Source organism: Silene latifolia, chromosome 6 (assembly GCF_048544455.1).
Source record: "Silene latifolia isolate original U9 population chromosome 6, ASM4854445v1, whole genome shotgun sequence".
Taxonomy (NCBI): domain Eukaryota; kingdom Viridiplantae; phylum Streptophyta; class Magnoliopsida; order Caryophyllales; family Caryophyllaceae; genus Silene; species Silene latifolia.
Window position 1 is genome coordinate 74463203 of NC_133531.1, and position 72089 is coordinate 74535291.

At 38.4% G+C, this 72089-nt stretch overlaps 2 protein-coding genes across 3 annotated transcripts; both read left to right on the forward strand.

Moving 5' to 3' along the window:
* Positions 1-36594: 36594 nt before the first annotated feature.
* LOC141586884 (protein SOSEKI 2) lies at positions 36595-39966 on the forward strand. The gene is made up of 5 exons (XM_074408279.1): positions 36595-37040; positions 37655-37724; positions 38127-38245; positions 38525-39455; positions 39615-39966. The coding sequence occupies exons 1-5, from the start codon at positions 36773-36775 to the stop codon at positions 39760-39762; spliced, it is 1536 nt and encodes a 511-aa protein (XP_074264380.1). The 5' UTR covers positions 36595-36772; the 3' UTR covers positions 39763-39966.
* Positions 39967-44418: 4452 nt separating this feature from the next.
* LOC141658797 (type I inositol polyphosphate 5-phosphatase 5) lies at positions 44419-48222 on the forward strand. 2 transcript variants are annotated; one of them, XM_074465612.1, is made up of 10 exons: positions 44419-44876; positions 44958-45030; positions 45125-45202; positions 45637-45724; positions 45906-46010; positions 46377-46905; positions 46988-47181; positions 47286-47394; positions 47544-47692; positions 47793-48222. In XM_074465612.1, exons 1-10 carry the CDS (start codon positions 44754-44756, stop codon positions 48010-48012), a joined length of 1668 nt encoding a protein of 555 aa, XP_074321713.1. In that variant the 5' UTR covers positions 44419-44753; the 3' UTR covers positions 48013-48222. The 2 variants fall into 2 exon arrangements, with proteins under 2 accessions (XP_074321713.1, XP_074321714.1); XM_074465613.1 differs by having other exon boundaries at positions 47777-47881.
* Positions 48223-72089: the final 23867 nt, after the last annotated feature.

Genomic DNA, 72089 nt, shown 5'->3' on the forward strand with positions numbered 1-72089 from the left:
TAGGAAAATTGCCCAAAGATGGCGAGAAAAGAGCAATTTCGGAGCTTCGAAAACTCGAAAATCCCCTAATTAAGGCTTGTCGTCACTTGACGCGGCCTAAATTCACTTTAATTTTGCAGGTGATGAGGCTTCTACGTCAACGAGAGCTCCCATGGACATGGACACAGCTCTTGACCCTTCTCCTATGCTTGAGGAGGCGTTAGAGCAGGCTTTCACTGCTGCAGTGGCAGCTGCTGAGGACGAGGTTGTCGAGGAGGAGGTTGTTGAGGAGGAGGAGGCCCTGAGGCGGGCCAACGTCGGATGAGGTGGTCACCAGCTGAGGGAAGCGCCCGAGTGGGCTGAGATCTGAGACAGCAGACACCTCATCTGGGTTACGGAGGGTCACCTGTCCTACATGACGGTGAAGAGCTTGGTAACTTGAACTCATCACTCTTTCATTCATTTTCTTTCATGATGAGGGTCACCTGTCCTACATGACGGTCGTTCTTGGGTAACACAACGATGATGAGGGCCCACGAGAGACTATCAGCAGAGGAGCGGGCCATCATCGAGCGAGGAGCGTTCGGTGCCTTGGTACAGGCTTGGAGAGACAACACGAGGAGGAAGATTCGGGCTAACCTTAGCCTGGTTCGAGCCTTCCTGGATTGGTTTTGGGACACGACCTCTACCTTTCACATGCCTTTCGGTGAGGTTGGGGTCACGTTGGAGGACTACGGCATGATTTCTGGCTTGCCATGCGGGACTGAGGCGGTGGTGTGGCCGGAGACAGCCATGAGGGTAGACTCGGCTGAGGCTAGGAGCTTGATCGGCTGGAACTTGATGCCGAAGGCTGACGCGGTGCCCGGGTTGGTGCCTAGTTCCTATGTTCGGGATTACTTTGCTGGGAAGAGACCGGCGATGGTGGTGATCGAGGGGAGGGAGATGGCTCCTCCTCCTTGCACTGCAGAGCAGAGAGCTCGTTTGTGGCTCTGGTGGTTCTTGTCTTCGATCTACCTCGGAGACAAGGGAGAGAGGCTGTCGACGAAGCTTCTTCCCTTACTTTCTCGACTGGTGGCCTATGCCGCTGGACCGGGTCATCGCGGCTTTGCGGTCCTCCTCCGCTATATGAGGGCCATGGTTCGTCCGAGTTGATAGAGAAGGGGACTTCTCCCCGCCACCGTTGGCCCGGGATCTTTGGAGGTATGAACCTCCATTTCTTTTCATGAAAGATCATTTCATTATCGAATCACGAAGGATCGTTATTGACTATCTTGTTTTACAGGCGTGGGTGTACTCCTACTTTCCAGGCCTCGCGCCCAAGAGGACGGAGCCATGGGAGAGAGCTTATCCCGTCGTGAGGGATTGGGTGATGTGTCGCACGAAGAGTCAGCGTTCCTTCCACGACGCCTGTCGACGGGACGTGAACGCTCTACAGCTGGACGGCGTGAGTATCTTCGAGCCACTTTTCTTTGTTTACTTTTTCATTGCTCTCTTTCGGAACCGATCATATGAATGACCTCTTGTTTGCTTTTCATAGTGGGTGCCCAGGCCTTGGCGGACTACACTGGCGCCCCTCCTTTTGTGGCTGAGGTCCTTCGACCTAGGAGCTCGAGCCGGTTGATTTTGAGGACGTCGATGGGTCCTGTGTGGTAATTGCGCGAACGCTTGGCTCGTCAGTGCTCCTGAGATGTCTTGACGGTTCCCATCGATCCTCCTCAGACGATGTTCAGGGAGCCTTCCGATGCTGAGAGGGAGGTCGACTTAGTCAAGGCGTCGGTGGCGATGCCCTCCTTCTTCCTGGTGAGGACTACTCGGCGTTCCTCTACGGGAGGTTGGCGTACTGACCAGTCGTGGTAAGTGTTTTTATTCCCTTTCGATTGACACAAAAACATGATGAATGATCCTCAATTAATGAAAACCATTTGAATTTTGCAGGAGGTTGAGGTGGCGGGCATCGAGCCCCCAGCGTACCCCGAGACCCTCGAGTACACTGATGCGACGGGGATGACGACGATCTCCGAGCTTCGCGACGGTGAGAGATGCTGGTCTAGACGAGTGGCAGCATTTGATTCGGAGGGTATGCTCCCTAATTTAATCAGCTTTCGTATAAGAATACACTTGTTTAAACTTATCAAATTATTGTGGATCCTTGAAATGTAGGTTGCGCCATCCCGGTTCGTGGCTTTGTTGAGGGTAGCCAACCGGCTACGGGCTACTGCCATCGAGGCACTTACTGGCGGTCGAGGATGTCAGGTATGAACCTTCCGTTTACTTCTTTTTTGAATTTTCTAACTTTCCTTATGTTTGAAATGATTGACATGAGCCAATTCTTGCATTTGTAGAGGGAGCGTGACTTGGAGCGAGAGCTTGCCCAGTCCCGGGAGGAGACAGCTCGCCTGCTGAGGGAGCTAGAGGTCCGCGACGCCGAGATCGCTGCTCTTGAGGCGAGAGTTACCGAGCTAGGCGGCGACCAGCTGTAGTTTGTTGCTCTTTGTCTTTTTTTTTGTTGTCTGTACTTCACACACTTTTGTACATTTTGGAACCTTCATTTTGCATTTTATACACTTTGTTTCGGGCTCGAGCCCCCAGTTTGGTGTACATATACCCTTTTGGTTGTATATATGATGGCCTAAGTGCCTTTGCTGTTGGGTTGCTTTATTTGTACCTGCAGGTTAGTTTTGAACAGGTTTGGTAGATGACGGTTTACGCCGTCATGCTGCCGAAATATACACAGAGATTGCACATAAAACGCATATTTGTACACATGGCCTAAATTAGCGCAAGACCTAGACTCGAAAATGCAAAAAAATTTCTGAAAATGACCGGACGGTAGGGAGGGTTACCCCCTAAAAAGGAAAAAATAGAAACATATAAGTTTGAAATGTGAAATGGAATGGGAGTGAAATAATTCCCCCAAAAGAGAAAATTAAAATAAAATGTGTAAGTTTGAAAGTGAATATCTAAATTGGTGAAATGATTCCCTGAAAAAGAAAATTAAAAAGAAATGTATAAGTGTGCTGAAAGAGCGAAAAATGCCGATATTGCCTCGAACTGCGTGCCCGTGGAATTTAGGAAACACGCAACATGGTAATTTAACGGATTTACCAAGATAATAACCCGTATGAATAGGAAATTATTCTTGGAGGAATTAAGAAATATCCAACGCGGAAAATCACAGAAAGAAGGCTTAGGAAGAGGCGCAGCAGGTGCTGCGTCCCTTTGAAGAGGCCCAGTAGGTGCTGCGCCTGTTCCCCAGTGTGTCTGTCCTGACAGATTTTAGGAAACAACTTTTAGTATAAATATAGACGTCGAGGGAGGTTTTATTCACATAATTCTTCCGTCTTTCTCTCTTCTTATTACATAGAAGCTCTCTAATTAAGCATACATCATGAATACTCTTGAAATCCGTCTGAAAGAGTGGACAAATGAGTTCTCTAATGTGGAGAAACACGATATGGGCGCCTATAATTTTGGATCGATCTTGAGTTTGAAGTTGGTCAAGGTAGTCAAACCGTTCCTAGATGCTTGTCTTGATTATTGGGACCCGAATTATCACGTATTTGCCTTTCCTGGAGGCGATATTTGCCCATTTCCCGAAGAAATTGCTGCGATCGGTGGTTGGGAGCCGGAGCATTTGCCTGCTATACCCTCTACTTCTCAAGGGTATAAGAATAAGTTCAGAGATTTGCTTGGGTTGACAAGAGCTGAGGTTGACCGTCTTGTGACCTCAAAAGGAGTGCGAATGCTGGACTTCATCGATCGATTCATAAACAGGGCAGATCCTACCATTTCCTATGTTGCAAGGCGAAGGGCATTCAGATTTTGCCTACTGCATGTATATGTCCTTCAAGGGCATGTTGATGAGGGTTTGAGAGATGACCCTCGTTACTTGAGCTTAATCGAGCAAATGGAGTTGCGCAGGAGCCCAGCTTGCCTGTGTTTAGGAGAGATCCTGTTGGGGTTAGATAACAGGAAACCCAACCGCGACCTTCCTTATTTGGGAAGTCCCATCATATTGCAGGTAACAGAACGAAGCTTTTTTATTTCCCTTTTTTGTTTTTTTGTTTTTTCGATTTTTGTTATTTTTTTTTCTTTTATATACCTGCGTTTTGGTAGGTCTGGCTTATGGAGCGTCTTCGATTGATCGAGCCCCCAGTTAATGTTCTTGCTTATCATGCTCGCTCAATTGCAATGAGGACTAGACTTTACATGGTGGACTTCACTCGAGTCTGCAACTATTGGGAGAACAAACTGAAGACTGATGATGGTCCACTGATTAGATGGATCGTACCATGGTGGCATCTCAAATATGTCACTGGAGTATCGTCCTTGGATCCTACCCGATCGGTGCGCATTCCTGGCTTGGAGTTTATGATATACATCTTCCCGGAAAGGTTGATGAGGCAGGTTGGATTGAAGCAGACGATTCCGAAGCTTGATACCGTCCCGCAGACCGCTATGGCTCTTACCACTGAGAGCCGAAGAGAATGGGCCATCAAATGGGCTCAAAGAAACATGTGGTTCTTGAATTCTTCTGTTAGTGCTCTATGGGTATCTGATTCCTACTTGCAGTGGAGGAAAGCTACTACTCCGGAGGAGCTGGAGAGATTGAGGAAGCGCGAGCCTGTTGACTACAAGGTTCGTGATGTAGAAAAGGAGAAAGAGAAGCATCTAACTGAGGGAGAGGAAGCAGCCGGGTTTCGAGTTGTTCATCCTTCAAAGAAACCGAAGACTTCTCCTGTCGTGGAAAAGGTGGTTGACAAGAATGGCAAGGCAAGACCACGAGAGAGACCGTTGGTGATTAGGTCTGAAGTGGCGCAAGAGCGTCCGGCTCGAGGTCGAGACAAGGAATATGATAAAAATGACAAAGGCAAAGGGAAAATGGAAGAATAGCCTGAGTCTTTATTATTATTTATTATTACTATTATTGTTTGTAATAAGAAGGTGGGGTTTTTAGAATCCTAGCTTATTGTTTTTTTTAGCTTTATTTCTATTATGTAGCGTATTATTATTAAAAGAAATGAAATAAAAGAGGTTGATTGGTTATGAAACTGTTGGGATTTTCTATTATTATTCTTGTCGAATTCCAAATGCATATGCAAATGTTCTTCTATTTACATTTAAAATAATGGGTTGCATCCTGTGAAGGATTGCCTACGTATTCATTTAAAAAAATGAAATCAAATCCTTGCGCGTAGTTCATGTAAATGTAAAAGAATAATTGTTCTAAGCAAGAGCTTGTAGCGAACTAGAAAATAAGCATGAGCTTTTTACTTACTCCTAAAGTGCAATTCAATTTATTTGATGATATGAGGATGGCAAATTGTCAAAATGCAAGAGCAAGGTGACGTTGGCTTTATTTAGCTTGGCCAGGGGCCGTTTATATTCCGTGCCACATGAGCGACACGTGGGGTTACGCGAGGCGCGTTTTGTTCCTATTCTAGGCATTGTAATGTTTCAATTGGTCGAGGTTTGTCGGGTTGGCAAATTCATTCCCGTCTAAGTCTGTGATCCTAACCGCACTCCCTGGAAGTATGGACTTTATTAGAAATGGTCCGACCCAGTTGGGTTTGAATTTCCCTCGTGGATCGACAGGTAAAAGAGCTCTAATTGATTTGAGGACCAATTCTCCTTCTTTTTTATTCCTTGGCTTAACCCTTTTGTTGAAGGCTCGTTTGATACGTGCCTAATATGTTTGCACATTATGCAATGCGCGCAATCTTCGTTCATCCAGGAGGATGAGTTCTTCATATCTATCCTTCTTCCAATCGGCTTCCGGGATTTGACTTTCAAGTAAAGTACGCAAGGATAGTATTTCGAGCTCGACTGGCTGTACGGCTTCCATGCCGTAGGTCAAATAGAAACGGGTTGCCCCAGTGGGCGTCCTAACAGATGTGCGATATCCCCATAAGGCAAATGGTATCTTGCTTGGCCAATCTTGATAGTTGTCAATCATTTTCTTGAGGACTGTGACAACGTTCTTGTTTGCCGCCTCTACCGCGCCATTAGTTTGTGGTCTGTATGGCGAGGAGTGGTGATGCTTGATTTTGTATTTGGCTAGCAATTGCTCAGTCTCAGCCTGGAAATGTGACCCATTGTCACTAATGATCTCATGTGGGCAACCATATTGACAGATGATGTTGGTTTGTATGAACTTTGCCACGTTCTTGGCTGTGAGACTAGTGTAGGAAGCCGCTTCTACCCATTTGGTGAAATAATCGATTGCCACTAGAATGAAACAGTGACCTCCTGTTCCGGCTGGCGTGATATTTCCGATGATGTCAATTCCCCAAGCAGAAAATAGCCAAGGAGATGTCATGGTGTAGAGTAATGAAGGAGGGACGTGTTGCACATTCCCGAATATCTAGCAGTTATGACAATGTCTGACATACTTGGTGCAATCGGATTCCATTGTGGTCCAATAGTACCCTAAACGTGTGATTTTGTTTGCCATCATTGGTCCACTCATGTGAGGGCCACATTCTCCATCATGGACTTCTTTCATCACTTTCCGTGCCTGTGAATGATCAAGGCAACGTAGGATTACGCCAAGAGGCGTTCTTTTATATAATTCTCCTTGCATGAGGACGTATTGGGAAGCTAGTAAGCGTATAGCACGTTGTCCCCTCTTGTCCATATCCGGTGGATAGGTGCCATTGAGTTTGAAGTTTAGGATTGCTTGGAACCAAGGTTCCTCTGTAATTTCTTCTTCCTCTTTAATTTGGTGCACGTAAGCCGGTTCTGACCGTCGTTCGATGTATAAAAGGATTTCTACCATATCATCCGGCATGTTAATCAAAGATGCAAGTTTTGCAAGAGCATCTGCAAATTTTTTCTTCTCGAGGTAGATATAGGTATGTTACTTGATCGAAGAATTGGGCAACTTGGTCTATTCTGGCTTAATAAGGTGCTAGGCTTTCACTTCGAATTTTCCAAGATCCCGTAATTTGGTTGATGATCAAAGATGAATCTCCATGTACGCGAAGATTCTTGATGCCTAAACCTACTGCTGCTTGTAATCCGATGAGACAAGCTTCATATTCTGCCGCGTTATTTGTCACCTCGAAGTCGAGTTTGACAGATATTGGTGTAGGCTTGCCTTCAAGAGAAATGAGCAATACTCCTATTCCAAATCCTCTCAAGTTCGATGCCCCATCAAAATAAAGGTCCCAGGAGTCTACATCGGTTTGGAGTATATCTTCATCCGGAAATGACCAGGTGTCTATTGTTTGTGCATAATTGATGGGATTTTCTGCGAAGAACTCGGCAACGGCGCGCCCTTTTATAACTTTCAGGGGTACATACTTGAGATCGAATTCTGAGAACATCAAGGTCCATCTTGCTAGGCGTCCATTGAGAACAGGTTTCTCGAAGAGGTATTTGACAGGATCCATTTTGGAGTATACTTTGACGGAGTAGCTGAGCATGTAATGGCGTAGCTTCTTTGTTGCCCACACAAGAGCGAGGCATGTCTTCTCGAGTGGTGTGTATTTGCACTCGTACTCCAAGAACTTCTTACTAAGGTAGTAGATAGCTCTTTCTTCTTTTCCTACAGTTTGGGCTAGCATGGCGCCCATGGCTGTTTCGGTTACCGTGAGATATAAACCAAGAGGTTGATCTCGTTGAGGTGGCATGAGCAGTGGTGGCTTGGCTAGTATCTCCTTGATTCGGTCGAATGCCTTCTGACAGTCATCATCCCACATGGTGTGATCTGTTTTCTTTATCTTTTTGAAGATAGGTTCACAAATCATGGTGAGTTTCGATATGAATCGACTTATGTATTGCACCTTACCTAAGAATCCTCTAACTTCTTTCTCTGTTTGAGGTTGCGGCATTTCGATTAGAGCTTTGATCTTGGAATGGTCTATTTCTATTCCTCGTTGGCTGACAACGTATCCCAGGAGTTTACCAGATGTTACCCCGAATGCACATTTCTGAGCGTTGAGTCTCATGTTGTACTTTCGTAGCCTCGAGAAGAATTTGCGAAGTTTTGCAATGTGCCCCTCTCTATCCTTGGACTTGACAATCATATCATCTACGTATACCTCAACTTCTTTATGCATCATGTCATGTAAGAGCGTAGTTGCGGTGCGTTGATATGTAGCTGCGGCATTGATTAGCCCAAATGGCATAACCGTGTAGCAATAGGTGCCCCATTGAGTGACGAAGGCGGTCTTATGCATATCTTCTATGACCATCTTGATCTGGTTATATCCTGCGTATCCATCCATGAAGGACAATAGCGGGTGATCTGCTGTGTTATCCACCAATATGTCGATATGTGGTAGAGGAAAGTCATCCTTGGTACTTGCTTTGTTTAGGTCTCTGAAATCCATACAAACCCGGATTCTCCCATCCTTTTTGGGTACGGGTACTATGTTAGCCACCCAGTCTGAGTACTCGGAAACTTTGATGAACCCGGCTTTGAATTGTTTGTCGACTTCTTCTTTGATCTTAAGAGCCCATTCTGTCCTCATTCGTCGAAGCTTCTGTTTTACGGGTTTGAAACCTGGTTTAATCGGGATTCTATGTTCTGCAATGTCCCTGTCGATCCCTGGCATGTCTTTGTAGGACCAAGCAAAAACGTCTTTGAACTCGTGTAGGAGGTGTATTAAAATGGCCCTCTCGGCGGAGCTCAAGGTCGTCCCTATCCTAAGTTCTTGGGGTTCTAGTTTGGTTCCTATGTTGATGGGTTCAGTATCTTCTATTACTGGTCCCCCTTCCCCCTCTTGTAGTATTTCTTTGGCTATGTAGGGAGGTATTTCGATTGAGTCTGGGTCTGGGTCATCCTCATTATCATCGTAAATAGAATTGCATTTAGAATAACACAAAGAGTAAGCAGAACCTGATTTATTCATATTAAAATTTGAGAAAAGTTGAAAAGAAGCCATCTGTTCTGTAGTCAGTGGTGGAAAAGGGACAGCTGTTGGGACATTTCCCGAACTACTGTTACTATTTGATGCTAAGCTAGGAGAAACAAGGGGAGTGGGAGTGACGACAGGAGGAGACTCTCTAGGGACTTCTCTAGACTCCGACTCTGACTCCCACTCTGACTCTGACTCGAACTCATCGTCTTCTGGTTCTCCTTTGAACATCTCTCCTTCTCCAGTGGTGAGCTTGAAGAGTCTTCCTTGATTGTTTGTCCACTTGATCGACTTTCTCCATCCTTTCTGCTGATTTGAGTTGGTTTCTGTGATCAATGCGGTAGGGTTGAAATGATCGTCTTGAAGTATCATGGTAATGATCTGATCCTGCGCGGCTCTAATAAATCGATCTTCCCCAAATAGTAGGCTAACAGCTTGTTCGTCTAAGCAAGGTGCTTGACGAGTTTTGACGGTAGGAACCGTTCCTGGAGGAATTAAGTAGCAATCGTGAAAGATCTCGATTCCGTCTAACTTCCTTTCGAGATAGTGCCAAGGTTCGGGAAATCCATGAAAGAGTTCTTGACTTCCTTCCCTAACGAAGTATCCATTTAGGGTAGGGAGATAGGGTTGCATTTGGATTCCCACGTTCTTACGGTTTTGACTTTGGGCGAGCATCTCGAGAGCTTCCTCTTTAGTGGGTTTGTACCCTAATCCAAGTGGTATCTTTTGTGAGTTGCCTTCTTTGTAGGGTGAAAAGGTGTTCCTTCGGGTAGGATTCAAAGGCATTCCTGGGAAGTATCTCTGGGATTTGAGTATGTGGTTGACCACCAAATTGGAGTAGGGATTGAAGTATAAAGGTGCCAACTCGCTTTCTATGACTTATATGCTATGGAGGCCCCCAAGTTCATGTACTGGATCCGCGAGTACTTGGTTACTTGATCTCTTTTCTATTACTACCTTGATGGGTGATGAAGTGATTGTCACCACTTTACCATCTAGTGGGATCTTGATCTTCTGGTGGAGGGTGGATGTCACCGCTTTGAAAGCGTGAATCCAAGGTCTTCCCAGAAGTATGTTGAAGGATGCTTCACTGTCTACTATTTGGAAGTTGACTTTTCGTTCGATCGGCCCTGTGGCTATGGTCAGGTTAACAAGTCCTACCACTTTTCGTCGTGTACCATCATATGCGTGAACACCTTGGTTGGTAGGGGTCCAACCCGACTCTTTCATGCCCAGTTTGTATGCCGTTTTCAAAGGTATAACGTTGACTGCCGAGCCATCATCTACCAAAGTCATTGGCACATTCTTCTTCAAGCAAATGACAGTGATGTAAAGAGCCAAGTTGTGATTAGCGCTAAATGGTGGCAAGTCTTCATCCGAGAAAGTAACAGAGTTACTTAGCTTAGGTGATTCTTGGAAGACCAAGTTGACCATGTCATCGGGTGTGGAATTATGTGCCACATTTAGTTTGGCCAAGGCTTGCAGTAGAGCTTGGCGATGTGGGAATGAGCTTGCAACTAGTTTCCAGACTGAAAGATCAGCCTTTGTCTTCTATAGTTGTTTTAGCAAATGGTCAATGGAGGTATCTTCGTTATCATTTGGTGTGACAACGTTGGTTGGACCATTCGCTATGGGACCATTTTGTGAAGTGTTTTGGTATGGACGCCCTGAGCGAGTAAGGTGGTCTACATCTTGATCCTCACTATTTTGGACTATTTCCTCACTGACTTTGACTAGGTAGTGTTCAGTGAGATACTCATCTTCATCATCGTTGACCCACACTCCATTGATAGTAGCAAGTTCTCTCATCCTCATGATCTCGGCCTCCAATTGGATAATTTGGTCGACTAGTTCATCAACCACGGCTACTACTTCTTGCATCGTAGCATTTTGAGAGAAACTTAGTGGCGCGCGCACGTTCTCTGGGTGTTGCACGTGGGTCACGTAGGGTTGCCACTACACTTTCTAGTTCTGAGACTTGCCTATTCACACTCTTTGTCCATGCTATAAATTCGGTGATGGTAGGGGAAATGGTAGAGTAGTTCCCTTCTTCTTCTATTGCATAGATCTCATCTTCGACTGGAGAAATGAGGTGTGAACAATCTAAGGTAGACTCTTCACTTGTAATCATCAGAACTCCAAGAGGATTCTGAGTATTATTAGGCTTGCCTCAAGGCGGTATTGGTAGGCGACCGTCTTCAATCATGTCTTGAAGCACATTCTTTAGCTTGTAGCATTTTTCTGTATCATGTCCCTTGCCTCTATGATATTCGCAATACGAATTCTCGTCCCAGAACTTGGATTTCTTTTCTGGTTCAGGTGTAGGTCCTATGGGTTGAAGCTTACCCTGTTTCATTAGTCTCTTTAGAGCATTAGAGTACGTGTCCCCAATATTAGTGAATTTTCTTGGTGGGGTACTCTTCTTAGATGGCTCGAGAAGGTTAACTTCATCAGTCTTGCTAGTAGAGCCGTAAGAACGACTTGTTGAGCCTTGATATCCACGACCTACCATTTTGGACAAGAGCCCTTTACGGATGTCATCCTCGATCCTTGTTCTGAGTACAGTTAAGTCTTTGAAGGTCTTAATGTTTTGGTACCTCAAATGACTCGCATAGATGGGCTTTAAATTGTCCACGGATTTCTTCATGAGGGTAGCTTCATCTGGACGTTCAATAAGTTGGGTACTAGTCTTCCTCCACCTACTTAGGAAGTTGGTGAAACCTTCTTTGTCATTTTGGGTAAGAACCTCTAGAGTGCGCATGTTGACTTGGATTTCGGCATTATCCGTATATTGCTTAGCGAACTCAATTGTGGCGTCGTCCCAGGTAGCAATCTTCTTGTGCTCTAGAGAATAGAACCATTGTCTCGGGATAGTGTCAAGAGATGAAGGAAAGATCCTTAAGAACATCTCGGGTTTAATGCCTTTGATAGACATGTAATCTTTGAAAGCACGGATATGGTTCAAAGGGTTTTCATGCCCCTTGAATTTAGAGATATCCGTCATGCTGAAGTTGGTTGGCAATTTGGAGCTCACGGCCTCATATTTGCGATTATTTTCCCTATAGATATCATCCCCTTTGAGATACATCAATTGTTCCTCCAAGTATTAGAGTCGTTTCTCAGCTGCAGTCATACCTACAGGAGGGTTAACCTCATGTGCTCCCATAGGAGGATTTTCATTCCCGAAGTCATTCACAAATTCATCAGACACTTCACTTTCTCGAGGAGGCAACCTTGTTTCCACAGTATATATTCGGCCTTCGATTGTGTCGAGGCGATCATACGCTTGGTCTTGAGTGACTTGGAGATGAGCTAGCGCAGCTAGGATTTGATCATTACCATTCAGGGGTTGATTGTTGCTCACGTCACTTGTGTCAGGCATCTTGGAAACTGAACAATAGATCGACGACAAATCAAAACACGATCGACCATTCTAGCACACTTACTTGGAAAAAAAAAATGTTTTGACTTGTAGAGTGGGAGTGTGCCACTCGTGTGAAGTGAGTTTTTGAAGAAATGACAAAGTTTGAAAATGTTGGTCCTAGTCAACTGTAGTGTAGTTGTAGGAGTGGACTCAAAGTGAGGCTTTGAAATGGGCTTTGAAGCCCGAATTTTGACTGGACAATTGGATAGAGTTTTGACTGGTTTTGCGCTAATATTGGGCCTATGTTCGAAATTTTTACATTTTGAAAGGAATTTTGACTTTTACAAAAATCGTCATGGTTTTGTTTAGAAATGGTGATCACATATGGTACAAGCATTTATACAGGCATTATAACGGGATGCTGAGTGCATTTAAAAGGGTTTTGGTTTAAAGGGTGGGTTGCCTTTCCGAACGATCAAACCCGGGGTCTGTGGAGAGGCTCGTACCAAACAGGAGTAAGGCCGATTCCTAGTCCATTTCCTTTAGTAGTGAAAGTCCTTGATACAAACAAGAGTAAGTACCATGGTATGGATGACGTCAATCGCTATCCATCCTTAGGCCCAAATAAGAATTTGGACCGTCTAGACGGGACGATTGGTCGAATGGGTTGGGTTGGGCCTAGGAAGGCCGAATAAAACGGTCTAGGAAGACCGAGTTATGAAAATCGACAACTGTCTTGTACAAACTATTCCCTAACCTTGTTCAAGTTTCACCCTTGGCAACACGTAAGTGTATTAATCCCAGTAAGGTCGCCAAACCGTGGACGCGGGCCACGGAGGCGGCGAAAGCGAGCAAGCTTTTCTTGTGCATTTGTGGAGTCGCCACCAATTTATTGTGGAAAATTGGAAACCGTTCGAATACCTCGTGCCATGTCAAGACACAAAGTAGTGACATGAACACCAAGAACTCGTTACCCTTAGCATTCTATGTCTGGAATGACTCTCGTGGATGCCAATGAACGCGAATGTTCACAGAGATCTGGAGTAAAGGGTGAGGGTACGTATTAGGAAGCTCTTTTGATCGAACACCTAATCCCGCCCGCCTCGATAGCGGCCTCTACTAATGATTAGGGAAGTTATCTATACTCGATATGTTGTCGATTATATGCATGCAATGGAACATTCATTGTTTTAATCCTAGCATGTGAGAATTAATACTAAGTCGGTTATCACGTAATTTAACATACAATTGGGTCAAAGTAAGAATTTAAGATCGATTACATGTGAGAGCATACAAGCAGTACGATAAAAGAAATACAATAAAAATACAATAAAGAAAATTACAATAATTACATACGGATTTATTGATTTATGTCGAAAATACATGCAAAACGGATAATTTGGGAAAAGAAAGAATAAATAAATAAACAAACAGATTATTAGGTGATAATACGAGTAATAGTAAATTAAATACGTAAACTAAACTAGGTCAAGGCAGAAACGGGAGTTCAGAGACAGAACTCAATTAGGAACAGGCGCAGCAGAGCTGCGTCCTTTGGAAGAGGCGCAGCAGACGCTGCGTCTGTTCCTGAGCTCATTTCCGGCTGTGAAGCCGGAATTGCAAATCGTTAATATTCGTTAGTGATTCTAATGCTTGATTATAAATAATTGACTCGGATGGAAGTGGTTGAACAGATTATTTACATGTGAATTGGTCATAAAAACGATAAAACATGGATAAAAACTAATTAGGATGAATTATTTACAAGATTAAAAGGTTAATTATGAGAATTAAACAAACTAAACAAATTAATTAGGTTAAACAGGTTATTAATGATGAACTAATGATGGCAACGATAAATAACGAATGAAAATATATCAATGGTGAATTCCAGAGACTCAATATGGATGAATCGAATCTCTAAAACCCGAATTGGTTTGAATGACGAAAACCCGCAAATATGAATTATGAGGGATTTAAGTCGGAAATTTAAAAGATGATAAATTATTAATGATTTACATGTTAGAATTATCATATTCAGATTATTATGTTAAAAGAAACGTGAACAATTGAAAGCGAAATAAAACAATCAAATGAACAAAAGACGAAGGAAGAAGAAAGGAAGCAGGAACTGCGGCAGCCTCACGAAGAGGCGCAGCAGGTGCTGCATCCTTTCTCGACGTTTGTCTCCTGATAATCCGTAAAAAGGGTTTGAAATAAGGTTTTACAAATCGGTTTTAAACATATTTTCGACATAAATCTTACAATTGTGATTACAAAAATAAAGTACAACAATAAAAGATGGGATTTACACCCTCAGACTTACATGTTTGACGAAACAAGATGAACTAATTTAACGTTTAGTGATGCTCGACTCGAATGTACGACGAAAGTGCCCTCTAAGAGGAAAACGGACAAGATTGATTAAAGTTGATTGATGTGGAGTTGGTCAAATTGGTCGGTCATGCAAAATGAGGTTGGTACTTAGAAGGATCCGAGCTTACGTGGTCGAATGTTCAAGCACGTAGACGCCAAAAAGTAAGAACGTGGTCTAGAATGCAAAGGGAGAAGAGAAGGGCGGACACTCACGTGAGAAATATGTGAGACTGAAGGTCTCCTATTTATACTAATCACACGAAGGAATTAGGGTTTTCGGAGAAACTTTGGAAGTGAATCTCAAAAATATACGAAAAATACGCAGAAAAGTACTGAGGAAGAGGCGTAGCAAGCACTGCGTCTCTTAGAAGAAGCGCAGCACCTGCTGTGTCTTTTCCTCAGTGGTTTCCTCCTCCGGAAGAAAGATTTCTGTATTTCTATTATGGAATAGCGGATTAATCTTATTTCCTTAATATTTTATATGATAATCTCGGAATATATTTTACCAAAGATTAAAAGATTAGAAAATATGGAATAGAAATATCCGGAACGTTCCAGAATATCTTGACTCGGCATTTTAAACGGTTATTAGAAAATGAAGACGGTTTTTGACCCGGACTCCAAATGTACTCTAATTACTGCCAAAACGACCGTATCGGCGCGTAGATGACGACTATGAGGTAGACACAAGTGTTTGAGCGATCACTTAACGATAAACTTATGAACTATCACAAATCGTTTTGTGTACCAAACATGCGGCCCAATCATCACCGGGTGGTTTGCGGGAGGTGCAGAAATGAGGTATCTACAAAGGTAGGTTTTATTAATTAGTACTGTTGATTAGTTATCATGTGAGGTGCGTGGTATTTCTGATTGTGTTGTTGTTATCAACAAAGTGGTATCAGAGCGACGATTTTGGAACTTGTAACCAATGAACATAATGAATGTAGTGAGTCGAATAAACTGAACATGGTGTATGTATGTTGGAAGCCCATTTCGTAATTGATTTTAGGTGAGAAGGCGCCCTCATTCCAAAATCCTGGCTCCAATATGTTTAAGCCAACCACTTCGAATGGGAATATTGAGTCGGGAATTGTATGAGCATGTGTGTGTAATGTGTAAGATATATGTTTTAAGGTAATGTCATATGTGTAGATGATAGCATATGTGATGCGTAATTGCTTTTATAATTGTGTGCGTGAGTATGTGGACGGAGAAGTAGGATGTATTGGACGCATGCGTGTGGATATGTGGTGACATGTAAGTTTGGTAATTGGTTTACAAGTTTGCGGTATTTGATAATTGTATGAGCATGTTATCGTTGTAGAATTAGATATGCATATGAATAAGGTAGAACACCGTTATCGCTATTGGTGAATAAGTTGACTAAAGTACGTAATAGCAGGTTGTATGTTATATGGAATGCAAAAGAGTGTTGTTATAATGTTGTGGTTGCGATACTTTTGTTATATGTGAAAGGATGATAGTCGATAGTATTAGTGTAAGAGATAACTAGTGATGAGTTCTAAGTATGCTTTAGACTCCGAGCGATTTGTTATTTTGCAGGGACGATCAATCAATTCCTGCTCATTCGTTGGTTATTTGATTTAATCGACCGAGTACGAGGGAGTACTCGATCGATTAGGCCTTACTCGACCGAGTAGGTGGGTCACTCGATCGATTTCGCTGCAAAATAGAAACGAAGTTAATTCTGCCTTATATCGAAACTCGACCGAGCATCCCTAACTCGATCGAGTAGAGGCTACTCGATCGAGTATCTCAGACACTCGATTGAGTGCCGCTGCTATAGAACACGGGATTTCTAAAAAATTTCGGGGCTTATAACTTCCATTCTTCTCATTATTTACCTCTTATTTCTTCTTTCAACCCTAAAACTCTCATAACCCTTATTATCTACAAAACTTTTGTGGAATTTGTGCTTGGTTTCTACCAAATCTTTTTAAGTTCATCCATCTAACTCGATTTGCAAACTAATTCAAGGTAATCTTTACTTCTTTCTTTGATTTTGATGTGATTAGAAGCTTATAGTAGTGTTATAATTTCTGAAAATTTCATTTTATGCCTTAAGATTTGGGTTATAGTTGCTAGATTTTGATGGAAAATACCTTCAATCCTTGTTATTAATGCTAAGAATTACAAATTGAACCCGATTTTTGGTAATATTCAACCCGGATTTTCTAGGCTTTGCCCCCAAATTTTTGATTTCTTTCATCTAATTCTTCTTTAAAGGTTGGAAAAGAGTAAGGGATGCTAGTATTATCATATTTGATGCTTGATTCTAGCTATGTTCATCGAAAAATTTCGTCTTAAAGCTCCATCTTTTGAGTATACAAGTTTGAAAGTTTGTCCCAAATTTGCTACAAAAGTCGAATTGTTAAGCTTAATTTCGGTAAAAATCGACCCCGGAATCTTTCTATACTTGCTCAAACTTCGTATTTTGAGATTTTAGCCATCTTTTATGAATTGCAAAGAGTAAGGGAAATTAGTAAGACCATGTTTTGCTCTCAATTTTATATATATTTTGCAAAAGGAAAATCATGTTAAGCCTCGTCTTTTTCGTATATGACAATTGAAAGTTTTCACTTTAAGTTTGTAAAACCCGATATTTGGCTAACTATATTGAAACGGATGCCGAGAGCAGCCGCCACATGACCTCGGACCAAGAGAATCCGAGCTAACATTGCCGCCGCGGAGGAGGTGGGAGAGGGGAGTCAGGGACCCGTAGTTCCGCCGGTACCCCAGTACCCGACGGTAATTTTTATTGACTTCAAACAAAGGGATTCCTTTATGAACTTGCTAGGTCGCACATTCAAACCAACAAGGTGCATAGATGTGGGTGTGTTGGAGGAGCTGAAGATTGAGGTGGATGTCCGTCACATCTTTGAGGTTTTGGGTTTGGAGGGGTTGTATATGTTTTAAGCATTCTTATGCTTTTCTAACCCTTGAGTTCATGAGATCATTTTCTTATGACGTAGCTGGAAAGATGGTGGGTTTTAGGTTGATAAATACCAGCTTTTACTTGCCCTTGACCAGTTTGCTGACCACTTAAGGCTTATCCGGCCCAAGAAGGGATATCTTAGTGATGTCTCGACTCAGTGTGGAGCTAGTAGTTACTTGCCCTTGCTCACTAGTAGAGTTGCCCCTACCTCTAGTGCTATGCTGATCAACGATATTCAACACGTGACCTTGAAGATCTTCCTCTGATCTTTGACTTGTTTGTTGTACGGGAGGAAAGATGTGAGTAAGCTTAACTTACACGAGGTGATGTTGTTGATCTCTTACCTTAACCCTACCCGGGAGAAGCGTTTTGCCTATAGTGCCCCTGTGATAGTGTGTCCTAGCTTAGCTTTGATGGCTAGGTCTTTGACTCGCCACATCTATTGCGGCGCCATCGCCACCCATCTAGCTGGGAGGTTGGCCAACTTTGAGGCTTCACCCGCTCTCAAACCCATGTGTCCCGTTGTCCCGGCCTTGGATAAGGACTACTTCATTCATCAGAAGGGGTTGCGAGTGTTGAAGGGTGGAGGTCTAGCTTGGAGGGTGTGGGGTAAGAGCTGAATGAGAGTGCTTGACTCAGACCATCTTCTTGTGGCTGAGCCGTTAGCAGAAGGTGCCCGTGATAATGCGGAGGCTAACCTTCCCGACCAGACATACTTAATCATAAATGACCTTCTCGAGGAGATGTCAGGGCCGTTTGGGGGAGACCGTGCTAGGAGGGAGGACCAGGTGCCTAGAGAGGGTAGAGGACCCCAGAGAGCTAGAGAGGTTGTTGGGGAGTTACCGTTTGTTCAGTAGGGACCACCTCAGTACTAGTACCCCGATTACCCGACTTCTTTTGGCCCCTAGATGTAGGTGAGTGAGCCCACACAGAGGGTGTCGAACGCTTTTGAAGAGCCTATCAATAGCCAAAATACTCGGGGGGGGGGGGGGAATCAAGGATTTAAAAACTTAGCCAACTTTTTCGATTGTAATTAATTATTTACAGCTTATTGATTAAACTTTAACTAATCAACTAACCAACGAATTAAAACAAAGTGTAAACAAAAACGAAACAAACGAAAGAGAAGAGAGACACACACGATTTTGAAGTGGTTCAGTTTCACAAATCGAAACCTACATCCACTATTATCGATTAATAAATTTAGTACCTTTCTACGGATTACAAAATTTACTAACCCAACGCGTACAACTAACCCTAGTTGTAACTCAAGTGAGTATCGTTAAATACTCGAGTAACTAACTTACGCTAATAAGAAAGCACTAATGATTCTTCTAAAAGTTCACGTTAATGAACGAGTAAGAAATCAATTAAGCACTATTATCTTATAACGATAATGAAAGAACGAATGCACAAGTATAAAACACATGACCTTTTTCGAAAATAAACAAAAACGGTTTTCTTACTCTAAAACACGATTTTGCTTTTTGAAAATAAAATCAAAATTATGCTCAAAGGTCTCACTTTTAAATGTTGTAAAGTGTAGAGTATTTATCGAACAAGAGGAAGCAAGGCACTCGATTTTTATCGAAACCCTAGAGGCCGAAATAATAGATATGTAAACAAATCATATCTTGTTATTTCTTTCCTTCAAATCTTAGGAAATAATAGAGAATAACCAAAAGATAATTTTATCAATTATTCTCCTATTATCTTTTCCTTAAATCTTAAGATATGATAATATTTTCCATAACAAAAATATCCTTATCATATATAACCATATCATGCTAAATATAAAAGATATGTTAAGATAATCTTAGAGAATAAAATCTTAACAATAATCAACTTATATTATAAGCTTGCACGAGAACCACACGGCTCATATGCCTTGTTTTTCATGAAAACCCTACCTTGACATTAGGTTAGATTTTAGGGTTTAAGAGTATGTAGTATTAGAAACCCTAATTAGTAATATGACTCAACTCATAAGTTGATTCAACATAATTACTAATTATAAGCTTGAAATAAAACCACGCTCAATATGAATATATGCTTCCTTGTAAAATAAATACTTTTTGCTTAAAACATTTAAAAGAAACAAAAACATTTTTCAAAAATAATTTGAAAATATTTAAGTCGTGTATTGTATAAACTTGACATCTCAATGTTATAGTAGAAGAGATATAACATTGAGCTCTTATATAAGCAACGTTATAACTGTGAGGCTATAACTTTACTAATTTAAGAAGTACATTCTCATGTTACCATTATGAGATAATCACCTACGCTATTCTAATCTTCTTAAGAGATCTTCGAATGTAGGCTTCTTCATTATTCAAGAGTGATCAATCTTTATAAGAGCTTCATCTTCTCATGAACGCTTGAATAATTCTTCAATATCATGTAATATCTTGGTCCTTGACCGAGGTCTTGATCATAATATGTTCTAGTATACTTTCATCACAATTCTTTAAGCTTTGCAAACAATAAGTCTAATCTGAAGGAACTAAACAAACAATTACGCGCAACGAGTATATCGAATGTAAAGCACTCTTGACATCATTAAAACATAAACATATATATCTATATGGTTCAACAAATTCCCCCTTTTTGATAATGGCAAGTCTCATAAAATTGTGACTAAGTATATAGTTCCCCCCCAATATAATACCGTCATCTTTATAGATAAAGATTAACGCAATATCAAACAATTGTATACAAGACCGAAACTTTAAAGACCATTCGAGACAATTGGTCTTGACAAGGAGCAAGCTTAGGCAAAATGCTTACCATGATCATTTCTTTCTTTCCCCCTCTTGACATCATCGAAAATATAAGAACAAATATAAAATGACTAGAATAATAAACGATGAGACAAGAGATAAGAACGATTAATAAAAGCAAATAAACCGTAAATAGCCATAAGTACTTACGAAAATATAGTAGCATACAAACCAAAAGAACATGTTTAAAGCCGAATGGGCCAAATGAGATAACATGTTTTAGAACTACCGGGTCAAGCCACAAGTAGTATGCCAAAATGGGCCGAATATGAAGCTAGTTTATGTAGGCAAAATACACCAAATGAAAAAAAAAAAGCAAGGCAATTAGAGGAAAGCCGAAAACATGGAAGGGGCAAGACAGGACTAAGGGTGACGGGTTTTGTAAGGATTAACGTAGTCGGGATGAGTACAGAATTCCAAAGCATCAAGACGATCAAAACAACTTCGCACAAGAGTAGCTTGGGCATTGAGGCTTGTTTCGAAGTTAAGGACCTTCAAAGACAAGGCCTTTGTTGCCTCCAATGTTATTGCTTGATCTGCTTTCATAACTTTCCCGTCTTTCACCAAAGCACCTCCTTGACTAGTAAGAAAGGAAAGACGATCACCATGTTAAAAAACTTCCTCATGGATAGTTACTAATCCCCTTTCTAAACCCTCAAGCATTTTGTTGATGCCCTCCATCCAAGCACAAACCCGAGCATCATCCAAACCGCCAACCGAGGACTGTGGCTGCCCAACACGAGATACAGCCGTAGCCAAAGCCGTGGTTTGCTCCTCTAATTTAGCCATAATGGACCCCATAAAAACATCCAATTTTGCTTCCATAGCCGCCATCCCAACCTCATTAACACCCTTATCATTACTCTTTGAAAATACCAACTCGGGTCTTTCAAAACCGAGCCCCATCAATTTTATAACACGGTCACACATACCGTCCTTAGTACTCACACCATAGCTTTCCCGACTCACAACCCGCTTAATTTCTAGCAACCTCGAAATCCACATACCGTAAGGGAGATCAAGAGTAGTACAATGTTTCTCTTTAGTTACGGTAATGCTTGTTTGAACAATCCGATTAAACACAAGACTAGCTAAATTCACATTTCGACCCTCTAACCACAAATATAAGATAATATCTTCATAGCTTGACACCTTGTCCCGTCCTCCCCTTCTCGGGACAATGGTGTTCCATAAAAAGTTCAAAAAGAACTTGAGTTGGGGAGAGAGAGGGCGAACCAAGATGTTGCTATTTTCGAAAGCGATCTCATCAAAATACCTCTTAATTATCAATTGTTGATCATCACCCACATTAGACCATTCTTGACTTGGGTTTATCTCGGTTCCATCATGAGGAACCTTGGAAGCCGAACAAAAGTCGGCAATGGTGACAATGATGTCGACACCATTAACGACTGCATGCAACACTCCCCCTTTAACTTTCACCGAAGCAAAAAACTGAACAACCTCAATCGGGTAAGTAGGACCTGAGAACCGACTAACATCACTCTATCCTTGAAAATCAAGAAAATCCACAAAGAACTTTAAAGACGGAATTTGAGACAACCAAGATTTAGGATATAACCTTCCACCATGACTGGAGTACTGTAAAAACCGAGAAACCAAGATGCTTTCGCCCTTTGTCATGCGAACACGGTTTAAACCGGCTTTGGTTGCGCTCTTTGAAGGCTCTCAAAACAGAGTCCTCGAAATCCCGTCCCGAATAACAACCTCGGGTTCATTATCTTCTTCAACATCTTCTACTACAACCTTATTCTTCCCCTTATTTAACCGTCTTCGTTTTCCCTCGGAGATTGACTCATCCTGACCACGAAACAGAGAGGAAGGTGATGATGGATGTTGGGTCGTTGGAGTGAAGGTAGAGGAATTAGGTTGATGGGATGATGGTGGTTGTGGTTGATTGCATGGTTGTGGTTGATGTTGGTTTCAGGTTGAGGAATGAGTGGTTGCATGTGGAGGTAACATGGTTGAGAGATTGGATGATGATGATGGAGATTGTGTGTAAATTTGGTAAAGTAAAAAAGTTAATGCAAGTTGTGAGAATTTGACCAAGGCACACGGTTTAGGGGTAGATATAGGGTATAGGTGGGAATCTAGGGTAGCTTTAGGGAGTTTGTTGTTTACACAACTTAGGAAAAAAGTGTATAAAAGATTTTGTGTAGATATGGCAAATATGATGCATAAGAAATATTATGGTATGAAAGAATTGTGGAAAAGATTTTTGATAGAATTTGGTAAGTAAGAGAATTGGTGTATCTTAAATTGTTATGAGAATAAGTTTGTATGGACCATAAAGACTTAAATACAGATAGAATATGTACGATAAATAAATTTCTATAAAACGTAAATATTCATGCAACGAAATATACGGACACAGTCATACAATCTTATCTCATACTAATCAATCACTGAGAGATCAAACATTTACAGAAGCTTAGGTGCCACCAATTAAACAAATTTCCAACCGTAAAGTCTCAAAACGTCCTCTAGCTATAGGTTTTGTCAAAATGTCTACCCATTGTTTCTCAGTACTACAAAATTCGAGTTTTATATTCCCTTTTTCAACCTGGTCACGTATAAAATGGTGTCTAATTTCAATGTGCTTAGTATTCGAGTGCTGCACATGGTTTTTTGGAAATTATAATAGCACTCGTATTATCACATAAAATAGGAATACAACCTACGTTAACACCATAATCATATAACTATTGCTTAACCAATAATAATTGAGTACATACCAGTCCTGCTGCAATATATTCGGCTTCTGCTATTGATAGGGCAACTGAATTCTGCTTCTTTGAACCCCATGTGATGATATAAGGTCCAACAAACGTGGCAACATCTGACGTACGTTTTCTATCTAGGGAGCATCCTGCGTAATCGGCATATGAATATCCAACAAAATCGAAATGGCATTCCATAGGATACCATAGATAAAGTTTGGACGTGCCAATAAGATATCGTAAGATTCTTTTCACGGCCGTCATATGCGATTCTTTGGGAGATGATTGATATCTCGCACAAACGCATACACTAAACATGATATCTGGTCTACTTGCAGTTAAATATAGCAATGACTCAATCATTCCTTGGTAAGTTGTTTCATCAACTGACTTACCGTCTTCATCTAAACTCAATTTCTTGTCTGCGACCATGGGAGTAGACATAGCATGGGAATTTTCCATTCCGAACTTTCTAATTAATTCCTTAATATATTTCTGTTGATGAATTTTGATGCCTTCCTCAGTTTGTTGAATTTGCAGACCTAGGAAGAATTTCAATTCTCCCATCATACTCATCTCAAATTCGGAAGTCATCAACTCTGAAAAATACTTGCATAGATTGCGGTTGGTTGATCCAAAAATAATATCGTCGACGTAGATTTGAACAACCAGAAGGCAGAATCCTCGGTTTTTAGGAATAGGGTTTTATCCACAGATCCTCTCTTAAATCCATTGTCAAGTAGAAATTTTGATAATCTGTCATACCAGGCTCTTGGTGCTTGCTTCAATCCATATAAGGCCTTGTCTAATTTAAAGACATGGTCTTCAAATTTGTTATCCTTAAATCCAGGAGGTTGTTCTACAAAGACTTCTTCTTGTAGATACCCATTTAGAAACGCTGTCTTGACATCCATTTGGAAGAGTTTCATTCTTTTATGAGTTGCGAATGCTATCAGAAGTCTAATATCTTCAAGACGAGCAACAGGTGCAAAGGTCTCGTCATAATCTATTCCTTCTTGTTGATTATAGCCTTGTACCACCAATCTTGCCTTATTTCGAACTATGATCCCGGCATCATCTAATTTATTTCTAAACACCCATCTGGTTCCAATTACAGATCGATCCTTGGGTCTAGGAACTAAGTGCCAAACTTTGTTCCGTTCGAATTGTTGAAGTTCTTCTTGCATAGCTATAATCCAATCTGATTCTGTGAGGGCTTCCTTAATATTTGTTGGTTCGATTGTTGATAAAAACAAATAGAAGGAGCAGAAATTGTTCACGGATCGTCGCGTTTGAACACCCTTTTTAATATTACCAAGTATGCTTTCCATAGGGTGTGAACTCTTATATTTCCATTTTGTTGAAGTACTTAGTTCTTCAGCATTTGAACTTGATCCTACTTCGTTTGGCTCAGAGTTTAAGGATGTTCCCCCTTAATCCAATCTTGGTGGTGTAGTTGAGTCAGGTATAACTTCAGACTCATTACCTTGATTTGGATTCAATGTTATAGTAACATTATCTATAACATTGGATTGAGAATCCTTATCTTGAGACAAAGTTATAGTATCATCAACTATAACATTAGTTTTCTTCTTTTGGTTAGTTGAAGAATGATCAAGCTCATCGTTTGTTAATTCAATCTCATTATCCTTAGTTTCCAATTCCGGAGGATCATTTCTGGAAAGACGAAAATCAGGTTCATCCATGTCTTCTTCCTCATCCTGTAAGGGCTTATCGAACACGTTGTCTTCATCAAAAATAACATGAATACTTTCTTCAATACAAAGTGTTCTTTTATTGAAGACCTTATAAGCCTTGCTATGATCTGAGTAAGCTATAAAGATAGCCTCATCACTTCTAGGGTCGAACTTACTTAACCTATTCTTACCATTGTTATGAACAAAACACTTACTCCCAAAATAACGAAGATGAGAGATATTAGGTTTACGACATCTTAGAAGTTCATAAGGGGTTTTCTTTAGGATAGGTCTTATCATAGCACGATTGTGAATAGAACATGAAGTACTAATGGCTTCAGCCCAAAAATTACGAGGTAGACCACTACACAGAAGTATTGTACGAGCCATATCTTCTAGTGTTCTATTCATACGTTCAACCACGCCATTTTGTTGAGGAGTTCGTGGTGCATAAAAGTTATGTCCTACACCATTAACTCTACAATATTCTATAAAGGCTTGATTATCAAATTCGGTGCCATGATCCATACGAATAGAAACAAGGTTAGTCTTATATTTATTTTGAACTAGTTTCATAAGACAAACAAACTCATCAAAAGTCTCATCTTTTGAGTGAAGAAAGATAGGCCATACATACCTTGAGTAGTCATCTACGAGAACAAAGACGTACCTGGATACTCCTCTACTTCTTACCTTCATGGGACCACATAAGTCCATGTGTATCAACTCGAAGGCTTGATTCGTGCTTACCACTCTTTTAGGTTTGAATGATGATCTCACATGTTTGCATCGAGCACAAGTGTCACACATCTTCTCTTGATCGAACCTGATTTTAGGTAGTCCTTCAACCAACTCCCATCTCTTGAGTTTATTCAAAATAGGTGAGCTAATGTGACCAAAACATTTGTGCCACAAACAAGGATCATCAAGTGTAACTTTCATACACGAAAAATAGTTAGTAGGCACAATATTTAAGTCTACCATATACACATTTCTTTTTTTATGGCCTTCTAGAATAATACTACTTGTACCTTCAATTATAATGCGACAAACACCAGTATGAAAAACAACCTTGTTACCTTTGTCTCATAGTTGAGATATGCTAAGTAGATTATGCTTGAGACCGTCCACTAGATAAACATCACTGATTGCGTGTGATTTAGAAATTCCAATTTTGCCCACACCAATCACTTTACCCTTCTTGTTGTCCCCAAACGTCACCTTTCCTCCATTAAAAGGTTTGAGTGAAAGAAACAAATTCTCATCTCCAGTCATGTGTCTTGAGCATCCACTGTCAAGATACCATTGATTGTTTTCTTTCACTATTACCTGCAAAAGGATTAAATACATTTTTTAGGTACCCAAGCTAAGTTAGGTCATTTACGGTTAGTTACTCTATATACTAAATCCTTTCGTACCCAAACCTGTCTAATAATCGTATTTCTAAACCTTGGGTAGTTTTGTTTAAGAGGAGTTCTAGGTCTAATGGACTCCCTGGGTCTCACATATCTGGTCTCCTTGTATTTAGGTTTACTTTGTTTAGATTGACAAGGAGTTTGTGAAGTGCTAGGTTTTTTGGTGTAATCAAAAGCCATGTCGTAGAACCAACGAAAGTTATTATTCCTCTCTTCGTTATGTTCATCTATAGGGGATTCATCATCCTCGACTGTTGTGTCAACCATTTTAATAAATTCGGTATTTTTTCGTATATCATGTACACGTTTGACACAATTGTCTTGGATGTGACCCGTATGACCACAATAATTGCAAATCAGATATTCAGGAAGATCAGTATATTTTCTTTTTATGAAATCGTGATCAGAAGGTGTTGATTTGCATTTAGAGTGATCTCTACAGCTGTAGCACTCATGTCCTAACCCCATCTTCATATTATTGTCAGATTGTTCGGTTAGTAAATTTAGGACTTTTGTGCTACCTTCCCACTTATCATGGACTTTCCTTGCGTGTAGGAGTAAGTCCTTTAGGGTTTTAATCTCCTCAAGATATTTCGTGTGATCTACGTTATTATCCTTCTTAAAATTGTCACGAAAGTCTTGGAACCTTTTGTTAAGAATAAATACAACATCTGAGTGTTGTTTCTTAACATTGATCATATCAGTTTTAGATTCTTTTAGTTGCTTTGTGAGAGAATCTGTTTCTTTCTTTTGGTCTAAAATCACTGCTTCATTAGATGTGACTTTAGTCTCTAAAATTTCTTTGACTTTTCTAAGTTCTAAAGTTATAGCTTCACTAGCTATAACTTTGGCTTAAAGGTGCTTAATATTAAGCTTTAGGTCTGAGGTTATAGCTTCATTAGCTATAACTTTAGACTCTAGTTCCTTCTTCTCCGCATTAACAGTGTCTAATGTTGTGGCTTTATCTGCCGTAACTTTAGATTTCAACTTCTTAGCTTTTGCCTTTAGAATATGATTCTCCTCAGCAATATCAAGAATCTGTTCTTTTAGATCCTTTAGTTCCACATCTTGTTCATGACATTTGTCGAGGGATTGCTCAAAGAATTCAATTAGGGCATTTTTAGATAGTTTCTTAACACACTTTTTGAGTTCAAGATAACTAACCTCATCATCGTCATCTTCATCTGATTCTCTTAGAAATCAGTAATTTGAGTGAGAATCCGTGCTATCATCGTCGCTTTATAAGATTAGGTCAAGACTGACGCTGCTGAGATAAAGATTTGCTACTTCGTCATCTTCATATCCTTCATCATCTTCTGAGTCAAGATCTCCCCAACACGAAGCCATCATTACTTGCTTGAACTCCTTCTTTGTGTTCTCACGTTTTCTCTTGTCTTTAATTTTCTTCCATGTGGGACAATCCTTGATCATATGATTAGATTCTCCACACTTGAAGAAACCTCTGTTTGCAAATGATGATTTAGACTCTGTTGCTTTCTTATTAAAAGACTTGTTGTTATTATCAGAAGATATGTTTAGATAATCGTAGAGAATAAAATCTTAACAATAATCAACTTATATTATAAGCTTGCACGAGAACCACACGGCTCATATGCCATGTTTTTCATGAAAACCCTACCTTGACATTAGGTTAGATTTTAGGGTTTAAGAATAGGTAGTATTAGAAACCCTAATTAGTAATATGACTCAACTCATAAGTTGATTCAACATAATTACTAATTATAAGCTTGAAATAAAACCACGCTCAATATGAACATATGCTTCCTTGTAAAATAAATACTTTTTGCTTAAAACATTTAAAAGAACCAAAAACATTTTTCAAAAACAAATTGAAAATATTTTAGTCGGTGTAAACTTGACATCTCAATGTTATAGTAGAAGATCTATAACATTGAGCTCCTATATAAGCAATGTTATAACTGTGAGGCTATAACTTTACTAATTTAAGAAGTACATTCTCACGTTACCATTACAAGATAATCACCTACGCTATTCTAATCTTCTTAGGAGATCTTCGAATGTAGGCTTCTTCGTTATTCAAGCTTAATCAATTTTTATAAGAGCTTCAACTTCTCATGAACGCTTGAATAATTCTTCAATATCTTGTAATATCTTGGTCCTTGATTGAGGGCTTGATCATAATATTTTCTAGTATATTTTCATCACAATTTTTTAAGCTTTGCAAACAATAAGTCTAATCTGAAGGAACTAAACAAATAATTACGCGCAACGAGTATATAGAATGTAAAGCACTCTTGACATCATCAAAACATAAACATATATATCTATATGGTTCAACAGCTTTGGTGCTCCGGAACCTGTATGAGATGGCCTATCTTCAGGGTGTGGGGACCAACTTGGCTCAACCGGTATGGTGGCGTGGTGTAGGGAACGATAGCGATGTGTTTCACTCCTATGGGGTGGATCCGACTACATGGGGAGCCCTTACGAGCTACCCTTACGGATGACTTGCACCGTGGAGGAGCGGAGGAGACCCTGGGACGGGAGCTGCTACCGGAGGAGGATGTGGAGGAGGCACATCAGAAGCTGGCACTTCTGGAAGTGGAGGTGATGATGAGATGGAGGAGGATTGCGACGGTGACCTTGAGTGATCGTTCTTTGTTTTCGTGCTTGTGTTAGTAGACTTGTGTTGGATTGTTATCTTTATTTTTGCGGTATTGGATTTTTATTTGGTATGTAATTGACCATAAGGCCATTTTTCGTGACTGGATTTTCTAGACTTGGTGTGTAGGTATAATGATGTCGGGAATAAAACCCCGAAAATTTGCATAATTCTTTGCTTGATATGGCATTCGGGAGCATTATGACCTGGAGATACTCGATCGAGTACCATGTATGTTGCATTTTAACAAGCATTCTGATATGCACATACTCGATCGAGTATGTCTAACTCGATCGAGTACCCAACTCTGTACTCGATCGAGACCCAACTCTATACTCGATCAAGTGCCCCTGCATGTACATAGATACCGTTTTTCTCGTTTGAACATGGGACCATGGTGTATTTTTGCTGAGTAATATGTCATTATCATGATCGTTGATGAGTACCTTGTGTTCTATACTTGTGTATGGGTTGTATCCAAGAGGTATACAATGATTGTATTTCTATGTGGTTGCTCATTTTTTTTAGTTGTCGTTCTATGGGTTATGTTGGCACTGAGTTGGCTGCAAAGATATTATAGTGTCACATAGGCAAACTACTTTTCAATTTATAGGTAAATCGAGTAGTATTTGTTGGGCATGACAGATTCATTGCTGTGTTGTTAATTTCCATCTTATATGTTAACATAAATACATGTTAGTTTTGTAATGTCAAAGGATAGGTTGTGGTTTTCGTTTCATCATGATATATCTCATCTTAAAGGTGAACTTCAGGGACGAAGTTTCTTTTAAGAGGGGAAGAATAATGTCGCGCATGAAAATGCCAAAAACATCGTCTTTTAAGTAAATTATCAGTAATTTAATTGTTATTTCTTTTAAGTAATCAAAATGCTATTTAAATGATTTAGTTGTTGCATTGTTATGAAGATATGAATTATGTTGAGTAATTTAATTGTGTTTAATTTATATAGTGTTGTATAGTGTTAAATTCGCTTGGTAAAATGGAAGTAATAGTTTGTATCTATGTATCTTTTCGACTGTTAACATTTGGATGATGACTCGTGATAGAGTTGTGTTTTGATAGTTATATTCGCGAGAGTGGATGATGATGATGATTAGTCGGCATGGAAGGTTGGGTGGTATGTTTCGGGTATGGTTATAATGGTTCTTGTCGGGTTGGGTGGTTGTTAGACATCTTGGCTAAGGATACACTTTTAGTTTGTGGGAAACGATGAGTTGAACTTCAGGGACGAAGTTCTTTTTAAAGGGGGAAGACTGTAATACCTGCCCTGGTAGGGACCCGTTGACTGCCTGTTGACTGACCTTAGATACATGTTAGACCTCTTGGAACCTTTACTCTTTCGGCCCTGCGTCATAGTAACTTTGGGAGGTAGGAACTCGATCTAGTGTAGGCTACTGGATCGAGTACTCTAGTGACTCGATCGAGTAGAGGCCACTCGATCGAGTAGGCTCCATACTCGATCGAGTATGACGGGTTCGGCGTTAAGTTATAAATCGTGAGTCATAAACCCAAATCAGTTTCATTTCCATTTCTCCCTAAACCTAATCGACGACACACCTTCTCCCTCACCATCCTTCAACCCTTTTGAGATCCCTCACACTTGGAGACACCATGGGGACGGAGGCTTGATTCGGGTCGTGGTCTTGTCGCCGGAATGCCGAGCATAGATAAGTCGTCATCATCATACCTAGGTTTCGTTGTGGTTATGGTTGTTAGTAATAGGGGTTTTCCTATTGGTTGTGATAGGTGTTGATGGAGGTTGCCTTGCCTTCATATGGATGTATGCGACGTTGGCTGCTGATTGCTAAAAGTAGGTTTTATTACTCAGTACTGTTGATTAGTTATCATGTGTGGTGCGTGGTATTTCTGATTGTGTGGTTGTAATTGTATGTGGTCGAAAGGTACGCCCTCGGCTGAGTGAAGTCATTTTCGGGAATGGCTTCACGCCCTTGTTCCGCCCCTTGTGGTTCCCATCACAAGAGGGATGTGCACATTAATGGTCAATGGACTATTCGCTCTATGGTTTTGAGCGAGGCTTAGGTGGTAAGGCTGCGGTTCCCACTGGCAGTGTGGATTACTAGTTGCGACTGGTAATCTGGCAGAACTACACCTTCGGGTTAGTCAGGTGATTGGTGGATTATTTGAGTTGGAATTTTGTGCTTGTGTTGTACTATGTTTTGTATGTTGTTCTTCAGTTATTGACCTTGTGTGGTTTTGTCTATGTTTCTTTCTTGTTATGTGTCTGCGGTGATCCATTATGGTGAGTAGTCAGTCTTAGCAGGTGTTGATATATGGAGCTTATCTGAGTGCATTGGAGGGACGAGTCTTTCACCGACTCTTGGCACGGCGTAGTCTCACCGTAGTTGTTCTATTCATCAGTTGTATCTTTCTTTTGTTGAGTTTAAGCTTGTAATTAATTTTAATAGTTCTTTTATTGATGTTATGATATACTACTCCTCGGGCAACCGGGATGGTAATGCCCGTATCTGCTAGGGAAGGTCTTGTTAAGGCTTCTTGGTAGATGGAGGTGTTATAGATAGAGAACAATACCTGTTGAATCTCTTCATTAGTGACTGAAGCCAACAGGATGTCATGATGTTTAGGAGTGCAAGTCTTCCCCATTTGGATCACATTTTGAGAGACTTTAGTGATATGGTTAGATGTCCCAAGCAATTCAGTATAAAACTCAATGAAAGCTTGTTGAATCTGATCATTATCCTCACAAAGGACACCCTTACTATCTTCATTTTTCATAACTTTAGACCTTATTTGTCTGCCTTTAAATACAAGTTATTACTAATATACCGTAGAATACAACTTTCATATTTTCTCAAATTTTTTCTATTTTTTTTTGATAGAATGTAAGTATATATCAAAAGAAAATAGTCACCGTACAATGAGAACGGGTCAATATGTCAAAACGACATTACGACCCATTCCCACATAACAAATGACCCAAAAAACAGGACAAAGCCCAAACCAAACGGATAAAACAAAGTAAACAAAATCTGATAGACAAAACAACAATATCGCATATAACTATAATATTTTTTTTATATACGACCCTTCTCCCCTGAGATTTGCTCCTCTTCCTTTTCCGACAACGGTTCTGATGACGATCAAAGTCCCCTCCCAGAAGTTTAGTAATCCATACAACATCTCGTCTCTCAAGTTTCCTTTTATCCAGACCTCAAAACCTCAGTTTCAATTCCTTAAAGATACTTTGAGCAAGTTTATGCGGTCTCAATAGAATTAGCTCATACTTTGGAATTTTTTGGATAATTAAGGTTAATTGGCTAAGAAATTAGAGTTTTAGGTTCCATTTGAAAGTATTTTGGGCCAATGGGTCCACGTCATCACTTTTTATTTTTTTCTAGTTTTTATACGAAACCGCTAAGAAACCTAGTGGCTTCACTTAGTTTTTTTTAATATATATAAGAGGCGAAACCGCTAGAAATTATAGCGGCTTACCATGTTGTAGGCCCTACTCCATAGGTATCTATTACTGTTTTTGTAATGTTGTTTGAGGAAGCCGCTGAGTTCCTCAGCGACATTGCACCACATTTTGGTTTTTTTAGTAAAACAGATAAAACCGTCAGGTATCTTAGCGGCTTATTCTCTACGCTATTTTTCTAAAAGTTACAGATGTTTGGATGATGACATTTTGTAAAGCCACTAGATTTCTTAGCGGTTTTGTATAAAAATTAAAATAAAAAATAAAAACTGATGACGTGGATTCATTGGCCAAAAATACTTTCAAATGGAACCTAAAACTCTAATTACTTTGCCAATTAACCTTAATTATCCAAAAAATTCCATACTTTGAGCAAGTTTTTCCGTTAATTCCTTTTTCTATACTTCCTCGAGATCCAATCAACCCATTTGTTTTTTAACAATATTTATGAGTGAAGAGTATCTTCAAAATTCCTTGTAGTATATAAAAAGTATTATAGTCATATGCGATATTGTTTAATTTACTATTAATAAAGTGCAATAAAAATATCAATTTTTGTATTTTTAATAATTTAAAACCTATAAGTTTACTCGACTTTCATATTATGTTTCACTCCCCTTTTGTTTTTCACTTTTTCTTTTCTGTTTTTCGCATTTTGAGGTGTGCGTTCACCCATGGACGGTTATAAAGGCCGATTTATGTCAGCCGACCCCAAATCATTTTGAGATTAAGGCTCTGATGTTGTTGTTGTTGTTATTGTTTGTATTTTTAATAATTTAAAACTAAAAATATTTGTGATTTAAATTGTGCATTAGTAAGTGTGCAAAAGGGAAATGAATTGTTCAAATTTAATTGGGGAGAGTATATAACAAATATAGAGTATTACTTAATAATCTGACATAAGAGCATCTTCAATGGTTTATTTCTAGGGACCTGCTTGCAATATTTGCAAAATTATTTACATGTAACTTACCATTAGAGTTGGAAATTTATGTGTAGCTTTGTCAAACTACATGGCTTTCTTAAAAAAAAAAAGCTAAATTATTTCATTGGTTGAAAATAAGGATGTAGACTCATACAAGATACAAGATGTTGTAGTCCGTCGTTTGAGTGGTACGTAGCCGAAAAGTAGCATAGCTTGAAAAATCGATGTGGCAAATCAAGCTACATCGAATTTTAGATGCCCATTGGAGATTGGTATTGCTCTAAACAACTTCCAAAAACAAAAAGCCTAAAAACCAATTTTAGACACAAAATGGATCCTCACCGCTTCTTTTTTGTCCATTTTTTCTCACAAACATTATTAAACTAGTTTTAAACCCGTGCAAAAAATGCACGGGCCGTAATAATAAATGCTATTATTGCATACATGAGCATATATAGAATCTTATATGTGAGCGTGATTAAAAATGTTCAATATTGTGACAAATATGATAGTTGATATACTAATAATTTAAAACATATATTTCAAAATATAATACACATTAAATTGTTATGTCGTAATGTCATGAAATTTTAGTAGATTTATATATTAGACGAAATAATAAGCATATATGGATTAGATAAATCTCATAATATAAATTGGGTTGCATTATCAATTTTTCATGAACGGGCCGATCTGACAGAGGTTTCATGATCCGAAAAAACAATGGAACACTCGCCCCGAAACATAACACTATTTAAAACCATACCCATTTTAACCCATATGAATTATCCCACAAGAAACTCTATCACTACGGTCTACCCCTCTCCATATTATTATTAGATGTACAATTACTCCTCTCGTAATTTATAAACGATTTTATCGTCATAAATAAACGGTGTTTTATTTACAAAAATAAAAATAAAGAAATGACTAAAATGGGTAAAAATTGTTTTTTTAGTTGTTGAAAATGAAGATGTGTCAACGTAGACTTGACTTCTAAAGTCGCTAACTCGGTCAACGATTTATTAGATCTAGAAATCTTATTAATCCTTAACATATATTATAAGCCAACAAACTTAAATAAAAAAAGCAATCCAAGACAAAATTAAACAATACAATCTCATTATCTACTCCGTATTTCCCAGCCACCCCCAACCCCCAAAACAAACCCTAAGTACATACGGAGTATTTACTAATGCATATCGTTTACCTTGTCCGCATTCCACTCTCATTCATTCCCCTCTCTTAAAAAACTCCAAATTAAACACACGTATTTGGTGCCACTCATACCCTCACTCATCTTCCTCAAATATGGGTTTTCATCATCTACCTTCATCCAATCGTCCTCCCATTTTTTTTATTAAACCCAATTTATTGTATATTTAAGAGTTTTCAGTCAATATTGAAAATATTGGATTAAATATTGTAAAAAGATTCATGTAAGTAATAACTTTAAATGTTTTTAAAATCAATTTTCACAGCAATAATTCATTTGCATGTCATTTAAAATTGTAGTTAATGTATTATACAACTGGTTGTATATACAACTTGTTCAATGCAGTTGAGCTTTGTTATAAAGTTATCGAGCACTACTAACAAAATTATCGAGGTATGATACAAAGTTATTGAGCTTAACAGAATAATTATTAAGCTCAATAACTTCGTAAAATAGCTCAAAAACTTGTAAAATAGCTCAACAACTTTGTGTAACAGGTCAACAACTTTGAGGCGTTTGTACCATGCTACTATACAACTGGTTGTAGGATAGTATTTGTGTTTAAAATTGTTAGATTTGCTGATAATTACGATCGTGATATTGTTATTTTCTTAAATAAATATACTACTTTATAGAAAAAATTTTTACTGTTATTAGGACGACTTTTTTCAATTTATATATATGATTACTTTACTAATTCTACTGATATCGTATTTATTTGACTCCTTATATTATTTTTTCGATTATTATACATTTATGATTAATTTATTTTTGTCCGACTATTTGTTTCGATTTTTTTATTATGTTCAAATTGTAATTAAAGCCCAAATTTTTTAATTTTATTAATTTCTAGGTTGTTGAATTTCGTAGATCTAAAACTCTTTTTATTTTATTTTTAATTATGTTCGTATTGTAATTTAGTATTATTATTTTATATTTAATATTTCTATATAATGATGCTTGCAAAATATTATATATAAATCCGAGAAATATTAAGTTTGAAGAATTTAAGTATATATGATTTCAATTTTTATGAAAGGTGTTTTTCTTGAGATTTTAAGCTAATTTTGTTATAGTTTATAATTTTTTTTATTTTGTAATTTTTTGGGTTTGAGGTAATATATTCGTAGTATTTGATTTTTTAAATTTAATCTTCTATTAAATAGCTCATAATTTAATTTTCCTGGAATTGTAATTTTGAGATTTTAATCTAATTTTGTTGGAGTTTAAAAGAAAGGAGGGAAATTGTTTATGAATAATCAGTGAAATAATGGAATATAGAAGATAGGAAAGATGGTAATTAATTCACTAAATGATCATGAGGGACCCTACATCACCCAAAAAAAAAAAAATCTGAATCCCTTAATTTCAACAACCAATCAAAAGCCAAGAAAAACCTTGACTTTTATACTATGTAGATTATACTCCGTGTATATAATCTTATTCATTTAACTTTCCATTTCGAAATAAATCAAAAGAAATGGAAATAATTCTTACTCATTTTTAACCACCGTTATTGGACTCGTCGATTTGACATTTTAAGCAATGAATTAATATGCGGTACGCAATTGAGTTTTTACTGAATTAAGTGGTTAGAGGGTTCGATTCCTAACTCTTGCGAATGAAAAAAATCAAATTTGGGAGATGTCAACCTATTAAATTGTCTTCAGTGCCCCAAAGGAGATTGCCTCAGCTGTCGGTAGGGGATGCTCCTGGTCAACAAAAAAAAAACGATTGTCTTTTTACTTAATCACAAATTCTCGTTTGTGACGATATCGCCACAAGCTTGTGACGAGTCAAGTAAAATCCACATGGGTGAATAAGACAAATCATTTGTAATTCCCTAGACATTTTAATTATTATCTTATCTACCCATATGAGTAATACTTGACTCATCACAAACTTATGACAAATATACCCATCACAAAAGAGACTCATTGTTACTTAATGCCCCAACTCCCAACAAATAGATAAGCATTCTTACTCTGACCCCAACAATTCAATGACACAACCATCTGAATAACCATATTGCCATTAACTTTAAAAAAATTCGTCAAAATAATACTCCGTACTAAGCACTCGGCATTCCAAAAGAATCCAGGAAAATACGGTACACGAGGTATTTGAAACTTCATTTTCAACATCTCTTCATGAACAATAAGTCAATAACTTGTGTATGTTGGAATACATTGGAACGAAGGTCCATATAGTGTACCCACCATGTCAGTCTTCATCTTCATATAAATATAAGTAACACCCCTCATTATTATTATTATTATTATTATTATTATTCACAAAATAATCTTATACTAATATTTCCTATTATTATTGATAATGGAGGTTATTAAAGGTAGAAGATCAACTGAGAGATTATTAGAAACAAAAGTGATTAGTCCAGAAGGAGCTAAGCTAGCTGCTAATGCGTATAATTGCAACGAGCAACCGGGTCATAACAACAGCCATCTCCAACATCCTAAGAATAGAATAATGAAGATGTTCAATAAGGTTCAAGTAGTGTATTATTTAACTCGAAATGGTCATCTTGAACATCCACACTACATTGAGGTTTCCCACTTAGCTACTCAACCCCTTCGTCTTAGAGGTAATTCTTCTATCTTTATTATTTTATGCCTAGCTAGCTTCTATTACTACTACGTAAAATGGACATACATTATTCATCATGTAGTGTTAACAATACACATTCATTAAATAAGATTATCATATTGATCGCGTAATATTCCAACCGCTAGTGCAGTATTTAGGCCTAGCTAGAAGATGATTGTCATACACATTAGTTATACAAGTCTGAGACGGACTCCATTTGCTAAAGCATTACACAGGGACAAGTATTTTTGTTGTAGCATTCACTTGGTTTCAATATATATAATTGCTTATGCATTTGCTTAGGTGATGCTTATCGATGTTATTGAGAAGTACTCCCTCTGTTCCTGTTATTTGTATTACTATTAACTTCTGAATTTTGGAATCAACCAGAGCCTTATTTAAATGGTTTAACACTATGCTTTTGCTTAGGACAATTATAACCAAAGGAATACATGATTATCTATTCAGATCATTTATTGTTATTATTAAATAAAAATGCATAATTTATAATTACTCTGTATATTGTTAATATCGAGAATGAAATGTGATAGGAGTAGTACTTTCATTTTTCAGTCGATAATGACATTGTTATGTTTGTATATTGGCATACAGATGTCATAGAAAGGCTTGCAATACTCAGAGGGAAAGCTATGCCCTGTCAATATTCTTGGTCTTGTAAAAGGTACATACACCACCTTTCACTATCATTCTCTAGTAATATAATATTACAAAGTCAACTTATGTATCTCTATAATCTTACTATTACTTAATTACTACTATAACAGATTATGTCTGTCAAACATCTTCAATAACTTTGCAAGTTTTAAAATTTATTACCGCAATAGTGACATATCATTCTATGATGTTTGAATGGTTTAATCAACAATCGGTTAGATGTATGCCGCTTTAGCTTTGTGTTGGATCGGCAAGGAAAAAGCTCAGTTATAGATAACCTATAGCACAAAATGTGTGAATTTTTGGTTTGTTACCTTTATAACATACGACTAAAAAAAAAGGCACATAGTTTAAGCGAATCATTTTGAATTATTGGGATAGTAATTTAGTGACCTAAATATGAATGTAGGAGCTACAAGAATGGATATGTATGGAATGACATGACAGAGAATGATGCAATCTATGCTTCAGAAGGATCTGAATATGTACTTAAAGGATCTGAGCTAATGCAAGATAGGGACTTTTCTGGTTTGTGATCAGTCCATTCTTTGGTTTTATTTGCATAAATTCTGTTTTCCTATTATTATTATACAACCCTATCTATTAGTGGTTTCATATGTCTAATATTGGACTTTTCTGCATCATGTTAACCTCTCAAACACAGTAACACGAGTACCACCTTCCATGAATTTATCGTCTAGATCAGTTAAAATATGATCAGTATTTAAGACTTTATAGCACATAAAATTGTACTTGGGGGCCTAAAGCTAAAAGGAGGCTTGACTTTAGTTTGAATAACATTTGTAGAAATTAGATTTGAAGAATTTGAGAAGAAAGGGAGAAAACAGAACAAAAGCAACAACAATGCTAAATCAGAGAGTAATGAACTGATGAGTAGCAAAGGCCTTCAGAGACGTAGCTTTCAACAACACTCTTCGAATCAAGTTGAACAACAAGATGACCGCAAATATGGCCAAAATGTAAAGAGCAACGAGTATGAAACAGAAGAAGAGGAGAAAAGGGTGAGCTGCAATAGCTCAAATGCATACTATTCAAAGCCACTTATTGATGATAGCCAGATGATAATGCAAGTAGAGCAGGAAGAGTCCTATTCGATTCCTTCGACTTCTTCAACCATCTCTGACAAACCAGCGCAGCAAGAAAAACCATCAGTGTTAACCCGGGAGGATCAAACAAAGCAAAACCCAGGTTTTGAATCCAAGCGATTTGAGGAGAGTATGGTAATCGAGGAAGATGGTGACCCACACTCAACTGCCTTGACTCGAAACCCCGTTCTCCTACAACTAATAGCTTGTGGAGGAGCGAAGCCTAAGGGAATTAGTAAAGGGGAACACAAGACCAACAACTTTAACTTCAACATGAGAAATACTTTGATTCCTTGCCTAAAACAACAGTTAAGCACTAGAGTGAGCATGAGAAATAATCTTATAAGTAAACGAGAGGGAGACGGAACTACTTGTGGGTGTAAGTTGGAGAAAAGTGAGGTAGAATCGCGTAGTAAAAAGGAGGTGCTTGATGATCAAGATATGATCATGTTGAGGTATATGTCTGAGAATCCACGGTTTGGGAATTTACAGTCGCAAGAGAAAGAGTATTTTAGTGGCACCATTGTTGAGACTATGAATCATCACCATGCTCAATCATTCAGCTCTGAATCGGGCTTCGATCAGGGTCACCCTCTCACATTCGGCAAATCATCCTCCTACAATGAGCTAAGGTATCTACTACAGTATAAAAGTACCTCTTTTTAATAATTTTGTCAATTAATCTTTATTAGCTGCCCTTTTCTAGTTCTATTGGCATATCTACTGTTAAAGGTGGCATAAAGGTTTCTGCTATAGTTCTGTATGACAACTCATGTTTCTGTTTTTTCCAGGAGCGCTAAGGCCGGTCTTGAAGCAGTAGCATCGAAAGCAATGGGAGAAAACGAGGATGAAAGCGTGAAAGCAAAAGGGATGATCAAGTTGTGTCTTCCTCGAAAGAAGAATTACCCTTCCAATCTCAGTAAATCGAACAAACTTTGAGCTCATGCTTCACATTAAAAATTTCGCTTACAGAAAAGCAGTAACGAGAGGGCTATTTGTGGCTTCTTATAAGTTTTTTAAGTTGTTATTAATAGGAATGTTTGCCAAGGTTGTTATGGGCTAATTCATGGCTCAACTTGAAAACTAAGCACCCATAAACGTTATTAGAGAATTTGATTATGTATTTTGTCTGTTTTTCCTTCATGCTTCACCGTCAAAATATACCTGTACAATAAGAATCTGTTTAGGGTCCTACAAGAAGATATACTTGACAGAAAGAAAGCTAAATTGGAAATATTACAGATTATAGCTCTTTGAATACTAATTCTAAAATAAGGCCGCCTTGTAAAGTTATACCATACAACAAGATAAACTACCGTGTCTCCGGTTTAGTAAATTCCGATCCTAGGTACTGCTTTGACAAACAGATTTAATTCCAATCCAAAATGATATATATTTTTTTATTTTTGAACATCCCCTTAGAGCACCCACATTGAAGAGAATGGTGCATCTTCTTAACACCTTCTCTCCTCCAAGAGGATATCCTCTTTAATGTGGGATTAATTTTAACATCCTCTTTGAAAGAGGAGGAGGAAGACTTTCTCTATTTTTAGAGGAAGTACAACCTTGGCTCTTGTGTCCACTCCCCTATCAAATTATTACATATGCATTTTATTTTATATAATTATCACATCAAGTAATATTAAAAAAAAGAAAGAGGAAATAAAGATGATCCTCTTTGATGTGGGAAAAAAAATAGAAGAAGAATAGGAGGATGGAGATAGTGGAAAATGAGTTGGATGAAAGAGAATGTGAGGTGTCAAAAAAATAGTGGGAAAAAGAGGAAATAAGAGGAAGAGTACATACTCTTCAATGTGAATGACCTTATACTAAAAGAATAAGAGATCTCCAAATTTTTCCACCTAAATGAAAACCTGCCTGCTAAATCTCGTCGACAATTTACTAATTATCGTCGACAATTTTAATGAACTTCCAAAACTACCCCTCCCTCACACTCCCCCTTATATTTTTTCCGTCTTGTTTTGTTTTCGTAAAAAAGTAATTAATAATTACTAATAAACCCCGTTCGGGGATAGTTCGTTTTATTTTAATTTTTTAATTTATTGAAACTTATTTTAATTAGCGATTATCGATCCACGCATCCAAAACTAATTTAAGACGGAAATTAATAATTTTTTTTAAAAAAAAAAAATTGTTGAAAAAGGGCCTGGATGAAGAAATTTTTCGTCCAGACCATGGTCCAGACAAAAATATTTTTCGTCCAGACGGAAAATATTTTCGTCCGGAAAAAAAAAAAGTTTTTAAAAAAAAAAAAAAAAAATCCGGACGAAAATATTTTTCGTGCCTGGACTCAATCCTGGACGAAAAATATTTTTGTCTGGACCATGGTCTGGACGAAAATTTTCTTTGTCCGGACCTTGGTCTGGACGAAAATGTTTTTCGTCTGGATTCTTTTTTTTTTTTTTTTTTTTTTTTTGGAAAAAAAAATCATTTTCTGACTTAGATTAATTTTTGGTGCGGTAATCGATAATTGCTAATTTTTCGTTCATGTTGTTAATTACAAATCCCGCTTTTTTTTTTTTTTTTTTTTTTGAAAAACCGTCTTTTTTTTTTGTTTGAAAGATTTTAGTGAGACGTTAGTGAGACGGAAATTGACTTGTGTTTTAGTGAGACGGAAATTGCATTTTAGTGAGACGGAAATGGAGTTATGTTATGGAGGACAAACTTGGAAATTTACATTAATTGTCGACGATAATTAGAAATTGTCGACGACGTATAGCAGGACCCAATGAAAATTACTCTATAATTGGTCTTCATTATGTAATATCTATAATTGGGCCAGGCAGTTTAATTTCATCTACTCCCCTCATTCAAAGTTCCAAACCAAAGCTTACATTCTCTTTTCGGAGTCCAACTTCACAAATTTTGACTGTGAATGCTATCAAAAATATATATAGATTTGTTATGAACAAAAATTACATAAAATGTTTTTTTTGATAAAAAGCGACAAGTATTAAAAGTGTTTAACCTTTTCTTTTCTACCTCTTAATACTAAATATTATTAATAGTAAATTTTACAATTAAATTTCAATTGAAGTTAATACTATTACTAATTGTTAGTTTCTTTAATATGTTTAAGGATTATTTCATAGGAATAATCCATCCTATAGGTGCCCTGCAAATAACACTTCATCCTATCAGTAATTCCAATTAAATCCATCCTATCCAACATTCTTCCCATAACACTCTCAGTGGACGGGCAACCTGAAGAACAGGTCACCCTTGTTATTTTTAGGTAAAAAACACTTCGTCATTCCTTATTTTCCATTAACTTCACCTTCCTCCATAATTGTTTTACCCTTCACGCTTCACCCTCCACCGACCCAGCCACCACTCTGCCGCCAAATCTCAACACCCTACCCTCACCACCGGAAAAATACGTTGGAACAAACCTCCACAATCTACACTTAACAATCAACCACCACTAACAAGTGTAACAACTATCTCCACTCATCTCCGATTCCTTCCATAATCGTCGACCACCGGTTATCCACCCTTGACCATCTACCTCTCTCCACCATCTCCATACCCCACTTCCTTTTGCTTTATCTCCCTTCGTCCGCCATACCACCAGTTACAACAAGAGGAAAGTACAAGTCTTGAGTTGATTTCAGGTAAGCAATAAGCATGCCGTGATCTTCATCTCATTCCCCTATTATCAATTCATTTCCTCCTAAAAAAATGCCCAAAATCTCTTGCAATCCTCACACAAAAAAGACGATAACACCCTACAAGACTACCACTGCCAAAACCCCAATTTGATTTCAAGAAATACATGATATATAAATCCATCAAATAAGATCAACAAAGCACTAGACATGTCAATACCCATAACACCCTGAAAAAAAAATCCTTGAAATAAAAATCCCCAATTATTGAATGAATATTGCCTCAAATAAAAGTGCAGTAAGTTGCAACATTTCACAAAATAATCGTGATGGTCAGCAAAGGCGTCTACAGTAACAAACCAATCTCATCAATTCAATACTTAATGCTCAATTACTAACAAAATAGATTGGGGATTTCAGGGGAATTTTTAGGGTTTCAGATTTGATTTTTCTGGGTTTTGTTTGGTTGGGATTTTGAAAGGTTTGAGATTAGTTCAAAGTTGTATGTCGTTGAAGGTTTTATTGGTTTGCAATTGATTTCAGGAAAGGTTTCACATAATAACGACGATAATGATAATGATGATGGGAAAATGTTATGTGTAGGGTAGGTTATGGTGGTGATATTATGTGAGGGGTGATGACAGTAAAGGGGAATTAGAAGAAGGTGTTTGATTTTGTTAATTATAATTATAATTAACCTAAAGTAACCGGTCATTGTTATGAGTGAGTTTGTTATGGGAAGAATGGTGGATAGGATAGATTTAATTAGAATTATTGATAGAATGGAGTGTTATTTGCAGGGCACCCATAGGACGGAAAATATTAGAATTATTGATACCTGGGTCTGGACGAAAAATATTTTTGTCTGGACCATGGTCTGGACGAAAATTTTCTTTGTCCGGACCTTGGTCTGGACGAAAATGTTTTTCGTCTGGATTTTTTTTTTTTTTTTTTTTGGAAAAAAAAATCATTTACTGACTTAGATTAATTTTTGGTGCGGTAATCGATAATTGCTAATTTTTCGTTCATGTTGTTAATTACAAATCCCGCTTTTTTTTTTTTTTTTTTTTTTTTTGAAAAACCGTCTTTTTTTTTTGTTTGAAAGATTTTAGTGAGACGTTAGTGAGACGGAAATTGACTTGTGTTTTAGTGAGACGAAAATTGCATTTTAGTGAGACGGAAATGGAGTTATGTTATGGAGGACAAACTTGGAAATTTACATTAATTGTCGACGATAATTAGAAATTGTCGACGACGTATAGCAGGACCCAATGAAAATTACTCTATAATTGGTCTTCATTATGTAATATCTATAATTGGGCCAGGCAGTTTAATTTCATCTACTCCCCTCATTCAAAGTTCCAAACCAAAGCTTACATTCTCTTTTCGGAGTCCAACTTCACAAATTTTGACTGTGAATGCTATCAAAAATATATATAGATTTGTTATGAAAAAAAATTACATAAAATGTTTTTTTTGATAAAAAGCGACAAGTATTAAAAGTGTTTAACCTTTTCTTTTCTACCTCTTAATACTAAATATTATTAATAGTAAATTTTACAATTAAATTTCAATTGAAGTTAATACTATTACTAATTGTTAGTTTCTTTAATATATTTAATTATCTAGAAAACCGCGCATTTGCGCGGGATCTATACTAGTTATTTGAATATAAGACTCCATATTCGACCCAGATTAACAATAATTTTTTTTTTCAGCATTATTATTTTTTTAAAAAAAAAATCTCCATAAAAAATGCATGCAATTTAATAGGGAGGCTGAGGTATGAAATATGAATGTATGACCAGGAAAAGCATAGCATAGCAAATTAGCAAATCAATACCTTCCAAAGTGCCCCCCTTCCAAAGTGAGTCACATTATACTATTATAGTACCTGATCATGTTTGCGAAATCCTTGGCGCGAAATTCTGTTCACATCACCAGTTCACCACCCATTTTCACCTCCACTCTTTTGGATTGTCTTTGGAAAAAAGGAGAAAAAGGAAAAAAACTTTAAAAAAAAACTAGTAAATTCAAGATCTGATCAAAACCCAAGAAAAAAAATTAAATTGATCTAGAAATTATAGAGATTTCTAATAAGAAATTAATTGATTTCATTTGAATTGGGTACGTATTAATTCACATTGATGCAGGCTATCAATAATCCACTCTTTTATGCATCAATTACAGACTTTATTAGATAATTAGATAAGACATGGGTCAATGTTATCATGAATGTCACAAGTTTTTGATCTTCATCAAGGTTGAATAGAGAACAACCAAAAAAAAAAAAAAAAGATAATGACAAGAACAAGTCCTAATGGTAGCTCTTCCTCCTCTCCGACCTCTTCCTCTTGTAGCGATAATAATACCAACAATAGCGGTGGTGGCGAAAACTCTGTCAAAAGTATCAAGAAGAAAAAGGTTTCATCTTGTCATTTGTCATCCTAAAAACGTTTCTAGTATAACATAACTATTTAATGATTTTTTTTTTTTTGGCATTAGTCTATAATCCCAAAGATCTTTAGCTCGAATAAGCGAAATGGCAGGACGTCAGACGACAATGTTGCTGAATCAGGTTAGTTAGGCCAAGAACATACAATTATTTGAATATGTTGTAATCATATATACAAAACTGGATTATTGATTTGGTAATGATAATGATTAAACAGCCTTTGACAAGAAAGTTGCCGCAAGGAGAAAGGCTTTCTTTGACGACACTGATCCATATATTCGTAAGAGTTCCTCCGGTGAGGACTAAACTGCTTTCTGTCTTTCTTTTCATGCTAGTTCGACGCCTCATGGAAATAATTTTATCATGAGAGCGAGAGGGTGGTATCAAAAATCAGTACTGTCGACAGTAATATCTACATCTTTTTGGGTTCGTGTCTCATACGGTGGAATTGGATTACGTAACTTGGGTCATTGGTTACGTGAAGTCAATACATAACACACTGTCACCCTTTCGTGCCTTGTGTGCACAATCATTTGGCAGTTCACCTACCAAACCAGGAATTTTGATTTTCTTAACCCAATATTAATGAGGACTAGAAATTTGCCTAACATTTTGAAGAAATTGTCGTTGAAAACTGTACTCCGTATGTATTTATGCTCGTTTTTGCACATTATTTGTTCAATTGTGGCGCTAAATCATCGATCTTAATGTCGTACCAATTATTATCAGAAAGGCAAACTAGTTCAAGTATAGAAGGGCTGGATTTATCCACATCTTTAGCCTCTGTTACACCAAGTATGGAGTATCAAGATTACAGGTACTTTCTTTTCCTCCTCACTATTAGCTTTTCTTTTTAATTGCATTTGCTTACTTTCAATAACCGTTCTCGTTTAGTTGTTTGTTGGCTGGCTGAACATTCAAGTCATTGGGGTGACATTGTTGTTACAATTTCGTGCTTGTTTATACCCTAATTAACATTGCTTCTGAATTAATTGTAGGGTTTTTGTTGGAACATGGAATGTGGGAGGCAGAACTCCAACAAATGAACTCAACCTTAATGATTTCCTACACGCTGAGGGCTCGTCGGACATCTATGTAGTAGGGTATGATTGACTGCGCTTCATATTTGATAATGTTCCTTTTAAACAAATTATTGGGACGGAGGGAGTATGAGAGAACCCTTATTATATGGCCGGGTTACTGTCATGATTATCTTCCATAAAACTTTCCCATCTGAGAATTTGTGGTACTAGACAGCCTACTTTTTATGTGAATGGTTTTTTTTTTTTTTTTTTTTTTTTTTTTTTTTTTGTTATGAAGTGCGCCACAAGGACAATTTCGATGCCAAAGGGTTTCAGACATTACTGTATAATGGCTTTAGTCAGTTTATTGGTTGAGCTAGCTGACATTTGAATTAACAGTGAAAAATTGTAATGCTTGCTATTTTGACGGTTAACTCTTTGTCTCAGGTTTCAAGAAATAGTTCCATTAAACGCAGGCAATGTTTTAGTGGCAGAGGACAACGAGCCAGCGGCAAGATGGCTAGCCTTGATAAACCTAGCCCTAAACAGGCAACACCATGAATCAATGTACTCGTCATGTGAATCAAGTCCAAGCTCAAAAATATCAAAAGACTCGAAATCAAACTTCTTCCAGAAACCTAATCTTAAAGTTCTAAGCAAGAACCTTAGAGTGGACAGCAGCCTTGTCAAAACCTGCAACTGTTGTTTGGATTCGTTGATTCCTGAAGTGCGTAGACCGAGGCGCATTCATGATAACCCGTTCCAACACCGATATAACACCAGGGTTGAAGAGTTCTTTGCTATAGTACCGGATGCACCAGCATTCTCTGGCCTAGCAGAGTATCGTCTTGTGTCTAGTAAACAGATGGTTGGCCTATTTCTTTCAGTTTGGGCTCGCAAAGAGTTGATTCCTTACATTGGACATGTCAGAGTTTCTTCCATGGGAACTGGAATCATGGGTTGCCTTGGTAACAAGGTATGTGTTTTGCCTTGAAATAACTTTTGCAATCTCATATATTGAGACGGTATAACTGAAAGTGGTGTTGGGTTATATGCAGGGATGTATAGCAATAAGCCTGACGCTTCATAGAACGAGCTTGTGTTTTGTATGTTCACACTTGGCCTCAGGGGAAAAGGAGGGAGATGAACTTAAAAGAAATGCAGACGTAGCTGAGATACTAAAAGGCACTCAATTTCCAAAGATATGCAAGAATTCGGATCGAAAGGCACCAGAAAGAATCATTGATCATGAGTACTATGCTTGTACTCATCTATTTGTCTTCATAGCGATTTCAGTCCTGCTATTCTAAAGTATATATAACAATAATTAAGATTGGTCCTGCTTATTTGTTGCAGTCGCGTCCTTTGGTTCGGAGATCTTAACTATCGAGTGTCTTTGCCTTATGATGAAGCAAGGATTTTGTTGGAGGATAATGATTGGGATACCCTCCTTGAGAAAGATCAGGTTTGCCATTAATCAGTCCTTAAATAACTTTGGATAGAAAAAAGAAGGTTAATTGAGTGCTTCAATTCATGCTAGTCGGAAATGTCACAAAAATAAGAGATGAATGAATTAACCAATGTCTATAACTACTGATAAATTTTACGCAACAGCTGACGACGGAGAGGAAATGTGGCAGAGTGTTTGGTGGATGGAAAGAAGGTCGCATCATGTTTGCACCTACATACAAATACTCTCACAATTCAGACATGTACGCCGGAGAAACCACTAAATCCAAGAAGAAACGACGGACTCCTGCCTGGTAATTCCGACCATTCTTATACGAAGTTGAGAAATGTTTGTTTAATTTCAGTAGTCTGGTGCAAGAATTAATTAAAGGGTTTAGACGATAAAAAATGCAGGTGCGACCGTATACTATGGCATGGGCAAGGGATAGAACAAGTATCATATGTAAGAGCGGAATCGAGATTCTCGGATCATAGACCAGTATGTGGAGTGTTCACGGTGGATGTGGAAGTCAGGACTAAAATTACATCAAGGTTCAGGAAAGGTTATTCATGCACGACTACTAGAGTAGGTTATGATTGTGCTCCTCAACGTCATAGTTCTTATGAGTACTAACCTTTTCATATGTATATATTCCACACCAATAGCTTTCTGCAATTTTGATATGCAACAGACTAACAACTATACCTTGTAAAATGTTGGGCTACAAAGTCCACCTCCTACTGAGACTCATTTATTAGATAGAATTAGAGAGGGGAGTGTTCATAAGGAGGATTGTAATTGATAATTTCTTCGTATCTTGAATGATTAGATTGGCACGATATTTTTAGTACTCCCGAGATCTAAATCGTATCAACCTATTATAGCCTACATATAATAAGTTTATTCCTATTATTATATTATTCCGATTATGGTATAATACAATATACCGTAATATTCTCCAAAATCATTCTTTAATGACGTCTTTTGGGGTTAAGTTTAGTTTTGTTGTTAGCCCGGACTCTTTTATAAACACGACATGACTCTTTCATTTTTTCAATGTGCTATTTGGGTTTGCTGTGAACCCTCGTAATTATGCAATAAAGTACACCAAGTAAATACAACAGAAAATGCGGGATTATTAACGTCATTGCTCTTTCATGGACAAGTTTTACTTTTTCATATACTGTTTGTCATAAAATTTCCAACTACTACACTTTTCCACTACAAAGCTATCTAATTTTCTCTCTTCTTTTTCCCCTAAAATCTAATCAAATTACTCCCAAATACTTCAATTTTGGATATTAATTTTCACATCAAACAATTATTTATTTTGTTTTATCAACAAATTAAATAGTTTGTGGTGATTAAGTTGATTTAATTGTTTTTGTTTGTAATTAGGGGTTAAAATTTTCAATTAGGGTTTTCAATTGGGAGTTGGTGCTGGTGGTGAGGGAAATGTCTGATGGCAGGGGCGGGGGAAGGAGGAGGTTCTCGCAGCGCATCCGTAACATCTGATGAGCGTGATAGTTTACATCATGATGCACTGGAACAACTTTTAATCATCACATTATGGATATATTATCAATAGTCAACACAAATCTCAATTTTCATGCTAATAATTTTACCATGTCACCTGTAATTATTCTAAGCATGTATACAATATACACATCTTCTTTTGTGAACCCTATAAGGGCGCGTTTGGTTCGCGAGTGGGTATGGGTTTGGAATCAGGAATCATACCCGGGTGATATGAGTTTGGAACTTGATTCCTCATACCCTGTGTTTCTTTCAATTTTGCGTGGAATGGGGTTGAATTTCATTAAAGTTAAAAAAATCTAAAATACAACATTAAGAATAATCATTTTTTATATTGAAACATCATGAAAATGAAGATTTGATCAAATAAATGTAAAAAAAATTTATTTAAAATGTTCCAAAGTTTTTTTCATGGTTTTTGGTTTTGGTAGTTGATACCCATGGGTATCAATCTCATACCCACCTCCCCCATTGGGTATGAGAAACCCTTACCTCATGGGTTTGAGGTATGGGTATGAAACCTTCATTTTTGCCAAACAAACACCTAGTATGAGTTTGACTCATTCTAAACCCATACCTTATACCTTTATAAGTTGAAACAAACACCCCCTAAGAATGATACACTGGACAATTTTTCCATGTTAAACAGTCGTGTTCAGTTCTGTGTTTGTTATAACTTTTGTTCGTTCAAGCATCGGTACCTACAATGGTTGACTTTGAAACTCTAACTGGGGAGAGGCGGGAAGAGGTGGTTGATCGATGTGGGTTCTAGTGGGAGAGGTAAAAGTTGAAAAAAATGAGAGAGGTAAAAGTGTCAAATATGTACATGATTAAGTAAAACATGTACATGAAAGAGTAACACCCATTATTAAAACCTTTTAAATGAAAACAAACCGCTGAGTTGCAAATCATACAACCGAAATCAAAAGATAGTTTGAAATCCATACAAATCAAGTGAAAACCAATTGTGAATACAAAGGGAGTCTCAATCCCTCAAAACCAAACATGTGACCAACAAAGCGAGTCTAAATTAAACAATAAGGTGAAACGTTGAAAGGCCAACGCTCGCTAGTTTACTCATGTCAACCCCAAACAAGCGCTGACTTCATCACCTATTCATTCATTACAAATGAATTTCACAATCAGTAAGAGTAACTCAGAGACCTCGCAACAATAGTTCAAACCAACATATGAAAGCGATACATGACAGAATAAGCGATATTCATCAAAAGTGCATTAATTCGTTATTTTAGATCAACAATTAGTACCTTACACAAGGCATACAAACCAATCCAATTCACACACTACTACAAATGAGCATTTGGGCCATGACTAAATTCGTGCCGCAAGTGTTAAATTTCCGTGGCTAAATCATTTGGCCACGGGAATACCTTCCGTGGCGCAAGTGGCCGTGGCAAAGAGATGGCCACGGGAAAAACAACAACGTGGCTATTATTAAATTTTTGGCCACGGATTCTCTCGTGGCTAATAACTCCCGCGGCCAAAAAAATTTCCCGTGGCGAAAAAATAAATCCTGTGGCAAACAATATATATGAAAATTAATAAATAAAATGTAAAATAATTTTTTTTTTCACGATCGATATTTTATCATATATGGAACCGTGACAATCTAGGTACTGGTTTCACTAGTTAACTCGATTAACTTGAACGTATTTGGTTTCACTAGTGAAGAGTTTAGGATTCCAAGTACCTAAGAGGGGGAGGGGGTGAATTAGGTACTATTTTTAAAAAAATCAACTTGATCTTTATTGAATTAAAGCAAGTTGATTGATGATATGAGGAACAAGTGGATACATCAAATAAATTGCGTAATTAGAAGTGTATCACGTTTGTTGAAGAAGATTGCTGAAATGAAAAAACAACGGTTGTTCTGACTGTTGCTTCTTTGTCTTAGCAAATAGGATTGAGGCTACAGACCAAAGCAACAATATTCAGGACTGTTGCCAAAGAAATAAAAATACGAATGAAGTACAGGAAAAATAAATGCAGCGGAATATAAAGTAACGAGAGATCAACATAATGTTTTTGAATTGGTTCGGCCAACTCTCTAAGGGCCACGTCCAATCTTCTTTTTATTGATTATTTAAGTGATCTACTCCGACTACTTAAACCCTTACAATAAAAAGGACCAACAACCTACTCTGGTTGCGGTAAGAGTCCAAAGACTACTCCGTCTAAGAACTCGACACTCTACCTTGGAATGTTTACACGATCAAGTTTCCTCAAACTGATTCAAAAGAATTGATAAGGACAACTTATTGATCAAACGATTCTAGGTGAGATAATATGATACTTAAAACAACGGTTGTAAGGACTGTTGCACTTGAAGACTTAGAATATTTTGCAAACAAGAAAAAGCTTTTAAGTTCTTTAAAACACTTTGCAAAACTCTTTGAAATTCTCAGAAAAAGTCTTAAGAAATGAAGGAGAAGAGTGCTCCTTTTATAGGGAAGCAAACTAGGGTTTAGAGGTCAAGACATATGATAGAAAACAAATATTTTTGACTTAACCAAGTTTGCCTAAAAGGGGGCATTCTTCCAAAGGTTGAAGAAGAAAAAAAGTTTTGTTATTATCTTTAAAAGGCCTTTGAAAATCAGTGAAAGCAAGATTGACAACCAAGTGAAGACATTTTTAGAGAAACAATTTTGGAAAGAAACAAGTTCCTCTTTCCAAAAGCTATGATAAAAGGTGTTGCCAATTTGAGATAAGACCTTTTAAAAGATGCCATTTGAATATTTTTTTTTCTTAAAAACAACCTTTCATAAAATTCAAATATCAGAAATGAACATTTCAAAGATAGAAGTTTGTATTTGGAAATATGTGTATTTTTGAAATTGAAGACTTCCTTCAAGTGACACGAGCTAAAGCAACAGTCTTGCTTACTGTTGCCTTAGAAAGCAGACCGTCGTTAAACAACAGTCCTGCTTACTGTTGCCTTAGTACCATACTCTCTTACCCTTACATAAGTGACTCTTATTACACACAATTCTTGGATAGCTTCATCAACACTTCTTGAGCTTGAACATTGATTAATTCTTGAATGGGGAAGACGGCTAAATCCTTAAATGGAACATCTTAAAGCATGGTTAAAATAGGCATGTCATCATCAACAAATGTGTTCTAACAAATTCCCTTTTTGATGATGACAAGCCTTATAAAATGAATGTTCCAAAAAGTTCCCCCTCAAATGGTTAGTAAAAAAAGAATCATGAAAGTAGAAGTAGTGAGTTAAACTTATGAGGTAACAAATCCTAGAGCAAGATCAATATCATACGTAGTCTACCACAAAATAAGAGATTAATCAATGAGTATGTAAAAGGAACATGAATTTCCCTTTTCCCCCTCTTGACATCATCAAACCGATAAGAGGCTACCCCCGAACACAGAATAATCATGCATGAGACGTCACATGAATGACAACCATAATTGCATCATAATAACAAGGTCAACACAAATCAAAGGTTTAAACATGAGTTTAAACGCAAAGTTCAACAAGGCTAAACCTAGTTTAATTAGTACACCACCGAATGATAATGAGAGAGGGACAAGAGGTGTAAGGCAAAAGACAAGTTTGAGTATGGGAAAATTTAGGGTGCGGAAGTTTGGTCACCGTTTTTTAAGATAATGAAGAGGATTTAAAAATGGTTGAGGTTTGACAATGAAGGCTTGAGTTACAGTGATCTCTACTATTGCATTGCGCTTTATGATAAAAGAACATCAACTTTTTTTTTTTTTTTTTTTTTTTTTTTTTTTTTTGCTTTCATGACATTAAACATTGACAAATTTGATCTTGACCTTTGAGCATAACAACAATTGCATATACTGTTTCTTTCCTTTCTTGACCTTTGATCATAGCAACAATCGCATATACTGTTTCTTTCCTTTCTACTTCCCCCAATTTTTCGCCTTACTACTTTCTTCAAGAAATTCACCCTCAATCTCTTCCGTCTGTTTTCTAATAATTACTGTCACTTTCCATATTATCTTCCCGTTTCTTTCCACCCTTTTTTTTTAATTCTCCATTTTTCAACCAACTTCTCAATCATCTCTTGATGCATATGTAGAACAAGTAGTTTTCTGGTTCTTTGTTTCACATAGACCTTTGTAACATAAGTGAATTGAATGTGAAAGGGTGAGGTCTTTGGGTAATGAAAATGAAGGATTTTGAGCGATTTGAAGAGTAAGAGACATCCATTTGAAGGTGGTTGAAAGGATTGGTTTTCGGGTTTATTTGAGAGGGGAGGTTTCCTCATTCAATAGGGTAGGTACCATTAAACACAAGACTAGACATGCGGTTGAGTGATTATTAAGCACACACACAACGTTTATCGATTACGGACATAACATGGAATGAATAAATTAGAATAAAAGATAGCAAACCCGTTCTAGTCAATCATGTGAGGGATTAGTTTAATTCATATAAAAATTACATGCAATTAATAAAGCCAATTTGTAACCTAACTTTTTCAAATTGTTCTCTTGTAAGTGGTTTAGTAAATATGTCGGCAATTTGATCTTCGGTTTTGCAAAAAATAAGTTCAACATGCCCTTTTCTACATGATCACGAATAAAATGGTGACGAATTTCAATGTGTTTGGTCTTAGAATATTGAATAGGATTTTTTGATATATTTATCGCACTCGTATTATCACATAAAATGGGAACGGAGTCGTAAATAATACCAAAATCGAGAAGTTGTTGCTTTACCCAAAGAAGTTGTGAGCAACAATGAGCGGCACTAACGTATTCACTTTCGGCCGTTGAAAGAGCAACCGTGTTTTGTTTCTTTGAGCCCCATGAGACTAAGCACGGACCCAAGAATGTTGCAATCCCGGATGTACACTTTCGATCAACACTACAACCCGCATAGTCCGCGTCGGAATATCCTATAAGATCAAAGGGACAATGTAAGGGGTACCACAAATAAAGATCTTGTGTTCCAATCAAATATCGAAGAATGCGTTGAACGGCTTTAAAGTGAGATTCTTTCGGATTTGATTGGAATCTAGGACATAAACAAACACTAAAAAGAATGTCGGAACGACTTGTGGTTAAATAGAGAAGCGATCCAATAATACCTCGATACACCTTTTCACTAATGCTCTTACCTTTCTCATCTTTGTCCAATTTGGACTTGGATACCATAGGTGTGGAGTGAGGGTTGCCATTAGTCATCCCAAATTTCTTAAGCATCTCTTTAATGTAATTTTGTTGATGGACCATGATTCCATCTTTGGATTGCTTGATTTGGAACCCAAGAAAAAATCCCAGCTCACCCATCATACTCATTTCGAGTTCCGATTTCATTAGTTCCAAAAAATAAGTATAAAGTATCTCATTTGTGGCTCAAAATATGATGTCGTCAACATATATTTGGACAACCAACAGTTCACTTGACTGTTGCTTTAAAAACAATGTTTTATCTATGGAACCTCTTCTAAAACCATTTTCAATGAGAAATTTAGACAATCTATCATACTAACACCTAGGTGCTTGTTTTAAACCATAAAGAGCTTTGTCTAACTTGAAAACATGTTTAGGAAAATCATTGTCTAAAAAGCCCGAAGGTTGCTCTACAAAGACATCCTCTTCCAAATATCCATTTAAGAAAGCGGTTTTGACATCCATTTGGAAGAGCTTAATTCCTTTGTGAGCCGCAAAAGCTATCAATAACCGGTGCATAGGTTTCATCGTAATCAATTCCCTCTTGTTGATTATAACCTTGCACCACTAGTCTAGCTTTATTCCTTACGATTTCACCGGAATCATCAAGCTTGTTGCGAAAGACCCATCTAGTACCAATGAAGGTACGATTAGATGGTCTAGGGACAAGGTTCCATACCTCATTTCTCTTAAATTGATTGATCTCATCTTGCATAGCTAGCATCCAATCGGCATCGGTCAATGCAATGGTTATGTTGGCCAGCTCAATTTGAGAGAGAAAGGCGCTTTGGGCACAAAACTCAACAAGAGATGAAAATTTGTTGAGGGAGGCCCTTGTTCTAATTCCGGAATTCAAGTCACTTGTTAGATTTGAGAGTGGATGAGAGCTTTGATGTTTCCATTTTTTAGGAACAAAGGTGTTTTGTTCCCCCTCGGATGTAACAGTCTCTGTGACTGTTGCTTGCTGGTCAGAAGATGGCTCCATATCAGTGTTTAAGGATTCTCTTGGAGCAATAGTACCTTGGACTGTTGTTGTTCTGGAAGAGGAAGCAACAGTCTCTGGAACCGTTCTTTTATTATTTTTTCCCCCTGAACTGTTGCTAGTATCAGTAGGTAACAGTCTCTGTGACTGTTGTATGGCGTCATTGTTTGGAGCTTCCTCATCCTCAAACACAAAGTCTTTTCTTACAAGACCTATCTCAAATTCATCATCTTCATCATTATTTTGTACATGTCCAAGAATGCTAGATTCATCAAATATGACATGGACACTTTCTTCAATTAGCATGGTTCGTTTATTATAAACTTTATAGGCCTTGCTATGATCGGAATAACCAATAAAAACCGCTTCATCACTACTTGGATCAAATTTTCCCAAGTTATCTTTTCCATTATTGTGAACAAAACATCTGCTCCCAAAGTATCTAAAATATGAAATATTGGGCTTTCTTCCACGTAAAATTTCATAAGGTGTTTTATTGATTATGCTCCTTATCATGACACGATTATGAATGTAGCAAGCGGTATTTACCGCTTCGGCCCAAAAGTTCCTAGGCAATTTACTACACAACAACATGGTTCTAGCCATACTTTCAAGTGTCCTATTCATTCGTTCAACCACTCCATTTTGTTGTGGTGTTCTAGGAGCCGAAAAATTATGGTATACACCATTGTCATTACAATAAGCACTAAATGATCATGATCCGTTCTTATGGAAACAAGTTTGAAATCAAGTTTATTTTGAATCTTTTTCAACCAAATTAAAAACTCATCAAATGCCTCATTCTTGGAACTTAGGAAAAGTGCCCAAACAAACCTAGAATAATCATCAACAATGACACACACATAACGACTACCACCTATAGATACCCAGTATCTGCACCTTCCAAAAACCACCCGATGATGATCGGACTATAACATATTTTTGATATGCGTGCGTGGATTGGCTATACATGAGACGGTTTAATGCACTACTCGAATATGAAAAATTATTTCAAAAGTTTTCTAACTTCATTTGCATTAAAATAACACTATTTAGAGTTAAAACCGTCTTCGGACCCAAAACCGGCTCAGAAACCCGCAACTCGAGTCAACCCGAGTCTCGAATGTCAAAAATAATTCCATAAATGTCTTTAACATGTAATTTCCATTAAAATGACCCTACTTAGAGTCTAAACCGACACCGGGCCAAAACCCGACTCAAAATTCAAATCCCGACTCACACGGGTCATACCCGAGTCAAGGACACAAAATACCTACCCAAAATAACACCCAAGAGTAAGCTTACACGGCTAAGAAACCATCAAAGATCACAAATCACAACCAACAAAATATTGGTTAGAACAAATGGAAAATCCAAATTTTTGAAAGGGACAGTACACCCCTTTCAGTCACTAGGTGCCTCGCGCCTCAATGGGGTGTCTGCTTAGCCTTTAAGAAAACTCAACCAACCTACCATCCCATATTTCTCTATAAATACCAACCTTCACATACAACAATTCTTACGCGATCGTCCGCCCCGTCACCTCTCCCTTAAACTTCTAGACCCGACTTCCTAAGTCACAAAAATCGACACGTTTTTACGACCTACCGATGGTAAACACAAGCCTTACACATTTTGTTTGGTACCTTCGCCGTGCATTCGACCAACCCATTTGACCAACTCAATTCATCAATAAACATGTTTTAATTAACATATTTTCAACATATTTTCAAAACAAAATTCTTTTTTAAGGCACTCTTTTAAACTTCTTTGATCGTGAGTAGTCGCTACGAGAAAACCGTCTCTAAAGTCGTGTACATCGTAAACATCAATACACGTAAGTTTGAGGGTGTAAATAACTCATTTATTTCATGTATTTATCATTTTTATGAGTTTATAAGCATGAATGATGCATAAAACGATTCAAATATAGGTTAGACGAGCCAAAACCGAGTTTTGGCCCGAGATAGAAGCTCCTTGCTATGCAGGGAGGCTCACGCCTCTTGTGGGTGTCCAGGTCAGACTCAAATGTGTTTGAGTTCGTCATTCCTTCAACACTTTATTTTATTTTTACTTCTTTCCTTTTTACGGTTTTTACCATTTTAATTCATTTTTATGACAAATATTCTGACCATTACAAAAATCATCCTTGGTTCCTTATACCATGATGGTTTATTCCGTGACTCGATGATATTATGGTTAATTACATTTTAATGGGTATTTTAACACCCTTTTATTTTATTTACCATTTTCCTCATTTATTTACACTTTCAAACATATTAGTCATAATTCATAATCATCCTTGGTTCCTTATACCATGTCGGTTTAATCCGAGTACGATGACAAACTTGACTAATTACAAAATAAATGAACTTAACATAATTAGTTCGAATCAAACATTTTCCTTTCACTTTTGTTTTATTTCATTTTCATCTTCGTCTTGGCCATATTGTATGTCACCCTTGGTTAAAATAAATACCATGTCGATTTAATTCGAATACCGTGATAAAATGGTTAAGCACACATATTTTATATTTTTATTTATAAACTATGCTTTTCAAACTTGCAAATCCGACAACGAATATTACTAACATAGTAGTAATTATTCCGAGTCATGCAAATCATACTCGCAAGTCATTTAAACACAAATACGGTTTTAAACAACCTTTTTAACAACCAGGAGGCACCTCTTGGCTCGCCCCATGGCTCGCGCCCCAAGAGCCTGCCTATTTCCATCTTTCAAAACCTGGGCAGACCCCTTTTCTCGCCAATAGGCTCGCACCCCAATGAGGCTTCCTGACACTGTTCTGTCTCGTTTTGGTACTTGTCTAGGACGATCTCGATTACGGTTAATCCGAATACGTGACAGATCAGATTGACGAGTTTGCATTTTATACTTTATCTTTTAAACACACTTTTTCAAATAAATGGATCGTGCTAAGCATCATAACCCGAATTTGGTAAATGGATGTTTAATTTCCGTTTTCACATGCAAATCAATCTAAATCCAACTTTGACACCAATTTATTGGTACATGTATAAACAAACCGACTTAGCGAATTTTCACACGTTAGGTTAAGACTTTTGGATGTGCATTCATGCATTTAAACCGTTTTATCAACTTTTGCACTTAAACAACCACGATCGATCAGTAGAGGCCGCTAACGCGGGCGGGATTGGGTATCTGATTAAAGGGCTTTCCAATACGTACCCTCACCTCTTACTCAGAACCTTTGGATAGTGGATGGCCTTATCCAGGGCGTACGAGAGTCATTTTAGGCATAAAATGCTAAAAGGGGGACGAGTCCTTATCTTTAGTACCTATGTAAAACACCGCTTTTTGCCTTGATTGACCTAGGTATAAAGTGGATTCAAACGGGTTCCAAGCATCCCACAAATGCTTGGTGGCGACTCCGAACATCTCTGCATCGTTTCGAGACCTTTACCGAGACGAAACTGACCGATCTAAAGCGATCCGGTCGAAAGCATTTCTACGTCACCGAGCTTGGCTTTCAGACCGCTGCATGTCCACAATTTGGCTTGGCATGCAGGTGGCCCGTGACTACGGACCGGTAGGCGGCATCACGCCCGCAGACCGGCTTGTGGCCCATGTCCACACCACCTCTACTTCTAGTTCTCATTGGTCCACATAAGTCGATATGCAAAAGTTTTAATGGACGAAGAGTACTCACAATTCTTTTAGGTTTAAAAGAACTTCTAACATGTTTACATCTAGCACATTCATCACATACTTTATCAATGTCAAATTTCATGTTTGGAAATCCTTCAACCAAGTCAAGTCTTCTAAGAGTATTAAGAGTTTTAGCACTAACATATCCAACAAGGGCCGTTTTTCATTACACTCATGCATGACATGGTATAACCGGATAACATGTTTAAGTCGGTAAAATACACGTCTTTAACACGTCTTCCTTCGAGAATAATTTCATGAGTTGTGGCCTCAATTATTCGACACAAATTAACACTAAACTCCACAATATTACCTTTATCACATAGTTGAGAGATGCTAAGGAGATTATGTTTCAAACCTTTGACAAGCCGCACATTGTCAACACAAAGTAACGATGACTTACCAACCTTCCCCATGCCTATTATTTCACCTTTCTTGTCGTCGCCAAACGTTACCTTGCCACCATCATAAGCTTATAGTGAGAGGAATTGGCTTCTACTCCCGTCATGTGACGAGAACATCCACTATCCAAGTACCAATTGCGGCCGCCTCTCACCAAGCCCTACACAAGATTAGACTTTGAGTTTAGGAACCCAAATGAATTTGGGTCCCTTCTTATTCTTTACATTTCTCAACATATCTTTTCGAATCCATATTTGTTTTACAACTTTGATGTTTTTGTTAATGTCATTATGTCTCTTCTTGAAAGCATTAAAGACATGACCGGTTTTACCACAATACTTGCAAATGATATACGCGGGAAGACCAACATATTTCCTTCTTCGAAAGTCGGTTTGAGTTGGATCCGGTTTTTGAAAGCAACAGTCTGTCCGACTGTTCCATTTGAAACCAAGACCGATAACTTTATCATATCTCTTGGATTGATTGGTGAGGAAATTTAAGACATTTTGACTTCCTTCCCAATTTTTAGAAACATTCTTAGCCTCGACAAGTTCTTTGTTTAGTTCCTCGACTTTAAAGGTGAGATACTTATTCCTTTCTTTAGAGTTTTCTAGCTCCTTCTTCATTAAGACATACTCAGATTTTACTTCCATAAAAGTTTTAGATTTTTGTTGAACATTGAGCTTAAGACTCGCGATGCATCTATCTAAGTGAACAATATTGGACCTAGACGAACTACATTCGGGAGATTCATTTTGAAAATTGACAAAATTTTCATGAAGCATTCTAATCTCCCTTTTGTAGGCATATATGTTGACTTTAAGACATTCATTCTCTTTTGATAGGTTGGTGACTAGTTCATTTGAAGCTTCTTTGGTCTTTGTCGGAAATAACGGTCGGAGACACTGTTGTTTTGAGTTCTTCTACCTCATCAACTAAGTCATCAATTACACCTTTAAACATGGATTGTTCTTTTAAAAGCTCATCACGTTCTTTTGTTATCATGGACATTTGCATAATTAGAGTAGTATTGACATTCTCAAGATCAGAAACATCATTGGGGTTCGACTTAAGACACCCTATTTCATTTGACAACTCTTTGTTCAACTTGTTTACACTTTTCACCTCATTGTATGCCTCAAAAGTAACAGTCACACTGTTTGTTGCTTTAAGTTCATTTTTTAGGTGAAAGTTTTCTTGAGCAATTTCCTCTATCTCATCTTGCATGAGATCCAACTTTTCAGTTTGTGAACGACATTTATCAAAGAGTTTATAAAGAAGCTTACATACTTTTTCTTTGGAGTAAGTCCTAGCCTTAGCTTTTAGAAGTTTTACCTCATTGCCGGAATCCGAGTCGGAATCATCGGGGTGAGCCATAAGACATCTAAGATGTTCAGATTTAGAGGGTTTGGAGACTTTGTCCTTGAGACGATTTGTAAGACACATTTTAGCCTCTAGTTCCTCCTTGATGATTTCATCGTCCTCGGAGTCGGAGATTCCCTATATGGCGGACATGACCTTATTCTTGTAGTCCTTCTTAGCATTATCTCGCTTATCCTTAGACTTAATCTCATCCCACTTAGGACATTCTTTAATTTGGTGTGATTTGTCACCACACTTAAAGCATCCTATAGTGGTAGTGGGTTTTTTCTTTGGAAAGCGTTTTTTCGTGAAATTATTGTTGAACCTTTTGTATCCATGGCCATTCACCATTCCTACTAAGTTCCTAGAAAATAAATCAAACTAATCTTCCTCTTCATCCTCATCATCAATTTAATAGGATGTTAGAGTAAGACTCTTTCCCCTTGAAGATTCACTAGAATGCTTATCAAGATTAAACTCGTGAGCCATTAGTGATCCCATTAGTTCAGGAAGAGATAGAATGGATAAATCTTTGGCCTCCTCTATGGTGGTTACCTTAGGTTGCCACTTAGTGGTAAGGCTATGAAGAAGTTTTCGAATGATGTCCTCGGACTCGAAATTTCTCCCTAGACTTTTTAGCTCATTGATAATACACAAAAAACGAGATGAAAAGCTATTAATTGACTCATCCTTTGCCATGTGAAACATCTCATATTATTGCATGATAAGATCAATACGGTGTTTTATAACTTGAGACGTTCCTTCATAGGCAAGAACAAGGGAGTCCCAAATTAGTTTGGCCGTAGGGCATCCGGAAATCCGACTTACTTCAGCGTCACCTACACACCGTTGAAGAATCGACATTGCTTCCGAGTTCTTTTCGGCCAATTTGAAATCATTTTCATTGCAATCTTTCTCGGCCATGACTTTAGTAAAACCCATAAGAGCGTCGGTTTCCTCATTAACAAGAGGTCCATCCTCAATGATTTTCGAACATTGATAATCAATACTTTTGATGTAGTGCTCCATTTTGAGCTTCCACCATCCAAAATTCTCACCGGTAAAGACCAGGATCTTAGAGTGTTTTGAGGAATCCATTTCCCAAGATTAAAACTCTAAGGTGATTAGCCTCGATCAAGAGCACGAGGCTCTAATACTAATTGATGAGTTTAGGATTCCAAGTACCTAAGAAGGGGAGGGGGTGAATTAGGTACTATTTTAAAAAAATCCAACTTGATCTTTATTAAATTAAAGCAAGTTGATTGATGATATGAGGAACAAGTGGATTTATCAAATAAATCGAGTAATTAGAAGTGTATCACGTTTGTTGAAAAAGATTGCTGAAATGAAAAAACAACGGTTGTTATGACTGTTGCTTGTTTGTCTTAGCAAATAAGATTGAGGCTACAGACTAAAGCAACAGTATTCAGGACCGTTGCTAAAGAAATAAAAATACGAATGAAGTACAAGAAAAATAAATGCAGCGGAATATAGAGTAACGAGAGATCAACACAATGTTTTTTAATTGGTTCGGCCAACTCTCTAAGGGCCTACGTCCGATCTTCTTTTTATTGATTATTTAAGTGATCTACTCCGACTAATTAAACCCTTATAATAAAAAGGACCAACAACCTACTCCGGTTGTGACAAGAGTCCAAAGACTACTCCGTCTAAGAACTCGACACTCTACCTTGGAATGTTTACACGATCAAGTTTCCTCAAACTGATTCAAAAGAATTGGTAAGGACAACTTATTGATCAAACGATTCTAGGTGAGATAATAGGATACTTAAAACAACGGTAGTAAGGACTGTTGCACTTGAAGACTTGTAATATTTTGCAAACAAGAAAAAGCTTTTAAGTTCTTTAAAACATTTTGCAAAACTCTTTGAAATTCTCAGAAAAAGTCTTAAGAAATAAAGGAGTGTAGATACCCAGTATCTGCTGAGACTCCGACAAACACCCGATGATTATTGGACTATAACATGCTTTGGAATCGCGGCGTTTGATCGACAGTTCGTGTACAACTTTATGTCGGAAAACTTAAAATGATTTCATAAATAAAACATTTCAAAACTTTTCAAAAGTACCTGGAGTGTTTAATGCATGACGACGGGGTCGAAATGACACTAACTAAAATCAAAACCAACACAGGACCAAAAACCGACTCAAAAATTCAAATCCCGACTCCAACAACGAGTCAAACCGAGTCAAACACAAAAAACAAACCATTTAAATGCTTCCATGTTAAGATTTTTCGGATTCATGTATGGTCAAGTACCAAACATGTGCATACAAATCCTAGGATAGAACAAATCATGATTGCATTTGTGTGAAAGCGACAAGACACCTCGAAGACCCGCAACGTCGCTCGCGCCTCTTTGAACAGCCCAGGTGGCCACGTTGCTCAAAACTCACACAACCACTCGTTTTCCTATAAATACCCCTCAAATGCCCCAATTTGAGAACTTACGCGAGTGTCCGCCCCCTCTTTCACCCTTAAAATTCTCGACTCGACTTCCTAAGTCACAATCCGACGCGTATTTACGACCTACCGATCGTAAATACAAGCCTTACACATTGTTTGGTACCGTCATCGTGCATTAAATCACTTAACCGACCATTTCGACCACTACACCATCACTAAACTTAATAAAACACTCTTTTTACTTGCTAAAACGGTTTTAAACCGAGTCATTTCCGACCAAACGAGTTGATACACTTACGTCGGTTTCTCGCCATAACCAAACATGTAAGTATGAGGGTTTAAAAATGCTTCTTTTATCATGTCTTTACTTGTTTCATGACTATAACATGCTAGATCATGCAGAACATGGTCCAAAACATGGGAAGAATGAGCCAAAACCGGACTTTTTGGTTGAGGTAGAGGCTACTTACGTAGCACACAGGCTCGCGCCTAAAGCAGCCTGCCCAACCTTAAGTCCAATCCGTGTTTGGTCTCTTCTTTTTCTCTAATTTTCATTTTCATATTTGTAAACGGTTTTTACCATTTCAAATATTTTTAAACCCTTTTTATTTCCTTTTTACAAGTTTTAACCATAAAACATTTTTCACCCTTGGTTCTTAATACCATGACAGTTTAATCCGTGTTTCGGTGATAATATTTGGTTAATTACATTTAAAAGGTATTTTAAAGCCTTTTATTTCATTTCTTTACATTTCCAAAATAAATGTATTAGTCACCAACAAAAAGTCATCCTTGGTTCTACATACCATGTCGGATCTTAACTCGAGTACGATGATGAGTATTGACTAATTATATTCAAATGAACTTAAAACAACTAGTTCATAATTATTTTCAAAACTATTCATGTCAAGCTTGTCAAGTCGAACCTGACACCGAATATCATCAAAATAATGATGATTATTCGAGTGTCGTTCCTTAAATAAACAAATACGGTCTAAACGACCCTTTTAAACCAAGACGGGTTCAAATACTCATTTTCAATACGTTTTACAAACGTTTTTCAAATGGTCAGAATGCGTCTTAAACCGATGACTGACTCGCGCCTAAACAAGCCATTTCTTTTCTATTTTAAACAAGGGGAGACCCCCTTACACCGCCAACAGGCTCGCGCCTCATATGGCTGCCTGGTGCAGGGCCTGTTCCCCTTCCAACATTAGTCTAGGACGATCCCGACTCCGGTTAACCCGGATATAGGACGGATCAGACGACTAATTTACTCATTCAAAAATCATATTTGAAAAATGCCTTACTAAGACAAATGGATCACGTTATGCACCATAAACCTAACTCGGTAAATGGATGCTTAATTTCCGTCTTGCATGCAAATCAATCATAAATCCAACTCGACATCTTATACTTGATACTTGGATTAAATCAACCGACTTAGAAAGCTCTCACATGTTAGGTTTAAATTATTAGATGCGCATTCATGCATTTAAACCGTTTTATTAACTTTTGCATTCAACCAACCAAGATCGATCAGTAGAGGCCGTTACCGCGGGCGGGATTGGGTGTCTGATTAAAGGGCTTCCCAATACGTACCTTCACCTCTTACTCAGAAACTTTGGATAGTGAACGACCTTATCCAGGGCGTACGAGAGTCATTCTAGAGATATAATGCTAAAGGGGGACGATTCCTTATCTTTAGTACCTATGTCAAACACTGCTTTGTGCTTCATTTGACCGAGTTATAAAGTGGATTCGAACGGGTTCCAAACATCCCACAAATGCTTGGTGGCGACTCCGAACATCTCTAATCGTTTCGAGACCCTTACCGAGACGAAACCGACCAATCTAAAATGTTCCGGTCGAAAGCATTTTTACGTCGCCGAGCGTGGCTTTCAAAAGACCACTGCCATTGTCCACAGATCGGCTAGGCACATGCAGGTGGTCCCACGTCCACAGATTGGCGACTCCGCTGGGGAAAATTAGGACACATGTGTCTTTGTGATCCATAGATGGTGAGACTCGAACGAGGTCTTGGTTGGAATGCATTAATTGATATTACGGTCACGGTCGGGTTCCTTGTCCGGGCCCATAACCTAACCCTTTTCGACCAATTGGCTCGTCTCGTCGGCGTGAGTTTTCTCATCCTCGCGTTTCAAATCCCGATTGAGTCAAGCATACCATTGACGTTACACATTTCTGTTTCGTCAAAGAGCTTTCATCACTTTCGAGCACGAGGCTAGGGCACCCTCCTTAAAAATTTTGTTTGGATTGGTATCCCTCTCGCAAATCGGGGTTTGATTGCTTGGTGTGCAACCTACCCTTTTAAGCCAAAACCCGTGTCAGCATTATGCATAATATATTGAATTGTGAGTGCTTATGTGCTACTTGATCATAAGTTCTTTCGTGTCATTTTCAAACTTTCAAAATCACCTTTTTTGCGCCGTTATAATGCCGATTTTCAAACCTCGGTCTTTTGCCGACCGTAACACGCCTTTCTAGGCCGTCGTAATGACGATTTTCAAACACGGTTTTTATAACCATTTCAACACGCCTTTCTAGGCTGTCGTAATGACGATTTTCAAACCCGGTTTTTATAACCATTTCAACACGCCTTTCTAGGCCGTCGTAATGACAATTTTCAAACCCGGTTTTTATAGCCATTTCAAACACACCTTTCCAGGCCGTCGTAATCACGATTTTCAAATCCGGTTTTTATAACTATTTCAACTTGCCTTTCGAGGCCGTCATAATGACAATTTTCAAACCCGGTTTTATAACCATTTCAACACGCCTTTCTAGGCCGTCGTAATGACGATTTTCAAACTCGGTCTTCTACATCCATTTCAAATCACGTTTTTACGCCGTTATAATCACTGCGTCTAGACACGTATTTTAACACGTTTCGCGCCGACAATGGCTCTTTCAAAATCCGGGAAAAGCACACACCCTTTTCTCGAGACACTTCCGAGATCCCGAGGACCATGCACCGCCCCCGATATCTCTTCAAACATTTCAAACCCGATTTTCAAAACATACAATTTTGAGTTTCAAAAACCGTCTTGGGAAATAGTACTTCGTTTTCCGAGCCGACTCAAACTCAAACCGTCTTTTGGAAACAAACTTAAGACAACCATTTCAACTGACCGACTTGCGGAGATCTCTATCTTCGAAATCAGTCCCTAAAGCAACAAATGAATCTTTATAAAAATTTCTATTTTCGAAAACTTTAGTCCACCATTCCAATTCCGCCTCGTGTCTATCAAGTCGAAGCAAACATACTTATGGGTCTTCACTTATGAGTCGTTTCACCACGAGACTCGTCCAATGGCGTCACGCCGCTATGTTGGACTCGTGTCAAAAGTTCGGTCAACACCGTCACGTTATAAATTGAGTCAGCACCGAGGTACCACACACGGTCATCCTCGTCTTGTTGAGTCTGATCTTTGTCTCGTCCTTCGTATTGTCTGCGTTTAGTCTTTGAACTGTGTCGGATTGAGTTGTAATGTGAGCCGTTTTTCTGCCTCAGAGCCATGGCCTCGTCTTCGACTTCATCCGTCAACAACAACAACAATGATAACAACAGAGATGTCACAACTGCTTAGCTAGCCAGCCTACTCACTGCTCTTAAGGTCACTCTGGATCGTGTCGAGACCCGTATCGACACCTTGGAAAATAAGGAAGCTGGAGAACACAACACTCCGCCTTTGACCGAAACTGAGAAAAGGCTCAAGCTCTTGGAAGAACAACTCCTAGCCCGGGGTAACAATATCCATCTTGAGAACAACCGAAGATTTGAACCTGTTGGGGATCAACTACCCGATAACTTTACCTTGACTGATGTGCCCAAGTTCAAGGGAGTGGAGGACCCGCTCAATCATATCCGAGCCTTCAAAGACTACATGGCCATAAAAGGGGTCAAATAGGAACTTTTCACCCGGATCTTTCCATCATCCTTAGAACTGATCCCTCGCCAATGGTACTACTCCCTTGACCCGAAGAACCTTACTACCTGGGATGAGGTCGCAGTTGAATTTGCTAAGCAATATGCCGACAATGTCGAAATCCAAGCTAATACCCGTACTCTTGAGGTCCTAACCCAGAATGACAAGGATGGATTCACCGAGTTCTTAACCCGTTGGAGGAGGGTAAGCACTTAGTTGGTCAGCAAGCCGAGTGAGTCAACCTTGGTGGAAAATGTTTTCAACAATCTCCGCCCAGTATATGCCAACTTACTAAGTTACCAAACCATTAAGACCTTCCAGGATCTGAAAATCCTTGGGACACGCATTGAAGACAACCTCCAAAAGGGTGTCTTAGCCAAAACTACCGGTAGAGGCTACCAGGGATTCACATCAACCAGATCTTGCCCTTATGGTCAGACGAACAAGATTGATGAGGTCAACCTCCTTGAACCAACCGCCAAGAAAGCTGAGCGCCCCCAAAGAGCGTTCACCAATGTAAGGTCAACTTATGCAAGCGCCCTGAAAAGGCTTATGGACCAAGGGAAACTACAACCAATCGGACCCACCCCGGATCCGTCTGATGCTATGAAACCCCGCTTCTGGAACCCTAATGCCTACTGTCAGTACCACCAAGGGAAAGGGCATGACACGGGAACCTGCTTCAATCTCAAACACATCATCCAAGACATGATCGAGAAAGGGGAATTGCCTTTGCCTCCACCAACTAAACCAAACAACAAAACAAACCCTTTGGGAATCCATGCTATCTCCGATGATGAGCCAACCTTGGACGGCTCACACCTCATCCTGCCAATTGATGACGAGGTGAATGCCCTGGAGAAGGATGCCTCGTACGGGGTATTTGTGTTCACCGCCGCAACTATGCTTGCCATGTTCCAACAAGTTGAAGAAGCTATAACCATTCTCTCCGAAAGGATCACCCGACTTGACGATGCTTACCGCCGACTGATTTTTAATCCTCCAACACCACGCCCGAGGGAAGGTCCCCCGAGCACCCAAAAATACCCTCACCCGGATGGATTGCTCCCACGACCATTCTGGCATGCACCTCACGATAACTACCCACACAATAATCAACCTCACAAAAACTACCCTCACAAAAACTACCCTCACAAAAACTATCCTCACAAAAATGTCCCGCACAGAAACTGCCCACCGAGGAATACCCCTCCAAGGTACCTTCGAGATCCCGAAATCAATGGCATCTGGAGAGACGATGTTGAGGATGTCTATATTGCCCCAGGGAAAGTGAAACAAGCGAAAGAGGTCGGTCATCTTACACGGTCTGGACGCCCCTATCAAAATCCGAACAAATCAACGGTCGCTCCAACAACGAACGACCTGGTTATCCCGGACACGGACACTCAAACCAAGGCTCCCGAGAATTCGATCCTCAAATAGCTGGAGAAAGTAAAAGCCGAAATCTCAATTTGGCAACTGATTGCCACATCCTTCGAGCATTGGTAGGCTCTGCTACAAGCCTTGGGAAAACTGAGTGTGCCCTCTACCTCCTCCCCGGAAGAAGTGTTGGCACACATGACAAGGGATGTCCCTGACTTGAGCAACCCAATCATTTTTTCTGACGAAGATATCCCTCCCTTCGAAGTCAACCATAACCTCGCCTTGTAGATCACCGCACAATGCCTCAAAAAGAATGTGCCTATGGTTGTTGTGGATGACGGATCCGCGGTGAATGTCGTTCCCCTCAAGACGGCTCGCAAACTGGGTATGAAGAAAGCTGATTTGGTCCCAACCAATCAAGGAGTACGCGCTTATGGCGGCACTCGTCGTAAAGTCTTAGGGCTTATCACTCTAACCGTCGCAATCGGACCACTAGAAAGACAAACCAGTTTTCAGGTAGTCGACATTAACGCCTCCTTCAACATGCTCCTTGGACGTCCCTGGATTCACGCCGTCAAGGCAGTTACCTCAACTCTCCACCAGAAAATCAGGGTCCCCTTCAACGAGAAATATAGATGCCCAGTATCTGCTGAGACTCCAATAAACACCCGATGATTATCGGACTACAACATGTTTTGGAATCGCGACGTTTGATCGACAGTTTTTGTACAACTTTACGTCAGAAAACTTAAAACGATTTCGAAAATAAAATATTTCAAAACATTTCAAAAATACCTAGAGTGTTTAATGCACGACGACGGGGTCGCAATGAAACTAACTAGAGTCAAAACCGACACCGGATCAAAAACCGACTCAAAATTCAAATCCCGACTCCAACAACGAGTCAAACCGAGTCAACGACCAAAAACAAAACATTTAAAACCTTTTATCTTAAGTTTTCCCGGATTCATGAATGGTCAAGTACCAAATATGTGACTACAAAACCTAGGATAGAACAAATCATGATTGTTTTTGTGTGAAAGCGACAACACACCTCGAAGACCCACGACGTGGCTCGCGCCTCTTTGAGCAGCCCAAGTGGCCACGTCGCTCAAAACTCACACAACCACTCATTTCCCTATAAATACCCCTCAAATGCCCCCCATTTGAGACTTACGCGAGTGTCCGCCCCCTATTTTCTCCCTTAAAATTCTCGACTCGACTTCTTAAGTCACAATCCGACGCGTATCTACGACCTACCGATCGTAAATACAAGCCTTACACACAATTTGGTACCGTCATCGTGCATTAAATCACTTGACCGACCACTTCGACCACTACACCGTCACTAATCTTAAAACACTCTTTTTACTTACCAAAACGGTTTTAAACTGAGTCTTTTCCGACCAAACGAGTTGTTACACTTACATCGGTCACTCGCCATAACCAAACATGTTAGTATAAGGGTGTAAAAATCCTCCTTTCATCATGTTTTCATTTGTTTTAGGACTATAACATGCTAAAACGTGCATAACATGAACCAAAACATGGGATAAACGAGCCAAAACTGATTTTTGGCCTGAGACAGAAGCCCGTTGGTTCGCCGGCTTGCCCGCACCTAATTGGGGTGTCCAGGTCAGAGATCAACCGTGTTTGTTCTCGTCTTTCCCCTTTAATTCATTTTCATATTTGTAATCGGTTTTTACCATTTCAAATATTTTCAAACCCTTTTTATTTCATTATATTTGTTTTAACCATAAAACATTTTTCACCCTTGATTCCTCATACCATGACGGTTAAATCCGTGTTTCGGTGATAATATTTGGTTAATGACATTTAAAAGGTATTAAAAACCTTTTATTTCATTTCTTTACATTTTAGGAGGTATTTTAAAGCCTCTCATCATTTCTTTACATTTTCGAAACAAACATATTAGTCACCAACACAAAGTCATCCTTGGTTCTACATACCATGCCGGATTTTAACCCGGGTACGATGATGAGTATCGAGTAATCATATTCAAATGAACTTAAAACAACTAGTTCATAATTATTTTCAAAACTATTCATGTCAAGCTTGTCAAGTCGAACCCGACACCGAATATTATCAAAATATTGATGATTATTCGAGTCTAGTTCTTCAAATCAACAAGTGCGGTCTAAACGACCCTTTCAAACCAAATCGGATTCAAATACCCATTTCTCAACACGTTTTATAATGTTTTCTAAATGGTCAGTGATGTGACCATAATTATCACATATTTAGTCCCCGAATTAGCCTTGGTCCCATGCTTTTTAGTGCATATTTGGGTCATTTATTGTCTTTAGTTCTTTGTTTTGAATATTCTTTGAGGTTTTGTGTCCTTGGTAGGAAAGGAGTGCAAACCTTGCATTTTCATGGCAAAATGAGACTAAATTGATTGAATTCAATGACCAAGCATCAAGGAGAGATAAGATTAGAAGGCCTTTGTACATATTATAGTAGATGAGCAAGGTTGAGGAAAGATCCTTTCATCCCCAAGGAAATCCCCAAGGACTTTATGAAGAAAAGGGAAGAAAATAAGAAGAAACAAGACTGAGGAGCAATCCGTGCGGATTGTCCTGAATCCGCCCGTACCCAGCACGACAATCCGTGCGTCTTCCTTCAAAGACGCCCGGGCAGCAGCTACCGGAAGACATGCGTCTTCTCCCAAAGATGCCCGGGCAGAGACCGTTGAATCCGGCCGTCCCGTGCCTAAGACGCACGGATTCCAGTCCAGCACAAATCCGTTTCTTCAAGCTTCAAAGAAAGAAGCCCTTCCTTCGAAAAATACCGGCGTCTCCCTGCTCAAATCTCAAAAGTGTAATTACTAGTTTAGCCCTTAGTTAACCCTAATTGCATCTACCTAATTTCCACTATAAATACCCCATTAGTCTAATTAGAAGAGCATGTTCTTCTTATCAATTCTTAGAGTAGTTAATATCAATCAAATCTCTCTTTAGTTTTGTAATCAACAATTAATCAAGTTTTAATACAAGTTTTATTTCCTTAATCTCTCTTTTGTTCATCCTTTATTTTGGTTAATTGAAGATTATTTGGGTTATTATTGGGAGATTGACAACCTCTCAATCAAGCATCAAGTACTTCTTTTATTCTTTGCTTTATTATTGGAATAATTAGTAGGTATAATTCTCTTAATTCCTTTTTAATTATTGTTAATTACTTTCATTTGTTCATCATGTTTCATTTTGTTGGTATGATTGACAACCTTGCTAGCATGATCAACATGATAATGAGTGAGTAGTGACCCTAGTTAGGGTTAATGGGTAATTAGGGGAAACCAACATGGAGAATGATTCATGCTTAAATTAATATGCTTTCATGGTTTATTTGCTTGCTTGTTTTGATCTCAACTCATGCACATGTTATGTTTGATGAAATGCAAGCCTATGAATCCTTGCATTTTTTACCCATCACCTATCTTTTCAATGAGACTTGTAAGACATAAACCAACTCGAGTCTCATTAGACCATGCATGTTGTTGATTAGGGAAGATTAAGTCGATTTGTAGGTGTTGTACAATCTAATCGATTCGGCTCCGGGACCCAAACTTTCCTAGGATTGTAAGATATAACCCAACTTAATCCATCACAACAATAATTGCTTGCTTATAATTTGAGAACATGTTTGTATGATCAATTCCCATGAATCCCCTATGACCCCATGATACCCTAGTGCTTTTTATCAATTGTTTACAACCCTTTCAATTCATCTTGCTTATTTACTTTCATTGCTATTTAGTTTAGTGACCTT

Coding starts and splice junctions, on each gene's coding strand:
- LOC141586884 (XM_074408279.1), top strand. CDS start 36,773: ATGGAGGTTATTAAAGGTAGAAGATCAACTGAGAGATTATTAGAAACA. Junction 37,041..37,654: donor TCAACCCCTTCGTCTTAGAG/GTAATTCTTCTA, acceptor ATTGGCATACAG/ATGTCATAGAAAGGCTTGCA. Junction 38,246..38,524: donor GCAAGATAGGGACTTTTCTG/GTTTGTGATCAG, acceptor TAACATTTGTAG/AAATTAGATTTGAAGAATTT.
- LOC141658797 (XM_074465612.1), top strand. CDS start 44,754: ATGACAAGAACAAGTCCTAATGGTAGCTCTTCCTCCTCTCCGACCTCT. Junction 45,203..45,636: donor TATTCGTAAGAGTTCCTCCG/GTGAGGACTAAA, acceptor AATTATTATCAG/AAAGGCAAACTAGTTCAAGT. Junction 47,693..47,792: donor AAACGACGGACTCCTGCCTG/GTAATTCCGACC, acceptor TAAAAAATGCAG/GTGCGACCGTATACTATGGC.